The sequence below is a fragment of the Cupressus sempervirens genome, chromosome 5 (genome assembly GCF_028749045.1).
Source record: "Cupressus sempervirens isolate cs-2001-9-10 chromosome 5, ASM2874904v1, whole genome shotgun sequence".
NCBI classification, from domain to species: Eukaryota; Viridiplantae; Streptophyta; class Pinopsida; order Cupressales; family Cupressaceae; genus Cupressus; species Cupressus sempervirens.
Window position 1 is genome coordinate 497,506,867 of NC_143122.1, and position 72,089 is coordinate 497,578,955.

Genomic DNA, 72,089 nt, shown 5'->3' on the forward strand with positions numbered 1-72,089 from the left:
GATATATTTCAAAAAATCCTTTAAAAAATGATATATTTCAAAAATCCAAATAAATTATATATTGTGAAAATTCTAAAAATAGGAAAATGTCCCAAAAAAAGACCAGCTTAGTGAAAACCTACCAATAGGTGCTTTGATGTATCTCCAATAAAAATTATATATTCCAAAAAATAAAATAAAAATAAAAAAAATAAAGTGGTGAAAACCTGGAAACGGGCGCTACTTGAGGCCTTTGCACCCATGTTTCTTAGTGTGCATTCTCGACACTTAGCCTTTCTCCATCATGCCTTGTCTTTGTTGCCTTGGTTTGGAATTGGTCTTCGTCTAGGGGGCATAATTGTGTTAGCTTCGATCTCTTGGATGCATTAGTCTTTAGGAAACCTCACAAATGGTGTTTATCAACACCATCTCAATTGTATTTTTCAATACAAACCCTGACATAGAGTGTTTTTTAACACTTATCGGTTTGGTCTTACCCAGTTTTGTCATGCAATCTTACCTACTTGCAAGTATTTGATCCTTCTCCTTGGAACTCAGTATTAGTTAACGCACTTAAATTTTTAAACACAAACACTTAATGCTTGACTTATGTCGTGACCTTTTCTTTGTGTGCTGACTATTATTGATTTTTGTTGAGTGTCCTTGTCTGATAAGTCTCTCCGGGATGCATAGCTAGAGGACTTGAGGCATGGGGCATGTTTTTATTTGTTTTCTTCTTGTGGGTGTGGTCTTGAAACTCTAGAGTGTCTCTTGTTGTCCCCTTGAAACACTCAGGAGATTTGAGGCATCATCCTTGACTGTTTTTGCACAACCATTCTTCCAATCATCCTGGCATCTATGCCTTGATGCGAGCATGGTTTTGCTACATTAAATTGGGTAAGCTAACATCACAATCATCTTGACCTTTATGTCTTTGATGCTTATATAGAATCTTTCAACATTCCAAACCAATATAAATCACATTCATATCTTCATAGTTGCACTTGTGACTAGTGATGATTGTGTGATTTTTTGATGTCCGTTAATAATGGCCCAATGATGAAATAACTTCCTTTACATTCTATAATTAATGATGAACACAAAATCATATGTTATAGTTGCTCTTTTGCAAGTACACCTTTGCATTTTCATGTAGCTTGCATTATTAGACTTCATGTTAGTTTGCATTTTTAGGCTGCATTATGAGTTTGAGAGGGTTTTTTCTTCATCTTTCTTGTGGACTTTTAATCAACTGTGGTCATGTTTTGATCTTCATTTCCTTATCTTCTTTCATGATCTCAATTGAAATTTCTATCTTAAATATTTGATTGATTTTGAAGCATTCTATTTCTTATGAAAAATTTTATTTTCTTCTTTCTTTTTCTTTTCATATCTTCATAGCTTCTATCTTCTATTTGCTTTTACCCCAACTTCTTTTCTTCTAATTCAACTTTGGAGCATCATATTTCATGCTTGATGATCTACCTTGGTTATGTGATTCTTATCTCTTTCATCTTACATAAAGAACCTTATCTTTAGTTTGATTTGATTAATTTTATACATTTGTTGTTTCTACTCTATCTCATTTTGATTTTGATCACGAGGGGGAAGTACCTATCAAACTTCAATCCTTGATTCAGTTTTATCAATTTTATCCTAAACTTTTTCAAGTCAAAATTTATTTTTATTCTTTGTCCTGATGTGTTCCCGAATCGACCACACATCTGGGTTGTTTTGTGATTCCAAATCGATCTCACACTTCAATTTCTTTATTTGACTACATGTGTTCCCAAATTGATCACACATTAGTCAAAGACAGGCAAATGTATGCACCCTAAAATGGTCACCTAGACTATGGGCCCCCATTATTCAATTTATCAAATTTCCTAAATCAATGGTTTGTAATATTTTATTAAATCAATTTCCTTGATCAAATTCAATTTTTTATTTTATTTTTAAAGTTGATCATTTTATCTTAAGTCTTATTTAATTAAAATAAAATCTCTCTTTTAATTAAATAAAATAAGTCCCCATTTAATTATAAGAAAACCTCTCTTTTAATTAAATAATTCATCCAAATTTAACCAATTAAGAGAAAAAAAACCCTCTTTTAATTTAATTAAATATTTCTTATTTAATTAAAAGAGCTTGCTCCCTTTTAAATAAATAAAAATCCCACTTAAATATCTCTTTTAATGAAAAAGGAAATAAAACAAATAAAAAACTAAATAAAAAACTAAATAAATCTTTTTTTTTTTAAATTTCTCTACACTTAAATGCACATATCTCTATGTGGGAGTTATCTTTTTCCTCTTTCCACTTTCTTCTCCAACACTCCTCTTTTCTCATTGGTGAAATTTTGTCTCACATTGATCAAACTCTATTATCCCATATTGGTTGTGAGAAGCCTCTAATCTCCATATTTTCCTTTATAAGGGAGAGCCCTCTCCTCATTTTAGACATCCACGATACATCTACAATTATTCTATTATTATGATCCACGATTGATCCACGATTATACATCCATGATTATACATCCATCATTATGCTATTGTTATGTTGTAGGTTTGGAGAGCAATTTTTGGAGGAGTTTGAGCATTAAAGCTTTTTGTGGAGGACTTCTATATTCTTGTCTTATTCTCTCTTGCATCCATGGCTTTCATCATGAGGTTTCATCCTTGCATTTGCATATTAGCTTAGATCCATATTTGTTTTCATATATTAATATTGCATTGTTATTTCTTTTCATAGACTAGATTTCCTTTCTTGCATTGTTATTATTTAGATTAGTTTGCATATTCATTTGTATTCCTATTTTGGATCCTTGAATCTCTTGTTTCATGATGTACTTGCATGGGCATAAACTAGGTCAAACTAAGGGCCTCCATTATAAACCTTTGCACTCCATGAATACAGAGCTATGAGTCACCATTCGAGACCTCATTCTTGAGCAATCTTGGATATAATGACTCATAGAAGTGTGCCCACATTTTAGGCATACAGGAGTAGTTGTCAACAAACTAGTCTTTCAAACCATCCAGGGAGGCACAAATATTATCAACATCTTTCAACCAATGAGAGGGAGGGGGGTTTGTAGAGCTCTAGCCAGAGTCTAATTGAGCTAGAGGTTTTCATAAGAATAGACTTAATCTTGGTAGATTTCTTAGGGTCTAGGTTTTTTAATTTTGTTTCATTTTTTTTGGGTGTGGGGGTTGGGGGGTGTCGCTTCAACATAGGGAAACCTTTCCTCTTGTGTCCCTCCTTTAAGCACAAATAATGGGCATTAAGTCCACCCAAGTATGTGATCGGGCACACAATAGGGGAGTCTCCAATTTCTAGGAAAATATTTTTGGAAGCATCAAGACCAAGGAATATTGAAAGAAAAACCCTAACATGTATATTAGGGATTAGTTTGTTTGACTGATAAACTTTTTTTACCTAACCAATGGGTTCTAGTAAATGGGGGATAAAATTCCATAAGTATGGGGGAAGAATTCCAACTGTAACCCATCCTAGGCTGGATAGGGAAAGGACTTCTTCATTTGAAGATTTGAGAGACCACAACAACTGAGCCTTGAATTCACACTTCTCATCCCTCCAAAACTATTTTTCAACAATGAACTTCTAAGAATTAGGATTACCCAAAAATAGCACAAAAATTTCCTTTTTGAATTGTGGTAACAAGAGTAGTGATAACCCATTTTATTTCCATGTACCTTTTTCATCCATTCATCAAGGAAATTCCTAGATGGTAACTTGATAATGTCTAAAGTAGAAAAGAAAATGGTGCAACATTGAAGCCTATTTTTCTCATTATCAAGCTCTTGATCCATTTTTTATTAGGTTTAAAAATGGGGTAAAACAAGATCATGACTCTGCTCCACTTGAGATGATGTTCTTGATGAGCTTGGCATCCTTAGGGAGGGATTAGGTGCCTTGTAGAGTCTTCTTTAAGGATGTGGGATACCTTCCATCCATCTTCTCTTTGTTGTTCGCTTCACTCCTTCCATTTCCACTATGCAACAGGGGCACATCAAGACCAAATTGAGAAGGGAAAAGGGTTTTCCATGTAGCTAAGAATGGGGTTCCAGACTTCACTGAAGAAAATGTTGTGGGAACTAAAATTATTATCCTGGCAAGCCCAACTGAGGGTGACACCATTAATGGAGTGTTAGAAAGTAGGTGTGTAGAGCTCCACATGTCTCCTCTTAAGTTATGGGCAAAATAGTAAGTTAAACATTTATACACAAACACACACACATAAAATAAATATACATATGTTTACTATTGTAAAACAACATAGTTATTTCACTATGTATTTTTTTGAAGGATTACTTTAACAATATTTTATGTTAAACTTCACACACATATTAAAAAAGCAATCGTCTATTGAAATAAATTGTAAATCCATGCCCATATTGTAGTCACCTAAAAATGGTCATCTAGACTATTAGCCCCCTTTTCAACATTTTGGCTAAATTAATTTAATCACTTACCTAAGCCAAATTGCTAATAATCAATTTATTTGATTATAACCTATAGTTTGACTATGCTATCCTAAGTTCATTATTTGATTAAAAGAACATGTCCCCTTTTAATTAAATAAAAGACCCCATTCTTCTAACCCACTTAAAGTGCACACATAAAGTCCTTTTTCTATTTTGCAATTAAAAGAAAAGGCTTTGTGACTTTTGTCTTATATGACAAGTCAACTTATATTCTATTGGTTGACTTGTGTGTGCACATGGATCACTCCTCTTTTTGAATTCCACCGTTGATCATCCACCATCTTCATCTTGATCTCTACCGTCCATACATCTTTAAAAGGGAGAGAGCTTTCCCCCTCAATCCATCCTCATTTTGAATATTGTTATGCTGTAAGTTTTCTAACAGGTTTCTTTGGAGCTTTGTGGATAACTTCTATTTCTTGTCTACATTCTCTCATCCATGGCATCATGGCATTCTAGCTTAGCTTAGCTTTCATTTTTACATGTAGCTTAATCTCACATAGCTTAATAATGGTATTGTAACACTCTCATACATGTTTTAGCATAGCTCCACTTTGCATCTCATTCTAGCTTAATCTTCATTTGCATTGCATTCTTGAGGAACTCCTTGGGACATTTTCATTCTTGCATCTTGTCTTTGGAACCTCCCATTGCATGGCTTACTAGAAAGAAGAGTATCTCTAAGCCTCATATGAGAGCCTTCTTATTCTTGAAATATACTCTCTTGCACTCTATGGATAGGGAGCTCTAAGCCGGCATCCAAGCATTTTGAACTCATGGAATCGTTTGGATAGAAGGGTTTAGAGTGGGACACTTTCGAGTGTACATTTTTGGCACCCACCGTGGGGCTTGAATCAAGTTTCTAGCACCATTTACTTTTATTTTTCATCTCTGATTTTTTACAACAGCATATTGGATCTAATCAAATGCTTTTGTACAATTATCACTTTGGCTTTAAGGCCAACCCATAAGTAGATTGGTTTGAAGGCCAAAAACTTAGTTGGTTTAAAGATTTGATCATATCTTTTAAACCGTTTGGATTTTGGTTCTGAAATATTTTTTTTAGGTTGGGTATGTGCTCAAAATGTCGCAGTCCAATTTTTAGAGCATTTTGACATGATTTTTGGGAGTTATGAGTTTTTCTTTATTTTTCATAAAAAGAGCATTTCTGATCGTAAATCAGCAAAAAAAAATTAAAAACTTACATTTTCAGAAAGGGTTTTCAATTATAATGGGGGTTCTTTCTTTGTGTTTTAAATTTTGAGGTCGTATTAAGGATCAAAAATTCGATTTGATAAATTTGGCCTATTTTGACTAAATCGATCTCTAGAGCGCAAATGAAGAGATTTTTTTAAATTTCTTGTATTTTTGGAAAGCTCTCTAATTTTTAATAGGGGTCTCTTCTTTTCATTTTTATTTTTGGATACGAAATCATAGCAAACAAGTCCAATCTTGTTGACTAGGTCAAAATCAAAGAGTAAAAATGAGAGCATTTGTGATTAACTTGCACTTTCTTTGCATGCACTTGGTTGGAAGATAAATTGAATTTTTGAGGCAACTCACCACTTTTTATTGTCAATTTTTATGTTATTTCACACTAACTTTTGGTGCTAACAAGTTGTGATTACAGGTTGCCATTCTTATGAAAAAAAATTGAAACATTGCACAAAAAGAACGCATGTCAAAGCTTCAAATGCACAAGGGCTACTAACAATTGTTTGTAGGGCTGCCCAAAGCATTAAAACTCAAAATTTCTTTCTTTTTTGTTTTCATGTGTGGCATTGACTAATTGTTCATTTTTCATAGGCACATAAAACTTTTGATTGGATTCTTTTGGTAATAGGAGAGTATGCTCTTCACCCTTGTGGTGAATCAGAAATCTTGACTTGCCATTTGGTTTCAAAAGCAAGGGGTAACTAAATCTTCTTGGCGTGTTTGGAAAAAAATAATTAGAATAGGAGAGTATGCTCTTCACCCTTGTGGTGAACCATAAATCATGACTTCTAAAAGTTGATCCACTTTGTGTAGTTAGAATCCTTTAGAGGGCCTACTCTCGGACAACCTGAGAGGAACGACCCAAGTGGGGACAAGCCGATTACCTGGCTCTTCCAACCCACTATAAACTCAAGGCTACCAAGGACACAAAACTTTGGTAGATGTAGTGTTTGTCTTCGCCTAGTGTGATTGCTTATGGGATTTCGACCATAGGGAGATCAGTAGGCAAAAATGCTTAAAGTACTCTTGTGATCGCGAGATCGGTTACTCATCACAAGGTGAGGTGTCCCGTAATTGGGAGAAAGAGGAACACTATGAACGGAAACCCTATCTAAACACCCTAAGTTAGTAACTACCCTTTTTAGCCGCTCAACTTCTTGGTACAAGGATTGATCCTAGTGGACTACCCGGATCACCCCAAGATTTACACTCACCATATGTGTTCCCTTGGTTATGCTTATGGCATTTCTATGACAAAGCCAATATCTCTTGTGGGCAACCACTTGGTGTGAGGCAAAGGAGCATCAAGCGTGGACCAAGTTGTTGAGTAATGAACCATGTCCTTTAGGTAGATATTGCTTGATGTGTTCTCGAATGTGCTAGACCTGTGGAAATCTTTGGAACATACACATGATGATAGTTATACGACTTTCTTTTAAGACCTCACATATGCTTGTATCATGCAAGGTTGCTTTGTCCCTTGCTTGATTGTTTGAAGACTACTCCATGTGTCACTATCTTGCTTGGAAAGAAATTGCTTTTGAACATCAAATTTTCTATGCTATCAATTATTGTCAAACTTTCTCAACCAAGTCAAAATGTCAAGTGCAAACATTTTCTCGTGTTACTTACTAAGGGGGGTTTCATCATTTGGCTATGATTTTTTATGTCTCTAGTTCTTGAACATGCTTAAAGTGGCTCTTTGGTCTTAGCGCTCTTTGTCTTTCTATCTTCATGGTCTATGTCCACTTGCTAGTTATCTTTTTGCTGAAATGGTTGCCTTGATTTCTTGACTACACTCTTGGGTTGGAGAGCTGTTCACTTGTCACCCTACTTGCTCTATCTATTTGGCTATTTGGGCATCTTGCCTAGCTATTGACTTGAGTCATTCATGTCATAAATTTCTTAGACATATTGTTTGACAAGTCACTTTAATCTCTCTCTACTATCTTGGCAAGTGAACACTCTACCTCCTATAGTTTCAACATCAAGTTATCTTCTAGCCTCTTTTATGCTTGGCTTTGCATCTAAAACTATGGGATTTAAAGCTTGTGCTATCAAACCTCAGCCAAATCTAGATGATCATGATATCCTCCATGCCGCTAAAGAGTTTCAAGATCTATATGCACAATACAAAGAACTAGAAGAGACAAATGATCTTTCTTACCTTCATCTCTCTAAGCGCATGACAGAAATGAAGTCTAAACTTGAGAAAAGGTTAGAGGAGAAGATTACATCATTACATGAATCTTCCTTGAGGTCTTTACATGCATGTGAGTCACCTTATTTGAGGTCATCCTCTTCTTCTAGGTCTACATGCTCTACTTCAAGACATCAAATGTCTTCATCTTCTAGATCTAAAGAACTCTTTAGAGAACAAGCAAGTGATACCTTCTTTGAGCCTATGCCAAAATTTCATGATGGACCTATCTTTGACGAAGATAATGATGAAGACATGAATGCATTCTATTCACTTGAGAAACAACCAAAGGACTCTAGACATACTTTTTAGAGAAATATTACTCCCTTGGAGAATTCTTATGATGACATTTTGAGAACACTTCTTGGCACCAAGCTCATCATGTTGCCTAAGTCTAGCTCCTATGGAAATCCATTCTTGGATACCTATTGTGCCTATCATCGATATAATGACCATGATACTTTTGATTGTATAGAGCTTAAACATAAAATCCAAGATCTCATTGATGATGAGATTGTTGATCTTGGAACCTCTAGTGACTCATGTGCTGAGGATACTTCTCTTGAGCAAGATTACATTGATGAACCTATATCTAGTAGTGGCTCCATTACATCTTCCACTTCTTCCAACACTCGTGCATCTCCCAACACTTCAAAACTTTCCAACATGCCTCCATCAAATAAAGAACCTAATGCTTTCCACATAGACTACGTGTATCCTCAAGGGCTACCTCTAAAAGAAACTCAAGCTAACCTTCACTTGGCTGCAAACCTTTTCCATGCTACTAATCCTAAACATCCTCAACCTTCATGCACTACTATGCCTAATCCAAGCACTACTCCATTCACTCTTCATTCTCCCTTGTCCTTAGAAGTGGCTCCATGTCAAGAGGACTCTCAAAAAGAAAAACCTATAAATGTCAAGAAAGATCAAGATCAAGCACCCGTTCATCTCTTTCAAGATTTTACCCCTCCATATCCTATATCTTGTCCACCTTCCAAGTATGATAAAGATACCACTTCCATTATATCCCTTGAGCTTACTGAAAATTATGAGAAAAGTTCTCTTCATATGCTATCCAAAGCTACTTGTCAAGATCAAAGCATCCCTCATGTTCTACTTCTCCACATCCACTTCAAAATTGTGCTCAAGCTTCAAGTGTTTCTATTAAAAATGTTGTTCCTATCAAAGGTACTTATGAGTCTATTGATGGCTTTGACCATGTTGCTCATTCTAAATATGTTGATATCCCTTCCCACTATCCCTTTGCATCTTCTAAATCTATCCTTGGTCCTTATCCATCAAAGCTAAAGCCTTCAAACCTTCCATCTATATTGGGACCTTATGTTCCGTCATCTCCTACATTTTCCACTTCTAGCTCTCCCATCATACCTCAAGATCAACAAAGACACTCATCCTTGATGAATTTTCACCCATCTATCCATCTAAACCAGTCATATCAGCCTTATTCATCCACAAATCCCAAGTCCTTTAGAAGTGAGAACAAACATAAGAATCCATTGAAAAATGAAGATCACTATGTCCCATCTAATCGACATGTGAATGCTAAGAAGGAAAATGCGCAAAAGAGACCGCAAAGGTCAACTATTAAGAGAGCTAAACCAAAGCAAATGTGGGTTCCTAAACCCATTATTGAAGAAATGTGTTTTGAAGTATCGAAAGGAAAATCTAAAGCTATGTGGATTCCCAAGTCTCTTTTAAAAGACTTGAATATTGAAAATACTTCAAAGTTGACATTCAAGCTTCCAAAGGCTTCCATTCTATCTTCTTCCAAAAATCTTCCTAAAATTATTCCAAAGCCTTCCACTCCACTTTTTTCCAAATCTCTTCTACCACCTCATACATCTAAACCTCAAGCTACTTCATCAATGATTCCTCCATTGTTCCAATACCCTTCAAGGTGTGTGTCAATATTGATCTTGTCCAATATTTTAGCTACCCACATGAAATCCTCTAAAGCTTACGCCTCCTTTCTATACATGAACTCTTATCCTCCATATATTCTTCCTACTACCATTTCCCTTTCATCACCCTATCAACATCTTTGAGCATACCTTTCTATGGTCTTGGCTTATCATGGCTTATCTTTCCTATAGGAGCACTATCTACATTCAAAAAGCTTGAGCTCTTTCTAAAAATTCAAAAAAAGAAAAAAAAAATTCAAAAAATTCAAAAAAAAGCAAAAATAAAAATAAAAAATACAAAAATACAAAAAAATTGAAAAAAGTCCTGAAAAAATCTGTCAAGTGGTGAAAACCTAGAAACAGGCGCTACTTGAGACCCTTGCACCTATGTCTACCCATCTCAATCACCCATTTCGCTACACATTTCCTAGCTTGGAATTGTTTCTTGTCCTCAGCTCGAGGGCACAGCTACTTAGCCTATTGAGGTATTATTGTGCATTAGGGTTTCTTTGGCAACTCACAAAATAGTGTTTCGCAACACTTCCCCCACCTTAACATCAAGTGTTTTTCAACACTTTTCAGATAGTTTACCTATGGTCTCTGATGTCGCGATATTTCTCACTATCAGAATCAAGTCTTGAAGAAATGGCCAAGTGACTTACACACACGCACTTTAACACTTAAACGACTGAGCTATGCTGATCTTTATCTACTTTGTGTGCTGTCTATGATGATTTCTTTGCCATGTGTTCCCTCCCTAATAGTCTTTCGAGGATGTCATTGACTAGAAGACTGGGGACATGGGACATACTTTCTTGATTTCTGCTTGTGGGTATACTTTGTTTATCTATAGTGTTGTAAGCATTTATGCTTGTCCTATTCAACATTTTAACTTACAAATGTATCATCCTTGACTATTTCGCAAGATCGCACTTAGGGTTTATCTTGACGCTTATACCTTGATACAGGTGTAATCTTGCTAAATTAAACTTAGGGAATCTAATCATGTAGTTATCTTGACTTACATGTCTCTGATGCTTAGATTAGATTTTCACATACCTCTCTGATATCGATCATATTCATATCCTCATAAGTTATACTAGTGATGGTTGTATGATCTCATGATGTCCCTAATAAATGCTCAATGATGAAATTAAGAGTCTAAATGTTATGCGCTTCTTCTTGGTAAACCACTTTGCATATTAGCTTGCATTTTAGGTTTATTTTCTAGCTTAGTCTTGCATTCTTGCATATGGGGAGAGCTCTCTCTTCATCTTTTTGTCGACATATGAGCTAACTCCTTTCATATATTTGTTTACTTTCTTCTTGTTCATGTCTTTTCACCTTCTTAATCTTTCACTTCATCTCTTTTCTATCTTATCATCATATTATATAAATTTTTGACCTCTTAAATAATTTCAACGTCCTAGATTCATTTTCCGGATCGAAATCCAAATTCGAGTTCATCTTGATAGTCAAAATTGTCTTTTAAAATTCTACTTTCTTCTGAGCAGTTAGCTGACCTTTTGAGGTCTAATCTCTGAATCTTCACTGGGGCATCTTCATTTCTTCATGTCTTCATCATTTCGATACTTCATATCTACTTCAATTCATTGTTTCATGTCTAAAATCACCTTTCTACTCGTTTTGACCTAATTTTTATGCTATATCCTTCAAGGTCAACTCTAGTCAAACTAGGGCATTTTATCAATTTTTTTATAGTCATTCTTGGGCTCTAATCATCTATCTATCATCTTGGACATTGCTATATTCTCGATTTTCTCATATCTAGCTTGTTTCTATGTCCCCTTACCTCATTTCGATTTCGATCCCAAGGGGGCAGAAATACTCTATTGCTGATTGTTATAGCTATCTATTTCTTAGGAGCATTTGTTTGACCTTATCACTTGCTCTCGATCTATTCGCTTTGCTAGGTGTTAGAATTCTTTTCAGATCCTAACATCATCTTCCTAGTGTTCAGTACTACTGCTATCAGGCTGTGCATTCAGGACTTGCTATCTATTTCTGCATTTCACTCTTTGGAATTAAACATCTATATCTATCATCGCCTACTTGGCTTCGATTTTCTTTGACTTAATGTGTTCCCAGATCGATCACGCATTAGTCAAAGAGGGGCAAATGTAATCACCTAAAAATGGTCATCTAGACTATTAGCCCCCTTTTCAACATTTTGGCTAAATTAATTTAATCACTTACCTAAGCCAAATTGCTAATAATCAATTTATTTGATTATAACCTATAGTTTGACAATGCTATCCTAAGTTCATTATTTGGTTAAAAGAACATGTCCCCTTTTAATTAAATAAAAGACCCCATTCTTCTAACCCACTTAAAGTGCACACATAAAGTCCTTTTTCTATTTTGCAATTAAAAGAAAAGGCTTTGTGACTTTTGTCTTATATGACAAGTCAACTTATATTCTATTGGTTGACTTGTGTGTGCACATGGATCACTCCTCTTTTTGAATTCCACCGTTGATCATCCACCATCTTCATCTTGATCTCTACCGTCCATACATCTTTAAAAGGGAGAGAGCTTTCCCCCTCAATCCATCCTCATTTTGAATATTGTTATGTTGCAAGTTTTCTAACAGGTTTCTTTGGAGCTTTGTGGAGAACTTCTATTTCTTGTCTACATTATCTCATCCATGGCATCATGGCATTCTAGCTTAGCTTAGCTTTCATTTTTACATGTAGCTTAATCTCACATAGCTTAATAATGGTATTGTAACACTCTCATACATGTTTTAGCATAGCTCCACTTTGCATCTCATTCTAGCTTAATCTTCATTTGCATTGCATTCTTGAGGAACTCCTTGGGACATTTGCATTCTTGCATCTTGTCTTTGGAACCTCCCATTGCATGGTTTACTAGCAAGAAGAGTATCTCTAAGGCTCATCTGAGAGCCTTCTTATTCTTGAAATATACTCTCTTGCACTCCGTGGATAGGGAGCTCTAAGCCGGCATCCAAGCATTCCGAACTCATGGAATCGTTTGGATAGAAGGGTTTAGAGTGGGACACTTTCGAGTGTACATTTTTTTGAAAAACAACATAGTTATTTCACTATGTATTTTTTTGAAGGATTACTTTAACAATATTTTATGTTGTGATGGTTAAGTTGTTATGTTGTTATCCTTGCCATCAAGGTTCAAATCTCATGGGGATGAGGTCCCCCGTTTGTGGCCTCACTGGTTCATAGCTCCAGGTCAAAGCGTTTACCCCTCTTTTAAAAAAAACAAAAAAAAAGCAATAGTCTATTGAAATAAATTGTAAATCCATGCCCATGTAAGTTTGAGTATAATTTGTATTTACACATATGTAAATCTGATTTTAATTGGTTAAAAGAAATATCATGACCTAAAAACAATTTTATTTAATGTATGAACATGTTCTTTTTCTTTCTTCAAATTTTCAACTAGAATATTCATAAATAGGCCTAAGAAAATGCCTTAGACTATAATGCATTTACAATATCTAGATCTCATTTTCTAAACTTTAAATCAATACATTCAAATAAATTTAAATAAACATTCAAGGATGTCTTATTTTTTAAACAACTACATACATAGAGTATCTAAATTTCTCATTCTCTTTCTTTCCTACTTTTATAAAAAAATTATCAAAAGGTAAATACAATAGGTTTTTAAATATTTTCTTTTCCTTAAGAGTAATATAATAAAAGCAAATCCATATATATTTATTTTCTTGAAAATACATTATAACACTATTACAAATCCATTTTTTCTTTACAACAAAAATGATGCAATAATTTGATGAAATAAATATCGATCTTCTTAACAACAATGTAAACAAAATGTACATTCTCTATTTTTCCTTTCATTTCTTTCGACCTTGCAACTCAAAGCTTAAATCTACAATAAAACTTGTCATAACCATGGAGTTCTTACCTCCCAACTTAAACCTCAAGGTCACCCCTAGGCTTGGAGGACCAAAGAAAAAGGGGTTACACAAACAACCCAAAAAATGCAACTACATAACAATAAATGCAAAATGAAACTCCCAACCATGGCTTGTGCAATAGGTCACCGAAGACCCATGAATGGGGTGAAGGTGGACCAAGTACCTAAGAGGAGAAATGTCAAAATGAACATAATACAATGTCTTCACAAGGTGCATGCCTTCATAAGCCCTATTTACAACACATGCTACTTTTTTTTTTCTCATAAAAAATCTCCCCTTATGACCCCCAAATGTGTAACACAAAATGTCAACACAGAGCCCATACTCCATCCCATATCCCTCTCCTCCATGAGAAGAGACTCTACACTACAAAGGTAGTCCAAAAACCCTTCGCATATAAGGCTACTTCTTCCCTCTCATGTGGGGGAGTATGGTCATAACTCCCATAAACAAAAAATTCAAAGAAAATCAATAAAACAACAAGATCTTACAAGAAAATGCATACAAATAATGCAAGGCTACAATATTAAAAATATATATATGCTACAACACAACAAGAATGAAATCCTTCCATGGAAAGAGTGCAACAAACCTTGATCAAAGCTTAAGGAAAAATGAAAGTTGAGAAGAGTGATTCTTATCTTTCTCCTTAGCCAAATCCTCTTCCAAATCCCTCCCTAAACTAAGGTGTCTCCAAAATTGGAGAGTGGGTAAACAAACTTTAAGTTCTACCAAAGTTCCTTTAAAAAGGTCTCCTATCCACCTCCCAACCTTTTGTTATTATTAGGGGAAAAATTCCAAGTATTTCTCTTCCATCTATGTCCCCTCTCATAAATGTGAGGTAAACTAAAAATAGGGAAAAGATGATGGTCTTGTCCTCTTCTCCATTTTTGCTACTTTTTAAAATGATACTTTGAAAGGTTCATGAATGAGATTTGGACACTACTTTGGTCAAAAATTAACCCCCAACCGAAGGTACACCTAATGGGTTACCTAAATTTAACCCAAACATCAGCCTAGGGTCCTATTTGACCTCTCAAAAGTTCACCTATGGGTTCAACATTATTTGACTCCACTCATAACCTCCTACTCAAGTGGATATCTTAAAGAACCTATAAGGTACTACCCTAGGTTAGGTTGCACTTACCAAACCATAATGGAGATGTCATTACCACATACACATTTCACAAGTGCTAATTGACACCAATACATCACATTTACATAATTGGCATGTCCATTTAAAACACAAAAAAATACAAATATATTAACAAACATTCAACTATTTATGTTTATAAATAAAATACAATAGGATGTTTTTTTGTCTCTTCATTAGCTGTAACCTTGGTTCTCCAACTTTATTTCCATGGTTAATTCCCTTCGCACTAAATTTGAACATCAGTAGTCCTAGAAAATCATACATATAATCAACAATACTAATTAAAAAATGTTGAACATACATAATTTGCATTCACATAATCCATCAACTATCAAGGCAATATTTACAATTTAATTTCATATAAAGTATATACAAAAATCGATCATATAATATCCAATTGACGTCAATTTTACTTATAACATATTTCAAATGTCAAATATAATTAAACCATAAAATTCATCATCAAAATAATCATCTAATTCTATCACTAATAAAGCATATAAGAATATGTCCTAACATCATCATTATAGATACTAAATCAGCATAATGCAAAATCACCATATAATGTCTAATGATCTAAAGTCCATGTCTAATAGGTATAAATGTATCAAATAGTGTATCATAAAAGAGTCAAAATATGAAAGTATCAGCTGAGGTGTGACTAGCCGGGGTGGGACCTCACATGGCTCAAATATTCCTCAAATAAATTTGGACAAAAATCTTAACCAGTACATGATTTGATGGGAATGTCATTGGTTATGGAATAGAAGCTTGTACAAGTGTTAACAAGGATAGACGATTTGTACAAATTCATTAAAGATCTTATGTGGAAGACCAAAATGGATGATATGCAAAAAGGAATTGTATGTGGTGTTACTAGTTCTCAACTACATACCATCAAAGAAGTAATCAAAAGAATGAAATCGTACTACATGTAACTATTGATAGATAGGGATCTTGCCATCAAATTTGGGGAAAACAAGGAAAATGAGGTTGATGATCACTATTAGCATCTTAGCATGGCTCATTTCTCTCTATACCAATTAGGAAATTAGTTTGTTTCATCTACAAAAAAAGGTAAAAAAGTGGGAATATAGGTGATGGAGATCAAACAATTAGTAGTGTGTGTCAACGAACTCCCAAGGGAATAAATGGGAGACAATGTCATCAACAAACTACATACTAGAGACATCCAAAATATTGATGAATGGACTAAAAAATTGAGCAAATGAACACCTTGCAACAATTTGACATCTTTTGAAGGAGATTTAAAAGATGCCTCACCACCTTTGATCACTAGGGAAAGACATATGGCAAGTCAAGATATGGTGTGTGATGAGTCCAGAGAAAGTTTACAAGAGGAATCTAAACTTCTGATTTGGGATAGAAAAGGTTTATGTTCACACTCCATGAAATTGTATGTTTAACTCATGGAATGAATATAATCAGGTAGCTAAGATTTTTGGTAAGCTTAGTACAAGAAATGGCCATAATAATTTCAATGAAAAACATGTTTGAAATGAGTAAAGATATGACATGAGACAACCACTAGAAATTTTATTTTTATATAAGCAATTATATACCTTCACAATGTCATGAGGATAAACATGAACCAAGTGAAACTAGTTCAAAAATTCCACTTGATGGTGATTTTATCATTAGTGGGAATACTGTTTTAATTGGTGGCACTTCTAGTGAATCAAATTTTTCATAATTTTTTTTTGAGCAGTAATGAAGGCTCCTACAACTCATTTGTATATTTCTCACTAAGTTCTTATGATATGAGAGCTATTAATTTATTGGTCAGTAATTTTATCTACATCCCTACTTCAGTTATTAGTGTCTTCCATGTTTGGCCTTCTACTACATTTTCATAGTTGGCATGGTCTACAACAGGTATTTACTTGTATGCATATTTGTGGAGACATCACCCTATATGAGATTATCATCTTTCTTGTACAGGGGAACAATGACAATATTTTTATCATTCTTGTTGTTGACCGAGATTATATTAGCAACATATGGTGGTGTTATGAGTTGATCTTAGTGCATATTGGAGATATTTTTGACACTTGTAAGGTGATCTACTTTTTCAATTTGTTGGTATAGTAAAATGGTAGATTGGTGGATATCTGTTTCTACTCCTGGGATTAAATGATAGACTAGTTTTGGATCCAAACGTCGAAAGGATGAGAGCATTGCTTCTTATGGTCGTGATGTGTTGCTACCCAGCAAAAGGCATAGAGTTGATATTAACATATTTTCACAAAGGATTAGTGTAGTAGCATTTGTGAGGTTGTCATGGGATCTAGGAATCTTATTGATGGATGAATTGTATTCTAACATTTGGCTTCACAATGTAGCATGTCCCAATATCAATTATTTGAGAATTAGCTATAAAGTAGCTTTCAGATTGATATGGGATCCTGGTATTTGTCTATAGATTCATGATTACTTGAGAACAAGCAATCTCAAGGAGAGGACTATGATTCCCCCTTTTTGGGATGTTCCAAAATTTAAAGCCAACTTCATAAAATATTAAAAGTAACTTTATTGGAGCTAATTCAAAATGGTAAATATCATTTTTATATTTAAAAGAGGATTTAGATGTGATAAAAGAAGAGGACGGAAGAGAGAAAGGGGAATTTGAAGAGTCACCAACTTGTGCTTAAATAAAAAGTAAGTGAGCTCATTTGGAGCATGCTTGGATTATGTTTTGAATTATGATTTCTTTAGGAGAAATTTGGCAAGCTTTGAGCTTTTGATTCAAAAACCCAAGGACATAAACCTTTAGGCTTTCTTGATGGATTGGACATTAACCCAATTCATCTTTATGGTGGATTCATGATGGAGTCGACAATTGTGCTTGAAGTTCTTTTCTAGTTTTCCAATCAAACTATAACCTTGGTATTTAAGATTGGATCATATTATTTTGTTGTACTATTCATGATTTAACACAATAAGTTTTTTAAGGTTATTTTATTTGGGAATTATTCAATATTATTGCTAGTTAATCTAAAAGTTATGGCATGATTTTTTCTAAAATTATATTTGTGAGATATTTTGGCAAAATATTTAGGTTGAGATATTTCAATCAAGGTTTTTGGTAAGCCTATTAAAAGAATTGAAAGAGAGATATTTTTTCTTTGAATCAAGATCATGAGCCACAAGAGTTGGTTTGCTATAGTTATAGTGCCAAGGTGGAGAATATGGGTATCATCAATATTGAAAATGGTTATGTAAAATAGTAGCTTATTACAAAGATCCTCTAGCTATAAGACTTCTTGGAAGTATGATCGGTCAGTAATAAATTCATTAGAAGTGAAAGAGGGATAAGTTCTCACATGTAGGTGATCATGTGCAACAAGATCCAAATAGAAACATGCATACCTAAAAAGTATGCATAGACATATGATTATGTTTCCATCTTTTATGATGTTCTTCCTCCCCATTTTCACACTAAGGGCATTTGTTAGGAATTACTGTTCACACACATTAAAATAATAATGCACTGTGTAAGGTAAAGTGAGTTGTAATAACAACTCACATAATTATAGGTGGTTTAATATTTTATTATGTGTTAGGTTTGTTTTAGATTAAGGTAAAAGCAGGTTTTGAAGGGGCCCCGAAACCCTTTACATCTAAGAAAAAGATAAACCATTAAGCACAACCAGGTTATAAAAGGACCTGAAACCAGCTAAACAACTAAATCAAGTTTTACAGGGACATGAGACCAACAGATGAGACCAGAAAAAATAACCAAAACAAAACTGGAACCTAGAAAGTCAACAGACTGGAACAGCAACCTGAAAAACCTCCCAAACCAGTTTCCAACGAACCAGTATTGCAACCAGTTCACCATCACAAAAAATTAGACATCATAGGGAAACAAAAGATTTTCCTTTTAATATGAATTTACCCTTACTCGATCGAAGGACCCTATCTAAAGGGGGGGCAGAAGAATAAGACTTCTTCCGTTTAACCGCAATCCAACTGTCCTCAATATTTGTAGCCTCAGCAACCCAAGCCTCAGAAGACAAAGACCTGAGGAACCTAGGGGAAGAAAAAGCCGCAACAACCTCCGTGAGAGAATTAGACGACGTCTAACCCCTAGGAGGGACATCTGAACCAGGAGTAGAGACCAGAGAATCCACCTCCACCACCGGCTCAAAAAGAATGCAAACCTCAGCCACAGAATCCTCAGCAGCATCCAAGGAAAAATCCACCAGAGCATCCCCCTCATCCACTGGCTCGGAGCTAGCCTCAGCCTCAAAATCCTCAGGAGCAACCAAGGAATGTTTCACTGTGTAGTGCTCAGAGGAGGCCTTTGACCACCAAGAAGGTGGTTGTTTAGATTTGGAATTCCCAGCAACACAACGAGCAGCAACATGACCCGTCGAGTGGCATTTCCTGCATCGAAAAGGGATTCCCTCAAAATCCAATAATTGTGTCCAAGAATTCCTCGGGGAATCCAAGCAAATTGCCTCAAGAAGGCCCTTAGAAACATCCAAGTCTACAAGAAAGCGAGCACAGGTCGAGTGGAGAATATTCGAAGTGTCAGCATCCACATATAAGAAATCCCCAATAGCATTCCCAATAGTTTCAAAAATTGAATCTTGCCAAAGATGTAACGGAAGATTAGGGAGCCGGACCCAAATAGGGAACTTATTAAAGGATTCCGAGAGAGGATCGAAATCCATGTGCTATGGTTTGGCCATGAGAGGAAATCTGCCCTGCCAAGAAAAATTATTGCGACACAAAATAATCTTTCTGTCATTGGTACTTTGAAACTTAACTATAAAAAAGCCTTTAGCACACGGGAAGATGTGGAATTTATTGTCTATAAGTGGCATCTAGTTCTTGAAGATCCAGCCATGTAGATCAGCAAGAGAGGGCCAATAGCCACAGGAGCGAAAAATGGCAGCAAGAGAAGAAAGGTCTTCTATCATGTCTTCAACTAATTCAGGATCTAATGAAACCCTAATAGGCTTTAAAGCACTTACAAGCGAAATGTGAGAGGGACCAGATGAAATGGAAGCACCATGTAAACCAGCTTCATAGGCAGCCACGTCTGCAAAAGACCTACAACCAGAACCAGGAGACCCTGGACGAGGCGCAGGAAACACAGGGGCCGAACGAGGGGCAGACAAAGCCCTAACCCCACCCGCAGATGTAGCCAAACATAAGGCAGACAGAATACTGCCCACACCCGCATCACGTCCACCATTATAAGCACCTCCACCCAAACGACAAGCAGGAGCAAAGACCGCAGTAGTTCCTGAAGGAACGGGAGAACTATGCGCAGGAGATCCAAAATTTTGAACAAGAGGAGCAGGGGCCATTGAGTGGGAGCGACTATGAATCGATAACTTCTATTCTATGTGTTAGGTTTGTTAGTACAACTATCTATCTATTTGCATTATGAGGTTTAAAACATAGCTCATCTATATTAGAGAATAATTATAAGATCCTTGCTACCAAATAGGAGATTCTAATCCTATAAATATCTAATGTGCATTGAACAAAAACATACAATGGATGTAATACAAAATATTAATTTGTGTGTTAATTTCCTTGATTTCTAATATACTTGTGTGATCTTGTTTGATTGTACATGTTGCCTCTATTTTCCTATGTTAAGGACAACTCATTGTGGCAATTTGTTTATCTTTACATGTATCACTCTTTTTACCTTTAAGGCAATTACTTTCAATTAGCTTTAGCAATTAATTTAAAATGGGACATACATTCACTATGAGTTTCACTTGATGATTGCATGAGGAACTAGTTGTGCTCTTGCAACACTTTATCAATGTTTTCTAGAAAAACGACGTGTCTTTCATGGCCCATAATTTCTAATATTGTTGAAATGGAACCCAACTATATAAAGAGAGGATTTTAGTAGCATGTGATGTTTTAATTTGCTACTTGTGGAGCTCAAATTAGAGTAACATACATTGCTATCTCTTGTGATGTCTCCACCTGTCCATATGCCACATATCATCACATAACTTGTTAGTCTATGACTTAGGAACATTGTTGTGAAATTTTTTCCCAATCAAGATTTGTAGATCTTGATAGTCTAAGGTGTCATTCCTTGCATCTTTATCGATATAGCTCCTAGTCAAAATTTGAGTTCTCTACTAGTTCAAGACTTCATACCATGGATGCATTTGTTTGGTGTGTATTATTTGTATCCAAGTGTATATTATAATAAGTATCTTAGCAAGACATTTGACCCTTAAAACTTGTCGAAGGCATAAAAGAGAACAACACTAAGATAGGGGTGCTCTCTTTTATAGGCTACCTATGGCTTATTAACAGTGATTTTTTTAATGGCGAATCTTTGCCAATTGCTGATTTTGTCTCTTCTGGAAATCATAATTTGGTGAATAAAACCTACATGTGGGGTCAACCATGTCACCAAGATATTCAATATTTTTCATCCAAAGCTCTAGCTAATCACCCATTAGTTTACACATAGTTGGTCCCAAATCCTGGTCCAAGCGCCAATGTAATCTACATTTAGGACACAATTATTTTAAAATTTTCATCAGCCTTTACCTAATGTTTTCTTATTGGATAATGTTATATCGCCTTTAAAATTTAAAAATTGGGGTCGAGCATTGCTGACCATTTTACCGATGTGTCTCCAACTACCCTCGTTTAGCTAACTATTTTATATTTTGGGATGTGGGAGACGTGTCCTGATTTCAAGAAGAATTAGAATTTATGTTATAGCATTTAAGATTAGGCCTGAAATAGAGTTGAGGTCATTGATATAGCTTAAATCAACAGTTCGGATCAATTCCTTTCACCATAACAATGATAACAAGCAAAGTGAAAATGGCCAATTGGCAACAAAAAAGGACACATTATTAATTGAATCTTAATGGATTGGCAGACTACAAGTACATTGTATAGTGCACACTTGGCATATGGGCCATGGCCCCTTGTGACTATAAATTCTCCAAAAAATTAAATAATCTCTCTATAGCAACTGACAAATTAGCCAACTATATTAATATTTTGCACCATATAAAACAATTAATTCACCTATATTTATTTACATGCCAAATTATTTTTTTAATTCACCAAAGTTATTATTAAATTTTGATACGAAAAGGAAAATTTCACCAATAGAATATAATTTTCTCCCCTACCTCGAACAAAAAAATGGCCCTCGATTAGAAATTTTTCGTGCACATTAAATGTTAAATTCACCATCATTTTACATATTTCTCTTGGGAAAGGTTTCTTATAGTTATCCCTACTTATTAATAGCACAATAGGTGCTATCAAAGATGAAAAAGACAAAATAAATAATATACTAGGACAAAGGATAGTAGCCCTTCTCAAGGGTGGGAAGGTTCCTCATTCACCGCACGAAGAGAAGAGTTTGAGTTTAAAGAACTATTTTTCCTATAATGTCCAAACAATATTATCCTTAGGATCCCCACTTAATGAAACTCCTTTAGGGTAGTTGTCGGCAAAACTATTGTAGTGCTAAGAAATATGTACATTGGTGGTTGAAGCTTAGAGTTGTGTAGGAGCAAAAGAAGGTGAGGAATGGCCCACATGGCCAAAGAGGGTTGCTACAATAGGAGGAAGAGTGGTGTTCTCATGGTTTACAATAGGGGCATCACCCAAATTTGCAGTAGAACCATGACTCAAATTTGCAGTAGGAGCATGACCCCAATTTGTAGTAGGAGTTTTATCCTCATCGTTGGCCTATGGTGAGTCCTAAAGGTAGAATGAGAGAATTTGAAGATCAAACAATCATTATTTGCATCCTTCCACCAAGTATCAACACCCTTATGATGCAAAAGAGAACAATTGTATCCATATGCCTAGTAAAGAAGCATCATCAACATCAAAAGGGAAGTCCCACATAATCCAATGCTTGATTCCAAGGCCTCTCCCCAACTATGAGAATTACATTCCCCACGAATAGTGTGGAGATATCCATGTCAACCAAAATGCGAGCAAAAGAAGAGTGGCCCAACAAAGCCATAGCTTCGTCCACTTTCAAGAAACAACTAATAGAATTCTCAATGGCCTCAAAGAAAGAAACCCAAAAATGTAGTGGAAGATAGGGAAGACAAACCCACATTGAGTGCACATTAAGTGGTTTGGTAAGAGGGTTGAAGGAGATCGTCCAAGGTTTGGCAAAAAGAGAATGATTCTCCCAAACCACAGCTTGCTCAACATCAAATCACAATCTTCAGAAGAAGAAAATGAAGCAATTAAAAATCCTTTTGCACAAGGAAAATGCTCAATGTTACCAAACACTGGGATCATCACGAACTTGTTACCCAGTAGTGCAGATGTATAAGATAGGGTAGCCACAAACCAACAAATCTAGAGACTAATCCACGATGTTGGTAGAAATCCACATTATCCACTACAATGTGTGGGTCAAACACCACCCTAGGAGGTTTCACCTTATAAGGAATAATAGCAGTAGTTTTAATTCGTCCACTAGCCGCAACAGATTTTGGAGGGGGAATGCCATCCTTAACAACCCCACAAAGGCTGAAATCCTTCCAATTCTAGAGGCAGAACTGACAATATCGGCCTTCAACCCAAGCAAAAAAGGGATTGGGGAACCATCAATCGGTGCCTTGGAGAGATTTCCCTTACAAAAACATTTTTAGTGCAATTATTAATCATATGATAAATATTAAAAATCAGTCCGAGTATAATGGCTTCTGGAAGCTAGTGTGTCTATGCATTTGCATCAAAGTACTAGTCAATAATTATTTATATGTTTGCTTGTTTTCTTCTCCGTGTTACATATCAACCCAAATTCAAAATGCATAATTATGTTGTAAGCAAAAAAATGTAAAATACAATCAATCTTGCAAACCAATGAACATTTATTCAATATAGTTTTCTTAATTATATGTCTGCATATTTTCCACTTTGTGTATCTTCCAAATAACAAAGCTTGGAATGCATCCCTTTGGAAAGATTCAAATATCTAAAATTGTTAGAAAGAAACCACAGACGTGTCTTGGAGAGATTTCAATCATGTGCCATTATGAATATCTTGCAAAACAGCATATATTTATTCCCTGGAACCTTATTATTTATGCATCTGCAAAATTTATACTCCATGTACTTTGCCCGATAAACATGATTGGAATGCACTCGTGTAAAGGCAAACAAATCGTAAATAGTAATAACAGGGCATATCCAAGACTACTTGTTTTGAAGACATTTTAACAATCAATAGAATCAACTTGCAAACCAGCAAATATTTATTCCCTGAATACTACTTAGGGTGTGGTGTGGTTTCATGAGGGGAGCTGCAGGATCTATTTTTGTGGGGTGGGTGGTCCTATGAAATAAAATAAAAGTTTCCTATGGGATTAATTGGAATCTTCTCCTCAAAAGTAGCAGCCTCTAGTTTTTAGAGTGCAGATTTAAATGGGTGGAAAAGATGGTGAACTAGAAATTGCCCCACCAGCTTAAGCTTTTCTTATGCCACTTGTCAATCATATACCAATTTCTAATTTTTATCAATAAATTTTTTAAACATATTTATTTATTTAGTAAGTGAATTGAATATGTTAAAATTTAAAAAAATCACAAGACCACCCGCTTCCATCAATTATAGAGCTTAAGAATAACTCCACTACAAAATGCATGGGACCTCCCACTTTAAAACAATACTTAAAAATCTCTAGAGTACCCACTAAATTTTTTTAGGAAGCCTCCCTCCATGGAACCACACCCTTATTAGTAATTAATATGTTTCGCAATTTTCTACTCCACATACATGCATAATTACCAAACTCAGAATGTGTTAATGCAAGAAAATCTGAGATTGTAATAAAAAAACATTGAAGATTTTAAGGGAGACTTCAAGCCCATGGATTGTGAATAGAAATAATCTTGCAAACCCACAAATCTTTATTCCCTGACTTCAGGTGAGTGCGCGATGGATTCGTGATAGCCATATCCTCCTGAACAAAACGAGGACAGTGCCTTCTATTTGACGAACTTGTTAACGAAAATAGAATATATTGCAAATGAAGCAGCTTTGATGTAAAAAAATAATTATGAAATGCATCATAGAAGAAATTATTCAATAAATCTTTAGTCCAAAAAGTAGAAACCAGCAACTGTTGCTGGCTTGTACAATTTGATGTCATCGATGTCAAGAGCACAAAAGTACATATACAGCTGCAGGGTGGTATATGGTTTTATTTAGCATGTGAAGCATTACTAAAATGAAAATCCTGAAAAGACTCATGTCGCTGAGTGGCACTTTCTTAAATGAGGTAGAATACTCAGACGAACTAAGCTCATAGGGCAGAATACTCTAGCGACCTAAGCTCGTGCATGAATTCTAACAGAAACCTTCAGCATGGAATCCTACCAAACTTAACTGTAAACAAATATTCAAAAGAGCTTCCAACCATAGAGGACGGATTTTAGTCACCGTTCCATTTTGTTAAACGTTGTTTTAATCCCCATCATTTATTCATTCTAAAATTCAAATCCCCTCAAAACTTTGTGCCCTTCCATCTTGACTGACAAAGAAAAGAGTTACTTGTGATCATAATGTTTGGTAAAAAAGATAAAATGAGGAACATCCAACTTGAATGAACTAATTTCCAATTGGATATTTTAATTTCAACATTTGAAAGGAACTTATCACTCGAGATCTTAGGAACAATTAGTTTTATTGAAAAGCAGCTGCAATAAGTGTCCATATGATTCCACCAAGTTGGAAATCAATCACAGAGATGTGAACCAAATAACACCTTTGAACTTCCGTTTTCAAAATCCACCTTAACAATAGACTAATTACCTTTACTGCAACAATTAACAAAATGAATCAGACAATAAGATGCCCACTGATCCAGAGCAAAGAATATAATCATCAGATTTACATTGAAGTGCGCTGCCTATTTTGTTGTAAATTGAATGTATCACTCTCTGCAGCCATCTCAATTGAACCTCCATGCATTTCGGGATTTGACTTTCAATTTGTCACTTGTTTCCTTAAGAGCTTACTTGAAAGAAAACAAGTTAATAGCATTCCGCGCCTAGACTCACAAGAACATACCATTAAAATCAGCCTAATAGCTTTATTCTACGAGATCTGCATGGTCCTATCATTTATGAATTCTTTAAATTGCTGCTTTTAGATCCGCTGCATTTCTAGTTTGGAGAGCTCTCCCAATTTGAGCATTGTCATACTGGACCATTTCCTCTTTCCAGCCCATCTTGTGAGCCCTCTGTTCCCACAATTCTGACAATTTTTTCTCAGCTATTAACGTGGCCTCTGCCCTCTCTCTAGCTTCTTCACATGTTTCCATCCCAGCATTACACTTCTCTGCTTCTTTTTGATACTGAGAAGCAAATCTCTTGGCTTCAAGCAATGCCATATCTGCCCTCTGTTGAGATTCTGCTGCTATAGTTTCCTGTACCTTCAACTCCTCCGACAGAAGATCTGTGTAACTGTTTTCAATCTCCTCTCTTGCTGCAGGATCACGCTTTCCACAGTCTGCTCATTGAATGATCAAATTGAAAACAAAACAAAAATTACAAATTGCAGTTGACCTTCAACAAGCCACTAGAAAAGTTAACTAAAATTAAAAACTTGATTTCCTTGGGACAAACAAATATTTTGGTACAATGAAAGTAACAACATGCTATAAACTCAGATTACGTGATAATAGCAAAGTTGCCAGTACGTTACATAATAAAGCAGATAACAATATTCTTCTAGAGAAGTGTAATCAATAGCATAGTTGCCAGTATGTTACACTTCTGTGCTTTCAATATTCTTCTGTTTGGCTCTGGGGTCACTTTTGGGTTGCTGCTGGATTGTACTGATTAATCTTTTGCTGCATTTGGGGTTCCAGATCCCCCTCAGTAAGGGTTTCTGGTCCTTTCAAAACCTGTTTTCCTCTAATCAAAAACTTAAATTTAAGAATTTTTCTTCACCGAATATAATAGTTTAATTAAATTGATAATATTGGATATATTTACATAGTTCTAAAAAATTAAATTTATATAAGACAGATTTAATGTCAAATATTTTTTGAATTTTTTACTCTTGTCGAACTCTATCCGAATTTTATACTTGCCGAACTTGAACCTTGTGACTTAAAAACTAAGTATTAGTCAGAATATGAGCCCTATCCATAAACATTCCTCAAAATAAAAAGGCCTTGCAAATACAATTTCCACCAACCTGACTTTTGAATCAGGCTCCATTCACTAAAAAAAGTCAAGTATAGACAACCTTTTCTATTTCAAGCCAAAACTTTTCAAAATCTAATGCACATATTCTGTAGTCCTGATAGTGGCAGGTTTATCATGTTGATGTAAGTAGCTATGAGGCATGGTAAAATTTACAAGATTCAAGTGCTAGGACTACTATGGACCTAATAGTAAATACACAGGCTATATACTGATGATTGTTGTAGGATTGTTAGCAGCAATTAATTCTGTTTTTCTGTGTCAAAGTAACAATGTCTGTAGAGGTTTAGAACTAACAATGTTCCAAAGCACTTCAGGGACAGGAACAGTGGGACTGAGGAAGATGCATTTTGGAGGTGCAAGTCCAGGTAACCACTTTTTTGAAAATGACAGGGGACTATATATATATGGAGTTACACAAATTTAAAAATGTACCAAATTATATCTGCATTTTCTATATCATGAATATATTTAAAATATATAATATTGCATTATAGAATCAACTGATATCAGATTCTCGCACAGATAATTCCAAAATAATGTTTTATGGACTAAGCATAATACAGGCCATAATATAATCAGTTTTATTTTCTTATGCAATTTTTACCTCTTACGGAAGCCCCTCTCTGCCCTCATAGGTAGTATTTAGCGCATCTATTCCCTCAATACTATTGTGAGGTTTTCACACCATTGCCCCAAAACTTTTGGGGACCCCCTTTTTTTGGTTGCCTTAGCAAATTCTTCAGAATTGTCCAGAGGTTTTGCTTTGAAAATTTTACACTATGGACGCCTTCTGGCCAAGAGGGAGGTGGTTGGATTTACTTTGCCACCCGGTCTTAACTTGATTTTCCATAGCATGTAATTTTATCCTTAGGCCAAACAAATTTCAGAGGCAACATATTTTTCGATGGTTAGAACAATATTTTGCAGGATAAATTTGCAAAAAAATTTGGGACTTAGACGAATTTTGAAAATTGGATATAATTGTATAGACTTGAGCATTTTCAAAATGAAATTTTTTTTTAGATTTAATTGTTTTGGAAAATCTTGATTTTTCTTGGTAAAAAGGGAAATTTTGCGATAGTGAAGTTAAATTGAAAAAATAGTTTTTGAATGCTAGAAAATGATTTATTTCGGTTAAAAATTAAAATTGCATTGCAAAATGGAAAGTGGACTTAGTTGCGAAATTTTGAATTAAATTGGTTAAAAATTTGCCTTGAAGATTTTTAAAATATTATAAGAGATTGGTGAATTAAAATTGAAAATTGATTTTAGCTTGTTAAATCCGATTTTAATGATATTTTAACTACCAAAACGTTATCAAATGAAAATTTTAACATCTCCACGGCTTTCCTAATTTTATTTTGCAATTTTTAGTCACAACCAGCAATTAAATGGACAAATTTTACTATGGACAAAATAAATTTTAGCATGGCATTTAAATTTGGACCATTAATGAAGCACTAATTTAATTTTCTCTCCTACAAGGCTAATCGGCCAGCTTGAGGGAGCAAGGAGATTGTGGTATAAGAGAGTTCCCCCCTCTCTTACCTCCTCATTCCAATCTCATCTCTTCTTCTATGTTTGGCAATTTTTCTTGGAGGAGCAGCTTTCATGCACTTGGCAATTTTTCTAAACAGGCAGCTTTCAGACTATGGCGATTTTCCTTGGAGCAGATATTTTCATTGTTTGGCACCTTTTCTTCTTCCATAAAAGGCTGCGATTTCTGCCCTAGGCAATTTGAGGCAGATCTGAACTTTTCTCTTGCTTGGCGATTTTGTGGAGTCTGATTTTCTTACTAAAGGCTGTGAATTTTGCCCTAAATTTGAGCAAATTTTTTGTTTCGTAGAGGATACATGGTCCAAGGTCTAATTTTTTGGCAAATGTGGGCAGTCTCAAAGAGGTCAAAATTCTGATTTTTTTTGCACGAAGGTTTGAATTTTCTAAGATCTGATCCAAATATGAAGAGGGCCCGATTATTGGTAAAGGCAGATTTAAGGTAAAATTCTATTCATTTTAGAAGTGAAGATTGGTTTAAAAGAAGATTCTATTTTTTGTTCTTGCTTGGTTTGTTTCCCTTATATTCTTCTTGCATTCATCATCCACCACTTCATCATTCCATTAATAGGTTGAAGTTTGGAGAGATAAGTGTAAATTTCATGATAGGACACTTGGAGAGGCAGAAATAAGCTAGACCGCCCTAGGATTGAAGTTGGGAGATATAAGTGTAATCCATCTTAAGGAAATGAAAAGGCAGAAATAAGTGGTAGTCCCACCCCTAGGTCGAAGGTTAGAGATTGATAAGTGTAAAGATAGGACTTGGCAAGGCAGAAATAAGCTAGATTCCATCGATAGAAAGAAGGTTGGAGATTGATAAAGGTAGTCCATATCACTTAGAACGAAAGAGCAAAAATAAGTATTAAGGATGGTAGATGTTAGTGCAAGCAAGAACCCAAAGGGAACGAATACCAAAAAAGACAAAGAAGAGATGATGCCTAAGACCACCTTCTTCTCGAAATTGAGGCGAATAAGTGACACCAATATCGGCACAATGAACATGATCCAGTTAAAGGACAGATTGAAGGAAGGACAATCCCCCATGGCAAAGAAAATCTACAAAAGCAGAATTGTACATGTTGGGGCCTTCCCTCCTACCTTGCCTTGTCCAGAATTGGTAATGGAGTGGGCATCCTGATTTGATATTGTTACCAAGTCCATCATTTTTTAGAAAGGGAAGAGAGTGTTAGCCAACATTGGCGGACAAGTGGTCGAAGAAGCATTTAATATTTTTTCAGAAGCATGACAGTGGTAATGATGGATCAAGCAACTAAGTTATTTTAGGCTAATCAGAAGGCTTACTTCATTCATCTAAAGCAAAATTGGCTACACCAAGGCAAGAAGGGAGTCACCAAGTCGTCAAAGCTCACTAAGATTTCAAATCAGAGTATGGCAATCTCATTGCGCTTCTCAGCCGGATCATGGGCTTAGCTCAAGGTATGCAATTCGAAAACTGGATATATTATTTTATTGATGAAATTGAAAATGGAAAAAGAAGATTTGATTGGACTAGGATCATAAGCGAAAATTTAGAATTGCAACTTAGGACCGTGCAAAATCAAAAGCAATTCTATATGGGGTCCTATCTTTTCTATCTGATTGCGAGATTGTATGAAAATCCTGAACTTAAGGCCTTAGGAGTAATTGGCAATGGGCCGGAGAAACATTTGGTGCATGAGCGTTATCCACAACTTCATTTGCACACTACCAAAGATTACAAGATGTTTTGTGACGCCTTTACCATGAAAACAGTAAAGATATTGCAAGGGACACCTGCTAAGAGACTCTCAGTAGAAGCAGAAGCAAAAATCAAGAAGTATGGGAGTTGGTTCATCCAATTTCCGCAATTCACTAATATTAGAGTAGCAGGAAGTACAGTTTGTCCCAAGAGACTTCCAAGGTACTCACCCGACAAAGTAGTTTTGATGGAATTGACTAGGCAACTTGAGCATTATGACAAAATGATGAAACTTAAAGGTGAGAGAGGGATTACCTTCTCATTTGGAATTGGCAATGATAGTTGCCCCAATCTTGTCGCCTTTGTAGTTGCGGAGAAAGAATTAGAATGGTATCATCTAGGATGGTATAGAGCAAGGCAAGGATTCGATCCTAATGGTCTTATCAAGGCATCTCATGGAAATACATTCAAACATGTTCCCACTATAGAAGATTTTTGGGCCAATGCCCAGGTTGACTTTCATGTGAGAAAGCTAGCTTTCTCAAGATTGTCAGTGAGCATGATGAGAGCAATCAGATGGGGAGGCCTTCATATTCCTGATAAACTAAAAGATGATGAAAATGTGCTAAGAGAAGATTATGATACAATGGATGGAACAGAGTTGAATCCAGTGGATTGGGATGATCATTAGGATCCTTCCTTGGAGGCAATTGCAAAGACAGTTGATCTGCACACCGTGTCATGGTACAATGGGAAGTTAAGGAAATTACAAAGTCAGAAGGTATACCTTACTTATGAGAAGATGAAACCAAAAGAATGTCCAGCAAAGTCAGTCGGACAGAAAGGTGAAGGCAGTAGCCAGCAGCAAAGAACAGTTAAAAGCAAGAAGAGAAGTTTAGAGGTTAAGAAAAGTAAAGAACGTCAGGAACCTCCAACAAAAGAGAATATCAATGAGATAAAATTTGGATCAAAATTGGATGAGTTGGGGAAGGTTGCCATCAAGAAGAAACATTTGGGCATCCTTGCCTCTCTCAATGCCTTTGTCGGATATGCAAAAGAATATGAGAAATATCATGAGAAGACATTGCAAGCAGCAAACAACATGATGAATTCAACTGAGCTCAAGATAAAGCATACACTCTGCCCTCCCATGAAGGAAGTCAACAACATGCTAGCCAAGTTCATCACTTTGGCTAAAAGGATGAAAGAAAAGGGTAGATCTATATTAGAAGATCATTTGATGTAAGCCCAAGTGGCAAATTCTCTTTCTTCTTGGGTAGGATAAGTGTCTGATTCTGATTGGCTACCATTTTGGTGTCTTCTCATTAATTGCCACTTTTCCTTTTTTTATTGGTCCATTGATGAGGTGGGGTCTTCTCATTGGCTGACAGGGTGGCAACCCTAATTAGGGTTTCTAGGATCCAATCTGGATCGTTGGTTTTGCCTCTTAATCTCTAGCGTTGGTTGTAATTTTGGCCTCTATATAAGGCCATTTGCTCTCATTTGTAAAAGGTTGAAGAAAATTGTTGCTAAAGATAATACCAAAATTGCTTCTTTATCATTGTTGTGACTTACATGGTGATTAAGAATACTTGGTGTTATTGCATGGTTTCTACTTCCAATAGTTAGAATTAGATTTCCTTTGAAGTTGTTAAAGTAGATTTTATTTCAAAAAGTTGTTAAGTAAGAGTAGATGGATAGTTGCATGGTGACATTAGTTGGTGTTTGATAGGGATCTATAACTAGGCCACTAGCATCCTAGCGGCTTGTTAGGAAGCCTTGTGTGGTAAACTAGTCCTTTTCTCTTGAATCATTGCATCTATGGAGGTAAAGCCGCTGGTTAGCTTCCATCAGATTCGATCCCCATCCATTTGCTAATTTTTCCATTCATAGGAGTAAGGGTAGAGTAGTGAGTAGTTTAGTATTTGGAGCTTTGAGGAAGGAAGTAAGGAGAAGCATCATTGGTAGACACACTCCCATCATCACCACCATCAACATTATTTGGCACTCATATATTTTACAAAACCATCATCATCACCATCATCCCAAAACCCAAGTTACCCTTGAATGAACAACTTAAGGCCACCTACGTGATTACCAACAAATCACATCGATATAACTGAGTTAGTATCCACAAGTGTAAGGAACATTGGAGTTTTTCTCATGTCTTCATGAGTATTAACTTTTCAAGAGAGGAAATTGAGTGTCTGATATCCCATATCAATTGTTCAATTGCTATATGTTATGTAGTGGTACAAAACTGACATCAACAAGTACTCATTGGAACTATGGGGCAAAGATGGAAAAAATGACCAGCTTTATTCTAAGAAATCACATGTACAAGGTGTGATCTCAACTCTCAATCATATCAACACCATTCCCCAAGCACTGTGTCAATCAGATATAAGGTTTAAGAATCAAGCCATGCCACTCCAACTCACTTGTTACACCACAGTGTTTCCCCAATTCTTTCTAGTCCAGGAAGGAAATTGAGTACAAACTATTTTTTCCTGTGCATGAGCAGCAGACAGAATAACACAGAAAATAGATGTTTACCTTCAATCACAATATCATTTTGTTTTTAAAAGGGTGTTTTTAAATTTTTCCATTGAGAATACCTGGCAACTTCAGGATGGTCAAGGGATACCTGAGGTCCCCAGCCATAGCAGGGATGTTTCATCACATTTCAAGGATGTTTCTCCATTTCAAACTATTTCGGGACAAGCAATGATGTCCCTTGCTGCCCCACAATCCTGTAAACATGGATTGGGATGGGGATGTTGGTTTTAGGGCTGTGGACACATCACCATGGAGCTCAGGGAAATAGCTTAGTTTGGTCCATTGAAAAGTCACATGAGGCTCTCATTTGTGTATCATCTCATGCTAATCCTTCCTGAACACACTTCAAACTTTCCTTGAAATAAAGGAATCTCAAATATTCTATTGTTGCCAACCTGAAATTGCCCTTAATATATGAGAATTATTTCTATTTACTGCTACTGCAATGTGCTATCAATTCTTATGCTTCTCATTTTCAATCTATGCACGTCTTAAAAATGCATCTTGGATTACTGCATATTCATCTATCAAACTTTAGCAAGTAGCAACTACATATAATTTCAGACCTTAATGCTCTAAGTGCCAAAATGATAAGCAAACTTTAATTTGGTAGCCAATCAGTTTTTTTCCAGCAAATCCCATTCCATCAATAATAGCAGAATAGAGTGTTATTTATTCGAAGTTTCATCTTTAGCTCCAGAGTCATAAACAGACAGATCGAATCAAAATGTTCAACTATTCTAAAGTTATGACATGAGCTTTTGGAATAACTGCATAGAAAAGTTTTCAATCACAAAGGTGCCAAACTACCACAAAGGCATACATGAGGCGTCTTTTGTGAATGAAATTAGTAAACTACTAAAGGCAGTGTCATACTTCACTTGCCATCTTTAACCTTTTTCAGATCACAGTTCAATTGTCCACATCGAAAAGCAGTTTGCACATATCTCAGATTAAGTGTTTTCTTCAGTCTAACCAATGCTTTCATTACAAAAGATGTCTGAAGAAGACTACATAACTCCTCCATAACCATCGACATTCCCAATACACTTCATGGGAATTACTGAATCATGAAGGTGAAAGTTGATTGAGAAATATGAGCTTGGTCATGAGGTACAAATAAAGATAATAAAATTTGAAAAGTATACACACAAACAAGTGAGTGAGTGTGTGTGCATACATGTGTTTAATGAAGAGAACTTTGCAATAGCCTAGAGGTAATCATATAAGAGGCACACAGAGAAGGTCAAAGATGTAAAACCCATTCACCCATACACATACATTAATATACATCTACATGTACATATACATAAACATATACATACATACATATATATATATATATATATATATATATATAGAGAGAGAGAGAGAGAGATCTGTTTATCACAAGAAAGATTTCCATAATCTTACCTATATGTCATACTTCACAGCATTTGTTACATGGTAGATATTTGCAGGATTGAAATATCAGATCAATTATACTTGACTGCCAACCACGAGAACTACACCATATTTGCTTTTTGAATATAATCTTCATTTCCAATTAGGCCAGAGGTTTGCATTCATGGAATTGATGTGGCTTTTCATTGTGAAGTCGAGCGAAATGTGCAATTTTATATTCCAAAATTTATGTCATCAACTTTGCAATAGCCTAGAGATAATCATATAAGAGGCACACAGAGAAGGTCAAAGATGCAAAACCCATTCACCCATACACATACATACATTAATATACATCTACATGTACATATACATACATACATACATACATACATATATAGATAGATAGAGAGAGAGAAAGAGATCTTTTTATCACAAGAAAGTTTTCCATAATCTTACCTATATGTCATATACTTCAGAGCATTTGTTATATGGTAGATATTTGCAGGATTGAAATATCAGATCAATTATACTTGACTGCCAACCACGAGAACTACAACATATTTGCTTTTTGAATATAATCTTCATTTCCAATTAGGCCAGAGGTTTGCATTCATGGAATTGATGTGGCTTTTCATTGTAAGTCGAGTGAAATGTGCAATTTTATATTCCAAAATTTATGTCATCAACTTAGTTTCGTTAGACTATCATGCCCCCATTGTATAAGAATACTACAGATAATATATAAATATACTGATCACCAACTTATACCCATTACAGTTGCTAAGAGAAACCATGCGAAGAGGAAAAATCCTAAACCGTCCACATCAGTAATTTGTGTTAAGGATATTAATTATCATTCATAAGCAGTGGTTAACTATTAGGAAGCGGCCTCACTTGAAGACATACTAATTATCATCCTTGGATCAGCACTTTCCTAAACAGATTATCATTTTTAACAAAAGGGCAGCAAGCGTTTAGTGAAAGGTAGTGGGTGTCCCAGAAGAGGGGCATCTCTTTAAGGGATGTGATCCTTCCAATTTGAAGGATATAAAAAGAGAAGAAGCCTCATTTAAAAAGGCACTGAATGATAAGGAAAATGATAATTTAAATCTGAACCAAGAAAAGTAAATATCCAATATTAGCAAAAAAAAGTTAAAGATAAATTCAGTGATTAAAGTTAAATAATAGGCATGTATATGTGTTCAAAACATGGTAATATATGCAGAAATTCATCACCTTTGAGAGTAATCTAGATGTTTCTCTTCATTACAAATATGCAATGAGTAATTTGTTAAATGATCTATTTTGAATGTAGAGAAACGGATTGAACTATGAAGGACTGCTGGCCTTCTGAGTTTACGACAGAAGGAAGACTGGCCTTCATGCTCTTGTCAAGTCGCACCGTGAGATGCGATGGAAGACTGGCTTTCTACAAATGGACCAGGAGGTGGAATCCAGGCTCTTGAGCGTGATCGAAGAGGATGTCCAGACTCCAAGGTGAACTGAGGGATGAAAGGGCAACTCATCTTCCATGCTCTTGCACACAAGCGTGACCAACCTTGAGATTACAGTTTGCAAACATTTCAATGAATTCCTAATGAGATTACGATAGGAATGCAGTTGCACATTGTAAAGGCTATGGCCTTATTAGAATTTCAATATGAAATATGTTTATATCATATAATGATGCATACTGATGCTAAAAAAAGATGTTATCTTCACTAATGATTTAATGTCAGTTTTCAGTGACTAATATTGTGTGCAGAAATTGAACCAGGATTTATCTTGTAAAAGGGATATTTCAATTAGTAAATTTATGTTCTAAGATGTATTACATTTCATATTTTTAATTGGAAATTTGGGATTTTACGGAAAATTTTAGAAATATCCCAAAAGCGGGCATTACATAGACTCAGGGAGGAATTTCCTCAGAATATATCACCACTTATCGTTGCCTTAGATTTTTACCCTCAATCTGTCATTATTTGTTTTATGATATTTACATTTTCTGAGCCCCTATGGTAATGTCCCCCTTTTTAATGGAATTTCGTAATATATTAAATTATTAAAAATAATAGTTAATGTATAAAATATAATATGGTTTTAAAATTTAAAATGAAAATTTAATTAACTTTAATGAATGCTCAAAGGCATGAACTGTATTGTGACTTTTGAAGGATTAAAGGTATAAAAGAGAGATCATTTCTTGAAGAAAAGATACAGATGAAGCAAGTAAATAAGCAATCAATGAAGTACCCATGGTCATAAGGCATGAAATAAAAAATTGTGACTTTTGAAGGATTTAAGGTATAAAAGAGAAATCATTTCTTGAAGTAAAGATACAAATGACGCAAGTAAATAAGCAATCAATGAAGTATCCATGAATCACCAATTGGGAATGAAGAGAAACCAATTTGGAAAAAAATTATTATTCTCAGAGGCAGCAATGCAGGGTGGTCACTCAATTCTTGTAAAGAATGGTGACTCATTTCATGTGAAGGGCAGTGACTCCTCCGAGAAATGAATATAAGAGCAAGTCAGTTCCATGGATCAAAGAAAGAAGGAAACATAAAACATCCATCAAGCAATCATAAAGAAATCAAGAAAACAATCAATCACCAAAGACCAAGCAAACAATCATCAAATTTGCATTAATCATCAATTCATCTTGGAATCAAGAAACCAAACACTACAGCAATCAAGCAAATCAATCAATCATACAAACATCAACTATTCATTGTGATCAAGCATCAATCATCTAAGAAACTCAACTAATTCAGAAAATCAACTCAAGCATCAATCAATTAAAAAAGCATCCAAGCATTATTCAAATACCAAAAATGTCAATAAATTGAGGCATTAATCAGCAAAGGCAATCAGAAAAAATCAAGCAAATACATCAAGCAATCAGTTTTTCATTTAAGGAAATATCTTGCAAATAGGAAGGGTGAAATCCCTTCCAAGCTCATGAAGAATTGGAAGGGAAAAAAACCTTTTAATGCCCTTATCAAATTTTGACGAAAATCCAAATCTTAGTTGAAGAGGATGAAAACCCTCCAAGGTGAGCTCAGAGTTGAAACAACATAAACACTTTCATGCTCTTTGGCAAGTGTAATGTCCCCCCTTAACCATAAAAAATATCAAGACTATCAGAAATTTTGCTCAAGAACTTGCAGGATTGCAGTGATGAGCAGTTTCAGCTTCTGAGGAATGAAATCTTCTCAGAGGGATATTATCTTTGAAATCGAGAAATATTCCCAGGGCAATTCAAGCTTCAGTAATTCCAATTATTCTCTGTGATTAATGGTATTACAGGTGGTGTGTGAAGGTAGCTCTATGTTCTTTTTTACTGAGTTCGTCGTACCTGGAAGTGCTAGAGAAAAGATAGAACGATACATTTAAGCAGGTCTTCAAATATATGTGGCAAACTAATGGGCAGAACGAAAATTACATTAGGGACTCAATTTGTAGTTTTTTCAATTAGGTTAAAACTAGCTGAAAGTCAAACTACACACAGGCAGTTGCGTTGAATCCCTTTTGGGAGATTCGACTAGTTCAAATGACGACTCATAACAGGGAACTGGAGGTCTGGAAATAATGGAAAGAAGTAACTTAAGACTGCATGTGTCCATTTAAATACCATTCGGACTGAGTTTAGAAATGCGCTCACTGGTGGAATGACAGAATGAAATCTTCGAGCTGGCTCCTTAACATCAATATCAAACCTCCTTAACATCAATATCAAACCTTAAGCTTGGTAAGATTAAGTTGGAACGACTACACAGCATGAAGGGAGGACATATCTGATAGTATACGAGCCCAGTCACCTGTTGAGATAGCTAAGATGGTAGTGGTTTGAGACTACTAACGTGCATAGCATCTGGCTTCTATTTTAACTGATTTCTTATGAAGGAGAGTCTTGTGAAGGTTTCAAAAAAACATTCAAACCAATAATATAACCTGACCACCAACCTCAGTTATATGAGCTCATTGCCTTGAAAACTAAATAAGTATTAAGATTATCAACTGGGTGTAACGGATCTGCTGCTCTTAACCACAGACCCAAAGACTTCCTATTGTGGATGCCAGGAAAGGAACAGTTGCAGGGATAGATTCAAATTCCTTGCTATCATATACAGATAAAAAAATCTGCAGTTGTTGGGATGCAAACACAGTGCTTTGGTGTTTTTAATCAGTGTATTTCCTGAGGATTCAATACTTTGCTTTAACATAGAGGTCAGTTTGTGGACGGCAACCCTTCTCTGAATTTCTTTCTGAACATTTAACACTGTTTACATAGTTAGCATTATAATCAGTCTGTTATACCTTCTGATTTGCATGTTAAATTTCGTCTGATATTTATTCAAGGCATCAAAGAAAACATCAAACATATGAAAGTCTGAAAAAACTGTTACCTAATAGCAAGCAAACTGTTCGAACAAAAAAATCTGTGATTCAAACTGGTTTAAGTAAAAAATACATCAGAATTGGGGTAACATCTTACAGCAAGCGAGGATAAAAACCCATAGTATTTTCATTGTTAAGTTCAGAAACCTCTAATTCAATTGATATGTAAGTATTTCCAAAGAACTCATTATAAGATTGATTTTGAGAATTGTGATATTATTTATTGGACTGAATATTTGTTGCCCCACTTTTGTTTCCTAACCTATTGGCAGAAATGAGTTTTGAGTAGTGGATGCAATTAGTCTAGTCCTCATTTTTGTTTGAGTCTAGATCTAGATCCCTAAAGGCTAGGTGATCTCTATCGGATTTTCCCATTTTGCCTACCCTTTCTTTATTAACAGGTGGGTGTTTGTTTTACCTTGTGGTTGGTCAGGTAAGTTAGTACCTAATTCAATAGAGATCAAATTTACTCATTGCAGATCAAACACATTCTCTGTTTGCTCGCGGCGTACCATCTCTTGATAAACAAGCGCTGGCAGAAATTTGAAAATTGCCTTCTCCGGGTTTCTAGCCCATGAAGACGATTTCTCGCAAAAGACCACTTGGAGACATATATAGCTTAAAAGCATGCAAAGGGCATGGAATTCTACAGAAAATTGATGTTTGAATCCAAGACGAATTTCCTAAACATGATTTGGATTTGTCATCGCTCAAACATTAAGCCTTGGCGGAAAACCTAAAAATGTCTTCTCCACGACGGGTTTCCAACCCATGAACATGGTTTTCTACAAAGCAGCTAAAGGCGAAAAACAGGATGTTAAATGTTACTCAAACAGATCCATACGCCTTAATTAAGCATCCTTGACAGCCAGAAATGCAGTTGTCGAAGATTCAACCTATAAGGAAGTGTTAGCAAAAAAACGGAAATTGCCTTCTCCTCGACGAGTTCCCAACCCATGCAGGGAATTTTCCACTTGTACAAGAAATATCAAGCTAACAAGTGAATTTGTTCACTACACTGGATTTAGAGTATGTTAGAATGATATTAGAACAGATCGAACCATTATGGAAAGAAGATATAGTCAGAATCTCACGTGGTGGATTTTCATCAACGGAGTACCCCAATGGCAACTTTCTGAAACTTAAAGGAAGATGGAAAAATAAGTAATGGGCTTATAGAAAGTTACCGTTGCGCTCAACAGAACAGTGAAAAGACCCCTAAATGTCCATTGAGCTCTTGCATTTACTATCCAACGGGTATTTCCTTAAATTTCATCCGTGCGGCATGAATTCTGAAGAATAACGGATGAATCGAGACTCTAATATAAAAGCACACAAGCAATTGAAAGAGTTACCTCATTTCTTTGATTCCTCATTCTATCAATATGCATAGCTTTTCGAAAGCCTGTGATCGTTGCATTGGATCAAGTCCCAACTACAGAATTTCACAAACACCTCCCTCCACTTCTATGACATGGCAGATTTCCAAAGGAGGGTCAAATCTGAATGAATTCATCCTATCACAGAGAAGCTTTGAAGATGTGGTTTAGTCGAGGCCGTTGGTTTTCTAGTTGCAGCCCAAGCTTCGGAGCTTATTTACAAATGCATTCATCACTACAATCCGGAAACAAGGCAAATTGTTCTGCCTAATGATACAATAGTAATTTCAATCAATAGGCAAATAGTGGTAAATTGCCTTCATGTGCCAGAGAGGGAGTTCTTTGACTTAACCTTTGGAGGAGTCGTCTCAAAATTCTCAGCGAAGATGATCTGGAGGAAGGAGATCATGAGAACTTGGTTCTAGAAGCCACGGAATGGTAAGAGCAAAGTTCTTAAAACTTTGCTCGGAACCAATCTTAAGCCAAAAATAATTGACATTTTGGTCCTTCTAAATAGGTTGAAAGGTGAGGTAGAAGCCTAAAATTTCGTTGAGCAATAATACTTCTTTCTAGTTCAAGTTATATGCTCAGACACCCAGTACATTGATTGGGCGCAAGAGGTAAGTGAGATTCTATCCAATTCTCTCCAAGCGGCCAAGTTTTACAATACATTCTACATGTCTTCCTTCTTGATTTACATGCTGGCTTCATTGCAATTATGGCCCGACTTCCAAGATTAGAGAATTTCGCTGATGATGTTAAGTCTTATGAGTTTTACCCATGTCTCCAATTACAGAATAGTTATGCAAATTATGTTACGGTGAATGACACGTTTACCATGAGGATTTGCAGGGAACTACAAGGATGCCCCGAGAGAAGATTCAGCCCTGAAGCCATGGCCGCCATCAATCAGTTGGATGTTACTTTATTCAGTTCTCATCATTTTCTTATTTGTGTCTTGCAATATTTGATGTGTTTCCCTTGAAGCTACTAAGGTATCCAAGTGGCATGATCGTGTTGATCGAGATTGTACGACAAGCTCTGCAAGTGAACATCCTGAGCGAAAGCCTGAAGAAGAAGGGATATGAATTCCCTATAAAAGTTGGAGCCTTTAGTTGCGACACCCGGTCCAATGCCAAGAACATGATGAAGGGTGTTCAAGAAGAAATATAAGCTAGACATGTATGAAGTCCTGAGGCCTATAGTTAACCCAAATGGGTATGTCAGAGATATTCTGCAAATCGGAAGCATGATAAAGCATATCACCACGATCGAAGATTATTGGGCTGATTGCAAAGATGAGTTTAAGAGCCATGATCGAGCATTCGCCAGATTGACAGTTGATCAAGTAAAAATGTATAAGGTGAATATAGATGTAGATGGAATTGAAGATGACGGTCAAAATATGTATAGCAATACTTATTTGAACAAGCTGGGGAGCACTCCCATAAGTTTGGAACCTTTTGAAGATGTTGTGGAGGATCGAGATATGATGATGGCCAGAATCTACAAGAGAACTAGAAAGTGGGTTGAGTGGACCACAGCACGGAAAAGTAGGAGCAAAGGTACATCAGCTTAATCTTCCCCAAAAGTAGCAGCAGCCTCAACTTCTCATAGTGGTGCTTCAGGCACAATCTTGCCTATCACTCAAAGACCTGCTCAACCATCCAGTGGAGGCAACCAACCTCCTAACAGGAACATCCCACTCAATAAAACTTGTCAGGATGGTTCAGTGCCAATGATCAGAACAGAAACAGAGGCTGAAAAGAAGAAGGCAAAGGAGATGAAAGATATTGTAGTTATGATGGCTCTCTCACTCGGCAGCAGTCTTATTCCATCCATAAGTGCCCCATTACTCCTACCAAGTAGCCCCCAAATACAAGTGGTTGACCTTGGAGATGGGAGTAGTGAGAGTGAATCTACAGAGTCCAATGAAGCAGGAAAGAAGACAAGGGGGAGTACTAAGAGTGAATCTACAGAGTCCGATGAAGCAACAAAGAAGGGGCCTAAAGCTTCAAAACTTATTTCCCAAGCTTTGAAGAATCCTTTGTCTTCAACTTCGAAGACATTAACTCCAGTTAAGAGGAAAATGTTCAGTGTGGATACACTTAGGACTGTGTCTAAGGTAATTGGCACTAAATCATGGCTCGAGAATACCCTAGACACAAAGAGGAAGAGGAAGAGGATAGAGGAGGGAGCCCCAAACAAAGAGACTTTGTCTCTTGCCATCTGTTCTAGGTTGACATTAGGCAAGGTGAAGAAGCAAAAGACTTCATCCATCCTTGGCTAAGATCCAAATACCCAGCACTTAACTACGAAGATAGCCAAGCCAAACAAAAAGGGTAGGATTGAAGACCTAACCACAAATGACTTCACATTACAATCTCTAGATCTTGGATAAGTTCAGCACGACACGAAAGTGGGTCTATGGAAATCAACAAATGAAGTGATAGAGGGTCAACTCGAAGGTTTCAAACTTGCCAAAGTTAGGATGAAGGCAAAAATCCACGAACTTAACTGCTTCATCAAGCAACTAATTTCCCCACTGGCAAGTATTTCAGGAGTGTCACCTACCAGTGACCCTACAGCCATAGATATTCAGGCTATCATCACCCAGTTGCAAGAAGACAAGCACTTTGGGCGAATTGGTAGAGAGTGGAGTGAAAAACTCAAGTTTGAAGGACTTGCAGTCATAGAGCAACTCGGCAATGCAATGCTAAGGCTGGAAACGGAAAAAGATAACCTCTTGGCCAACCGGGCTACTCTGTCAACGGAAAGGGCAAAGAGTGAATACTACATCTTCCCCTTGAATATGGTCATCCAAATGAAGACCACAGAAGCAGTGGAAGCAAAGATTCTACCAAAAGGAGATGAGCCCTTGCTTGAATGGCAACAAAGCTTGCAATTCAAAGCTGAAATGATTTCGGTGGTAGAAGAAGGATTAAAAGAAACGGAGAGCAAAGTTAAGGAGGAACTGGACAAGAACTATGAGTTACTAAAAGGCCTACACACTGACTCTCAAAATAGTGGACAAGGGAAAGGATTAGTAGGAGTTGCTATCATGCAAAAGAGTTTCTCTAGTTATCTAGATAATCTAACAGAGAAATCTGTTAATCATCAGAATAGAGTGTTGGACCTCCAACGGCTCAGTAGGTATATACACGTGGCAATGGAGGAAACACAAGAACAGTTGAATGCAATTAAAGACTTGCCAAAGAACACTCCAAATGGCTCTTGAGATACACCAACGTTCATGTCCACAAACACAAAGAGCTTATTCTGATCATCGTCGCTGCTAAGGCCTACAAAGTGAAGTTGGAAAAAGGAAAGAAGGCGAAGTGCTCTTTCTCCTGCCCTTTTGTATTTTGGCTATGTATTTGTAACTGATAATTGGCTTCTTGCCATTTGTCAATTTTGAGAAAGGAGATGAACCAACTCGTTTTTCTTTGTAACGGTCATCTCGGAATCCTATATGTACTCATTTCGAAATTAATGAAACGGTCCGCTAATTTTTGGTGTGAAATACTTCATGTTGTAGAGACAAGTTGAATGTGTTTTATATCAATTATTTACTATTCCATTGTTTATGATAGTTTAAGATATCTCTTTCAGTTGACTTGAGTTATGGAATAAACAAAGTTTTGTTCCCATGTTCAATGCAGAAAATTGAAGATAATAGTAGTGTTCTTGAAGGTCAAAAGAGATTTTGTCCCACATTATTCCTTAAGTTAGTCCCTTGCATGTTAGAGTTAGAAGCATTGTGTTAAGTAGCTAATTCATAAAGAGATTTCATTACTGCATCGTCAAATTTTGCGGGTTCATAAGATGTATGAGTTCACAAATTTGATTAGTATTAAGACCTGAATCCTTGCCTGAGTTAGTTCCTGTTTAGGCCTAACTTGGTTTACCTCTCCTATTCTCTGGTCAAGAACAAACCCCATTTAGAATTAGGAACAAACAAATTCGTTGCAAATCATAACCATAAGGGAGCTGTACCTATAAAATTCAGAGGGAAATCAGTTGGTTAACTACGATTTCCCAACTGTCATAATCAGTTATTATTCAGAAATACTGGGCATTCGAAGAGTTAATTAAAGTGAACAATCTGTTTACCAACAATATTATCATAAATTCTTAACCTTTAATTAAATCTTAGCAATTTTGAGTAAATATTATTGTTTTAAAGAAAAATCAGTATTATCCCAAGGGCCAAAAGGGACAGTACATTTATTTTCAAGTTTTGTGTTTGGTAACTTTTTACAATAGTTGAGGGATTGAGATTGTTCTCTAATTATTGTAATATTCTTTTGGGGCACCATAACAATTATGTGTAGGTGTACCTTGTTATGTTTGGGGTTAGCTAGTTGTCTCTGCCAACATAAATAATGCCCAACCATGTAAAATCCAATGCCCATGTTTGCTAAACATCCCAAGGACATTTCGTTCCTATTCCCACATTCCTAAAACACTAGAGACTGTGTACTTCGAACTCCCACTACCCTTCCTTTGTCAACACATCAAGACCCCAATGATGTCTCCATGTAGCATTGATATTGTTGTCCCTTTAAATGAGTCTTGACCATCAATCTTATCTAGACTTTGTAATTCACAAATCATGGTAGCCTTTGATTGCTTTTTCCCTAAACAAAAACCAAGAAACACAAAATGAGTGTTAGTCCTTGGCCTCTATTGTCTCCTCTACATTGGTCTGACTGTTCAATACACCAAAATAACATATTGTTCGTTCCAGTGAGCCACTCACCACATGACTCACAATGCTTATATGATTAACAGTCTTCAAAATTTATTATGTTTGCTGGGAGAAACACTTGACAAGCACTCATTATGTGCACTAAATGTGACTAGGAATGTGGAGGTTGAATTAGAAATTAAAAAAGTTCTGGTATATATCATGTACCTAGTCTTAGCACAAAGTCAGGTAAGGACACTGAACTCAAACAGCAAGGAGAAGAGAGTTTTGGCCTAGAAAATATTTGATTAAGGCTACTCAATAGAGTTTTACAGTTGTCAAATCTGATTATGTAGACCAAAATAGTTAAAACTGATTGGAAAAACCTAACAAGCTTTCTCCTACTCTTCCAGTTCCTATGTTTTCATTACACATACTTTTGAGGTGAGCAAATTATGGTATTAAAGTAAGTTGACTTGTTAATTATAAGGGTGACAATAGTTCATGGTTTCCCACTTTTTTTCCCCTGAACAGACTATGCAAAGGTGGTATTCTTAGAAACTGGAAAGCTCTGTGGGAAGAACTTTGATAATGAAAAATCTCTGTTTAGGCTAATTTGCAATGTGCATAATGACCTGGTAGGACCAATGGACGAAGCATCTTATTAAATTTTGCAGTCTTCACTTTTATTACTTAGTTTTCTAAACATATCCAAATTTATTTCCTAAACCCTAAATGACCAAGTGCTTGAAAAGTTTAAAATTTTAAATATTTTTCAACTTCTGTTAAAATACAGATTAGCAAATTGATTGAAACTTTAAGAACTTATAACTGACCTGTGAATAATGACTTCAATAACTTTTACAGCTCACAAAATATGTGAGTGCATTGTTTTACATGCACCTCGATAAAAGGGTAATTGGAGAATAAGAGCCAACTTTCCAGAGGGGTGGTTAGAACTTAGATGTGCTTTACCACATAACTTACAAAGTTTCAACTGCACATTCTGGGATGGTAATTAGTTGTACAGTCTGCATTTTTTAATCACATGCATACATGGGTTGTTCAAGAATCAAGGCATTACTCATAAAGAGACTTGCACTGTATTAAAAAAAAATTGCCTGTTCTTAACGATGTTATGCATGGTATCATATCCCAGATGAGAAGTGAAAGAGGCTAGAACCTGTGCACTTTAAATGCATCTTTGGTACACAGCCAGGAGTTGAAGGCATGTCACAACTATCATATGAATGTCACAACTATTTCTTTGGATGAGGATCCAAGAGATTTTGCATGGGCACTACTATTGGTTGGACCTGCAATTGAGATTATAACTTGTCATTCCTTTAAAATATATGTATTAAGTTCTGAAGTAGCTTGTGTCCAATTACAATTTGAGATGGAGTGCCATTTAAGACTATCATGTAAAGAAATTCTACATGAATATCAAATTGTGATTTTTGTGATCTTCAAAGGGGACGAAACAGTTTGTAGAAGGCCCAGGTTACTTATTTGAACTAAGAACATAAGTTTGTAAACAAACCACAGACTTGTGCATAGCTTATCAACTTGACTTCTTTGTCTTTTGGGTTTCTTGGGTTTAGACCAAGCTCACTCACCTGGACAAAGAAATGATTCTTGTAGTCCATGAGCTCATTTCTCAAAGAAAATACCTAAACATCTATCACATTGATAAGTAGGAGATATTTTTTCACAGCAAGTCAAATTGTGATATTGCTATCAGGATTCAACTATATAGTTTTTGTGTCAAACTCGTTGACCCATGTTTCATGAGTAGTGGTTCACACGAACCCATCTCTCATGCGAATGAATGGAACACTTCGCATTCATTGGATCATTGGATCTATCACATTTCAGAAAGAGTGTCCCTTTACTCAAAAGGAGGAATTGTGTACGAGAATTTTTGTTCTGCATACTTCGAGATAAAATTTCTAACCTTGAGGCCCATGCCCCAACCTCACAAGACATTGCAAGGCACCAGATAGCCTACACTTGGATATTGTCTTTTAAAGTTGTATATACCTTCATCCTCATATAGTTAAGCTGATATGTTTAGCTTTATATAATAATGTTCAAGGTTTTGAGCATTTAACCATGTGAAGTTGGGACTCTTTAGCACTACTATGTGTGCATGTGTATGTAAGCATGTGTGGTGCATGTGTGTGTCCAGTGTGTGAGCAAGTGTGGCTGTGTTGCATGTGTGAGTGCTTGTACATGCATGCATGTGTATGTGTGTGCATGCACGTGTGTGTTCAATAAACAAACATCGCTAAAGCTTTGATTTGTCAACATATTTAGCATTTTGTAGAGTGGGGTTATGAAACAATCTTCAAAAGTGTCCAGATATTTTTCCCTCCAATGATAATTGAGGGAAACAGACCATAGTTTTATTGGCTTCAAGAGCCCCATTTTTCATATTTTTGCAATTCAGCATGAAATCCTTGGCCACTAATGGACTGACTGGTTCTTTGAAACTGATCATACATTTGTTAGGGCTCATGGAGCTAACTGCTGCCCTTACCTCCTTCCAAAGTGGGTACCAACGAGGTTGTTGAGCCTAGAATTCATGAAGATTTTGGAAGGGCCTCTGCGGACTCTCTGATGAAGATAAGTCTACAAAAATGAGATTTGGATTCCAGCTTAACTGGCCTTAGACATCCCCAAGAAGACATTTACTACAGATCCAGTAAGTGCAAAAGATCGCAAGCCTTACTATCCTAAGGGAGTGAGCAACAAAAAGATGATTGATACTGGGAGAACAAGGATTTACTCCCATGAATTTGGTTTGAAAAGACCTGATTAGAAATTGTGCAAGAGGCGATGAAGCAGACAAAAGGAAATCAGAATGCAGACAATTAAGCTATCTGAAGAGAAATCAAATGAAATGAAATAAAAGTTTTCTTTGACATCTATAAAACGAGCCAGTCTATGGGACCCAAGAATTTGAACCAAACCCATCCAAAACAAATAAAACAGCCAACCAAAAGTAGGCCAATGGAAAGAAAGAAAATAGTAATATCCATAGATGACCAAATGTAGGTCAATGAGACTAGAGGTTACAGCAGTTAACAGTAGAAAGTTCTAAAAAGAGAGAACCCTATAATCAAAATAATAGAACTATATAAGACAAATAAAGCACTGTGCCTCTAACAAATAGCATCGACATGCAAACAAAAGATCCAAAAGCATAAGCCAGTGAAAAGTGGAAGGAGATCACATCAAATATTCCAGTCTGTGTCTAAAATGGAGTCATCAGAGCCATAGTCAGTCACCATGAGAGATAAAGCTCACCTATGAGTAGCCAAGGGCAGAAGGACACAGTGGAATAACTTAAGAGAAATCAGACCATTTCCTCGAACTCTCTAATATCCAAGTCTGCAAATAACCTAGGGCAACCACAAAAAATAAAAGACCGGTCTGTCTGGATGGAAATTATCTAGGAAAAAATCCCCCATTTCACAGAGCCTGGACCCAATAGAAAAGGATGGAGAGGTTTGACAATGCAGAAGAGTCGTATGTATACCATTGATGCTCCTCTACCAATCCAACTGCAGGTTGCTCCTAGGCCTAATGCACAAAAAATTCAAACACAACCACAATCTGAGGGTGCTACTGAAAAGGATTTCCACATGGTTGAGGCAGCATTCACCAGAAGTTGATGAAGATCATGTTCAACAGAACCATGCAGAGGTAATTGACATTCCTCTTGATGATGTGTTAGATAACCAAAGGATCAAAGATGGAAGGCAAGCACTCTTGCATAATAACTCCATCCAAGCAACAGAATTCCAACAAACATGGGATTTCATAATAAACCAAGCAGAAAAGGGCAAGGGCTTTGTAAACTATTCAGTAAATAGTAGTGATGAAGAGATTACCCTAAAGAGGTAGGAATGTAATCAAAGAAAGTAGTATCATGATCCTCCAATAATGGAACCCAAAGCAACCCATGGTATTGTATCAAGTTACCAGCACTGAGATAGTCATTTACAGCCAAAATAAAGTTGTCTGAAATAGTCAGCTTCTTTAATGGCAGAGAGTTTAGTGTTGAAATTAATGTATTGCTGAATGTAGTGTCCACCCACCCGAAACAAAGCCTATGAATCAACTAAGTTTAGAGGATTTTAAAGAGACCCTGAAGATAACTAAGGTTAGAGATCTGACTCTTGCACTGAGAGGGAATGGCAGTGGCCAAATACAATTATGCCAGTGATTTACATTGTTAGTTGTTATAGACAAACTGAACCATCCAAGAACGATACCTTGAGTTTGAGAAGGAAGAATTGTATCCCTTGTTGAAGAGGCAATGGAGGATAAAACAGGCTAACTCACCAGGGTAAGAGCTGATGAGAGTACAAAAATTCAAAAGATTGGAGAATGGGGTCTTGAGTTTAAAATGGAAGAATGTGTTCCTTAAAAGGCCACAAGAGATAGAACTAGGTTAAATTAAAAGACCAGATACTGACAAGAGAAAGCTCTCAATGAGAGTAAAAGAGCAATCTCAAGCCACTGATAGTTATAGGAAAAAGGGAATCCGTAGTTTTTTATTTATGCCATACTTATCTTTGTGTAAGGATGGGTTGTGACTCATTTTTGGAAAAAGAAAATGCCAAGAAAAGCACATCACATGTCAAATGCATCAGCAGATCCGAGAAGGGATACAAAGCACTGTAAAGGACAGTTTCATCCTCTCACCTCACCTTCTTGCCTGGTTGGTTTGCTTTGATTTTGTTAGGCATTCATTTTGACTTGGTAATACCTCTAAGGAACAGAAGGTTGAATAAACTATTGCTCTCGGTTGTGTCTTTAACGATATAGGATAGAACCTCAGTAATTAGGTTTTAAAATGGTTGTTGGATCTCCTGGAAGCAAATTTTTTAAGTCCTTGTAATCATCCTATGTCATAGGATTTCAATAGTGACCATTAATGCTTAATTTAAGTTTATAAATTATTGGTCAAGAAGCATTCCTTAGTAATCTAACATTCACGTGGCATTCACTCTTTGTGTAATTCTTTATATGTCAATGTCTTTTCTTTCCTTGCAATGTTTCTTCTCTGCTGTATGGATTTAGTTTGATCATTGATGTTTAGCCTGGTTCATAAAGGCACGAATCTAGGCAAACTTTATTTTAAAAATTGATTATATGCTGTTCCTTTTTCAATCTATGAGAATTCTAGATCTAATGACTAATATCAAGCGTGATTATTTTAAGCTTTCATACAATCTAGAATGGGCCTAAGGATTTCTTCCAATTTTAACACTGAATTGTGAAGTTGCAAACTGATTGTCAATGGTTTCAAAATAATAGGCAATTCTCTTTGTTTAATATGCATAAGTTTCTAATATGATACATATAAGAGCAAATGCTTTCAATGTCCGTACAAAATCAATTGGTAATTGCAGTACAAAGGGTATCCTCCATTTCAAACTCGATGTGCTTTTTCTCTGATATACTGGTAGTCGACTTAGAACTATATGTGAATCCCCCCAAGACCTTGCAGAGTCTAGGCAAGGGAAGGAGACCTCCTATCATAGGTTTTGTTACCCAGAATCGTAACTCTGGTCTGAGAAGAAAGATAGAGAGAGATGAAGATAATACATGCAAACTGTGTCTAAAATGCACAGGAGTATCTGAATGAGTCTATATCAGGCATGTGTGATATGAATTAACCGCATTATGCATTGCCTGATAGTTTTGTCTTTCTTCTTTGCAGTAGAGGGTACTAAACTGTGCAACAACATAACGTTGTTCTCTTGCTTCATATGATGAGTGACAGATGTTTCTCTACACCAAGAAATTTAGTACATGATTCACTACAGGTTGTTGCCCACAATGATAATATTGACACTTCAACATTTGTCAATTGTGCAAATTTTCCGCCTCTGATTTGGAGCGACCATGATATAATCATATCTTAGAAGTTCAGAAAATCCCTCTACTGTTGAGTTGATGAACTGGATCTGTATCATTACTCGCAGTTACGGGATAAAAAAAGACAGTTCAGTTTAAATAGTATATGAATTGAAGATCTGGTAGTTTGCATTACAAATAGCAGGTTATAGTCCAGCCGCATGTAGTTCAGACTCGTATATAGTGACTGAAATGTTATTAAACTGCAATTCGCAATGAGATTCTTTTTCTATTTTTGCCAATTAGTAAACTTCCGCGTCAGTATGCAGAAAGGTAAGAAAAGGATTATGAAACGAGTTTTGTCTCGCCATGGTATTCAAAAAATTGTTAAAGGATTCAATGAATATTATCCCTTTCCTTTGGATACTTCCATCTTATAGTCAGCGAGAAATCTCTAAAGGGTAATTGAAATTCACTCTTAGTAGACGAACGGGCACTGCTTGACATCTAATATACATTGAAAACATCATGTTAAGGATCCAAGTAGGAAAAATAAAGCAATCAAACACAATTATATTTCAGAATGTAGAAACAATTAAAAACAATAGATCGGCCTTTTGAAAATCTATATCAGTGGGAATCGTTTGATGATATGGGAAAAACCCCAATGGACTCCTAGTAAGTGCGGTTTGCAGTCTCCGCGGAGCCGCCTTACATTAGAAGATATACCCACTTGCACTGTGAAGCAAACCTAAGAGCTGAGATCGAAAGAGGTAGCAAGAAAGGGGAAAAATGAGGTGACCTGTGGGAATGTTGACGAAAGATTCAGATGGGCAGTCACAGCGGCAAGCAGGACAAGTAGATGCTGATGCCACGCCCTCCACCAGCTGCCAATAAAGAGGCGGCCCCAAAATGTACAACCCCACCACCATTCCCAGCAACAGCATCATTCCCTTCACTGCTACGCTTCCACTTCCACTTCCATTGCAGCATTTCCACTTCCACTTCCCCGTCTGATGTCCCATACTATCTTTCTTTCTTTCTCGCCTACCACTTATTTTCATTTATACCCCATCTTTCAACCCGCCGATTGGCTTGCGTTAAGATCTCAGTTATATCATTCCCGACAACCCATTCTTTTCATTTACAGCGTCTCATATCTCAAGGATGATGATATTCAAGGCACTTGTCCAGAGGAGCACAAAAGAAAAGTAGAAATGGCGCAGACCCAGCTTCAAGGTATTAATGGAGCTCCTTCCTCAACAAGCTCATATGGAAACCAATAATTGGAAGGACCATTGTCCACAGGCTATTTGGCTGTTTGCTTGCCACGCTAAAATAGTCAGAGAGTAATTCCCACTTTCAAGGTTAATAAACTCTTTGGACTACTATAGTGAACTTGAATAGTTCTAAAAGGCAAAAGTCTTCTTGAATGTATCTATAAGCCTACCTATAAAGTTCATACATAGTAAGAGACTAGGTTATTTTTAGTTCTGCCAAGGCAGAATACTTATTCATTCATGTCAAAGCAAATATAACATTAACACTAACCAATCAAATCAAAGAATTTAAAAGATTATATGAAATTTCAAATGTTTATATTTTTTTTAATTTTTTATTATTTTATAAATCACATTTTCCATCCATTTTATTGGTCAATACTATTTTTGGTGGGGGAAAATTAATTTTCTTTAACAAAAAATACAAATATTTTCTAACAACTTCATCTTGCATTAATGAATGTATTAATTACAACTTTATCTTTTCCACATTTGTGACAAATTTATAAGATTTTATTTTTTCAATCATTTTATCTTCCACCTCACACATGTCTAATCAATATTAATTATCACAATCTATTAAATATTTTTAATTTCTTATTTTAAATATATTTATTATTAATTTTACAGTGATTTTTTTTAACTATTTGACATAACTTGTTCCTAAAACTTCATGTAATGCATAAGTTCAAATTCTTTTTTAATATAATTTCAATATGTTATATATTTGTATTCAAATTTTTATTTTTATTTTTAAATTTTGATTTTTTAATAAAAGTAGTTAAATTGTTTTTGAAATTAAAAGTGACCAAAAACAAGGAGTCGGCCTTTAACAGTCAAAAGGCTAGTAACCAACACATTACCAGCCAGTAACAAAAACAGACAAATAGAATAAGAGTACGAGCAGGCAGAGACTTAAACCATAGACCAGAAAGCTAAAACCAGAAAGGAAACAACCTAGCTACTAACCACATAGTCCAAAAAGGCACCCAGGCCTAATAAAAACTTAAATACAGTTGATTACCAGCAAAACCATAATTGTCAAAAAAGTATATAAAGTCTTTGGATCCTTAGATCCCCATAACTGAACAGAACTAAAAAAAGACTTAGATTTCTTTTTTCCCTTTTCCCCTTGCATGAAGTAGAATCTGGGCCCAGTCATCATTGGCAAGAAACTTGAAGAGTAATTTGTTGTCCTCCATGTCCAAGCCAGCTTCCTCCTTCTCTTGTGCCAACAATTGGAGGGTAGTTGCAGTAGCATGAGTAACTTTAAGTCCAAACTTGGAGAAGGTGAAAAACCCCTCCTTCAAAGCTTTGACCCTTTTCCTCCAAGTTCATATAATGCTCCTCCACCGCCTCAATCTCCTCTTTATGCTCCTCGACCTTCTTTGTAGCAACCTCCTTCATTTTCTGTCCTTGTGGTTTATCCTGCAGCACCCGTGGGTTAGAGAAAATCTTCGATTTTTTCTTAACAGGGGAAGAAATGGTAATTGGGGAATTATCCTTTTTGCTCATCTCATCACAAAAAGTAATAGGTTTAAGTGAGAAGCTGGCTGAAACATGGGTTGTCTCAGTATTCCTTTCTTTGTCGTCTGACACTTGAGTTTGAGTATCATCCATCAAAATGTTCCCAGAATTGAAACTTTTTTCCCCTCCTCATTACCTTCATCCTTTTTGGAGTTGGAAATATTTTCCTCCTTCCTTCTGTCACTGTTATTGCCTGAGCTATCTTCTTCAACTTCCTCAACAGGGTATCTAATGGACTTCTGCTTAACCCTAACCTGGGACTAAGCTAACCTACCAGACCTTCTTCTTGCTTTTTCCCCAATATCCTCACCAGAATCCTCTCCAACAACCTCAACCACCTTATCAACTTTAATTTTCTTGTTTCCCTTTTGTTCTAGAGCTAAGTCAGGTTTTTTCTTTTTCTTAGTATCCTTGCTATTATTACTTTTATAAAAATAAATTAAACAATACTATTATTACTATTATTATTGCTATTATTACTTTTATAATAAATTAAATACTACTATTATTACTATTATTACAATACTAAAGTAAAATTAATTTTACAATACTAAAGTAGTTAAATTGTTACTATTATTTTACTTTTATAAAAATAAATTAAACAATACTATTTTTTAATTATATTTTATAATACTGTTTGTAATATGTATAATTGATAAGTGTTACAATTTATTAATTATATCATTTATTATTATTAATATTTTTTATTTAAACAATTTACCATTTAGTTTAAATACATTTAAAACTTAAATATATATTTTAATATAAAATTAATAATTATACTTCATATCAAAAAAAATTCTAAAGAAATAACCACAAAAAAGAAATAATTCAATTCTAAAAGATATATAAATTATTATTATATTTTTATAAACTATATAATTCAATTCTAAAAGATATATAAATTATTATTATATTTTTATAAACTATGTATTAAAATTAAATAGTTATATTTTATTTCTTATTTATTACATCATATTTATTCATCAACATCAAATTTATATGTATTACATCTATTTATTATTTACAAATGTACATATTAAATTATATAGATATTATTTCACAATTAAAAATTACTTAATATGAAATTAATATCTTTGAATTTAAATCTTAGTTCCAAAAAACAACCTAAAAAATTCTAGTATATGCTATATATTTTCAAATAAAATTATATATTTATTCTCAAATAAAAATATTATCATTGATAAATAAAAGAATTGATTGATTTTCAAATAGTTTAATAGTAAAATAAAATAGTTCATAAAAAAATAAAATAGAATTCTTTTAGAAATAAAAATATTTTAAATTTAGTTTTATTATTAGAAAATAATGAATTAAAATATTAGTTTTGGAAATTGAATGAAAAGGATAGGTGCATTTAATCTTAGTTTTGATAATAGAATATGGAAATTGAATATTAGTTTATTTGTCAATGTCTTTAATATAATCATAATCTTGGAATCAAAATGGATTTGTAATTCTTTAAAGGTTGATCTAAGTAGTATGAATCTATTATCTGTGTAATCCCCTAAAAATGGTCATCTAGATTATTAGCCCCCTTCTTAGCATTTTGGTTAAATTAATTCATCATTTGCCTAAACCAAATTGTTAATAATCAATTAATTTGATTATAACCTATAGTTTGACTATTATATCCTAAGTCCATCATTTGATTAAAAGAACATGTCCCCTTTTAATTAAATAAAAGCTCATATTCTTCTAACCCACTTAAAGTGCAAATATAAAGTCCTTTTTCCATTTTACAAATTAAAAGAAAAGGCTTTGTAACTTTTGTCTTCTATGGGAAGTCAACTTCTATTTTATTGATTGACTTGTGTGTGCACGTGGATCACTCCTATTTTCAAACTCCACACTTGATCTTCCACCATCTTGACCTTGATCTCTATTGTCCATACGGCTTTAAAAGAAAAAGCTCTCCCCTTGTCAAAGCATCCATCCATCTTTTGAGTATTGTTATGTTGCAAGTTTTCTAACAATTTTCCTTGGAGCTTTGTGGAGAAGTTCTCATTTATTGTCTCATTCTATCATGACCATTGCATATTAGTTTAGAAGCATCTTGCATGATAGTTTAGTTCCTTTGCAATAATCTAGCCCACATAGCATAATTAGCTTGGATATTATAATACTCTCATCTTGTTTAACATAGTTGCACTTTGCATTTCATCTTAGCTTACTTCATATTTGCATTGCATTTTGAGAGTTCTCATGGTAGACACTTGCATTTTTGCTTTTGTCTCAAAGAACCTCATGTTGCGTGGTTTACTAGCAAGAAGAGCATCTCTAAGGCTCAGTCAAGAGTCTTCTTATTCTTGAAATATACTCTCTTTGATAGAGGGCCACACCACCCTTACCCACTCACAATCAAGAAAGCAACAATATCGAGACCAAGAGAAATAAAAAAAATGCTTCACAACAAATTTTATTATACTTGAAGATCCTTACAACACCCACAAGATGATATCAAGCTTCTCCTTGAGCTTCTCCTTCCACAACTTCTACTCCTCAAGCTTCTACTCCTCAAGCTTCCCCTTGAGCTTGATTTAGAAATGCTCATATGCCTTGCTTAAATAGGCAATTACCACCCCATGCATGACCTATCCACAACCTTCTAGAATTCCTCCACAACCTTCTACAACTTCCATAACCTTCTAGAATTACAACTAAGCACCACCATGTGGCCCAATTAGAAAATTATATTTCCTTTATGGATCACAACAAATATTAAATGCAAGATTTAAGAAACTTTCCACAAGCTTCTAAGATGCCACCTACACACCTTGATTAATGGAATGACAACTAATTTCTCATTTTTTTATTTTATGCCACCTATGCACCTCGAAAATAGAAATTCCTCTTTTTTTCTTTTTCTCCTTTTTCCCTTTAAATTTTTTTATTATTTCTCCACTAATTTTCGTCACTTTCTCTCTCCTCCAGATTTTTCTTTTTTTTTCCAATTTTTTTTTTTTTTCAATTTTTTTTTTTTTGCCAATAATTTTTCCATGCAAGATGCTCCTGCATCAGACTCCCCCGATAGATACAAAAGTGTGTCCCCACACTTTGACGTCAAAAGAAAGATCTACCACCATCTTCATCTTCACCAAAGGCTTCCACCTCAATAGGGACAACAAAACCACCATGCAAATCCTCCACACCAGCATCTTAACATGCTCATTCCTAGGAACAAACTGAACATAATGCTTCAACAGAAAACTCTCATCCACATCAGCAACTAGTGAATTCACACCCATAGCAACAAACCCCACATCAACAGCCACATGTAGATCTCCATCAACACATGCCAAACTCTCAACACAAACAACCTCATTGCTCACAACAAGATGCTCTGCAATACATAACTCACCTCCAACAACAATCGGATCATCCACGATCAAGTGCTCTATAGTCTCCATGTCAGATTCAACCAACTGATCATGAAAACCAACCTTTGTCCCAACATCAGCAACATTAGGAATATCTTTAGCAACAACCTCTAGTTGCTTTGCAGGTTCTGCATCAGGCTCCACAAACTAATCAGCAAAACCATCCTCTTCCACCTTGACCTTCTTAGCTTTAGCATCCAACCGAGCAAACATCTTAGAAAAATTCCTCTCCACTATATCATAGATTTTCACAATCATCTTAGGGTCCAATCCTCTTGGAGCCATCTCCCAAAAATTTAGCAAACCCTAAACAAATCCACCACTCTAAAAGATCAATCAGCCACAAGATCAACCTTCTTTGCAAATCCTGGTGTAAACTGCCTCACGTTCGGCGATCTGTCCACACACTCAAGAACTCCTGCTCTGATATCACTTGATAGAGGGCCACACCACCCTTACCCACTCACAATCAAGAAAGCAACAATATCGAGACCAAGAGAAATAAAAAAAATGCTTCACAACAAATTTTATTATACTTGAAGATCCTTACAACACCCACAAGATGATATCAAGCTTCTCCTTGAGCTTCTCCTTCCACAACTTCTACTTCTCAAGCTTCTACTCCTCAAGCTTCCCCTTAAGCTTGATTTAGAAATGCTCATATGCCTTGCTTAAATAGGCAATTACCACCCCGTGCATGACCTATCCACAACCTTCTAGAATTCCTCCACAACCTTCTACAACTTCCATAACCTTCTAGAATTACAACTAAGCACCACCATGTGGCCCAATTAGAAAATTATATTTCCTTTATGGATCACAACAAATATTAAATGCAAGATTTAAGAAACTTTCCACAAGCTTCTAAGATGCCACCTACACACCTTGATTAATGGAATGACAACTAATTTCTCATTTTTTTATTTTATGCCACCTATGCACCTCGAAAATAGAAATTCCTCTTTTTTTCTTTTTCTCCTTTTTCCCTTTTTATTTATTTATTATTTCTCCACTAATTTTCGTCACTTTCTCTCTCCTCCAGATTTTTTCTTCTTTTTTTTTTTCTTTTTTTTCCAATTTTTTTTTTTTTCAATTTTTTTTTTTTTTGGCCAATAATTTTTCCATGCAAGATGCTCCTGCATCACTCTTGCACTTCATGGATAGGGAGCTCCAAGCCGGCATCCAAGCATTCTAAACTCATGGAATCACTTGGATAGAAGGTTTAGAGTGTGACACTTTCTTAGTGTATATTTTTTCACACCCACCATGGGGCAGAATGTCCTAGTTTTGCTCTTTAGCTCACTGCATTTCTTGCATTTTCAGCATTGTTGTTCATATTTTCTTTTTTACAGTCGTAACTTTCGAGCAATACTTTGCCAGTATGGTGTGACATTTGTTGTACTGAAGTGCGATACTTTTATGGTAAAAGTGTCACACACTCTTAGTGAACTCTATCACCTTGGTATTGTAAGTTATGTTGCTCAACTCAAGAAGAAAAATCACAGAAGAGAAAATTGTCGCATAGGTATACTAAGAAGTATCGTAAGACAGTCTTCCAGTATAAACTATCACCTAGCTTGAATTTGCTTGTTGTTTGAGTAATTTGGTCAATTTCTTAGTTTTTACTTGTTATTTTCTAGATTTTACAGGTATGTGGTTGTTATTAACAGTAGGCTATTTGCAAATTTCATGTTATTTTCAAACTAACTTGTGGGGCTAACAGTTGTGTTTGTAGGTTGTTTTCCTTTAGATGCTTGCATAATCGCCTAAAAAAAACACATGTCAAAGTTTCAAATGCATAAGGGTTACTAACAATTGTTTGCAGGGCTACCCAAAGCATAAAAACCCAAACTTGCTTCTATTTCCTTTATTTCATGTGTGGCAATACTACTAATTGTTTCATTTTCATAGGCACATTAAACTTGCAATTGAGATCCTTTGGTAATAGGAGAGTATGCTCTTCATCTTTTTCGTGAATCAAAAATCTTGACTTGCCTTTGGATTTTGAAAGTAAGGGGATAATTGGATCTTCTTGGCATGTTTGGGGGGAAACAATCAAGATAGGAGATTATGCTCTTCACCCTTGTAGTGAATAAAAAATCTTAACTCTTGAAAGTGGATCCGATCTATGGTAGTTAGAATCCTTTAGAGGGTCTACTCTTGGGTAACCAAGGGGAAGGACTCAAGTGGAAATAAGCATACCTGACTATTCCAATCCACTATAAACTCAAGGCTATCAAGGACACAAAACCTTGGTAGACATATTGTTTGTCTTCGCTTAGTGGGACTGCAACCATGAGGAGATCACTAGGCAAGAACACTTAAGGTGCTCTTGTGACCACGAGGTCTGTTACCCACTACAAGGTGGTGTGTCCTCTAATTGGGTGCAAGAGGAACATTATGAATGGAAGCCCTTTCTAAACACTCTAAGTTAGTTTCCACCCTATTTTGTCACTCAACTTCTTGGTGCAAGGATCAGTGGATTACCCGGATCACCCCAAGATTTTAGACTCACCATCTGTGTTTCCTTGGTTGTGCTTATGACACTTCCATGACAAAGCCAATACCTTTTGTGGGAAACCACTTGGTGTGAGGCAAAGGAGCACTTAGCATGGATCAAGTTATTAAGTAATGAATTGTGACTCTAAGGTAGATTGCTTGGCTAATATTTTCGAATGTGTTGACCTGTGTAAACATTCTTACAAATCAAACATCTCTATAAAATTGATAGGAAGGTTGTTTTGATATCACAAATGCATATTGGCAAGGTTGTTTTGACCCTTGTTCAATTGTTTGAGACATGCTAAAAACCCTTACTATTTGCAAATGTTGTTGTTATTTGACACAAATTGAAATCTAAAATTTTTTGGTCTGAAAACTATCTAACTATAAAACCAAAACACAACAAATTGGAGTCAAACTTGTCATTTTTACACAAGCCTAGCACTTTATTGCACACTCTCTAGAGAAATATTGTGTGATAGTTATTTTCAAAAATTGTGTCGCCCTACCATTATAAAGTCTATCGCCCTTCTATACTGAACATTATCATCCCGCCTTGTGCAAACTATTACCCAAGAGAAAAGTGTCACACTAGTTTTATAAATTGTGTTGTACAATATATTGTGATGTCCTACTATTGCCTAGATTCTAGAAGAATATTGCCTAGGTCTTTTTGTTGTCAAAACAGAGTCTGCATTTCGCTTTATCTAATCTAGGGTCTTGTTGCTTCAGTCCTTCCTAGTCCTGGTCACAAATCTGTATATTAGGTGTTGTCCCAAGTTGAAAAGATGGGTTTGGTCTATCAGATATAAGTCTCAAAATGTCATTGATGATCACTTATCAAAATGTGGTTACCGTTTTATGCTAGTTATTGCTATTAAGCTTCTTGCTCACTCACTCGAGTCACTAGTGCTATAAATTCTTGAGCACCTTTGACAATCCATCTATTCTACCTCGACAAGTGATTATTCTTGACTGTAAGAGCTTCAAATCTAAAACACTTCTCTCATCCTATTAAGCAAAGACACATCCTTACATGTTGGTCACAATGAGGTTCCAAATTGGTAACAATAGTCATTCCCCTTTCATTTTTGCAAAGTTAGAGACTCAACCTAGGTGCCCTCGCGGACAACCTTGTGTGGAAGACCCTGATTCTAGTTAAACGCAGACAACCAATGTCCAACACAATCTACTTTATAGTTTTGAGAACCCATTTGGAACACCCTTTAACACACCCACAGGTGAAGACACTTTGACCAACATGCATCCTGATGAAATCAAACACTGCTTAGAAGAGAAAGCATGTGAAAAAAAAAGACTTATGGAAGTTATTTGTGCTAGGGAAAGAGCATATCAACAAGCTAAACCTAACCCTCATATACACAATGAGGAAACTAGATGGGACTATTATCACAAACCTTTTGAACACATTCCCATTGGTGGTAATAATGGTAATTGCACACCCACAAGGACTCTAAGAGTCAATGCAAGAGCATACTCATCACCACCCAAACCATCACAATCTCATCATGAAAGTGATGAAGAGATCACTAGTGAAGATGTTGTAAGATTTCAACAAGACAAGCTCACTCAAAAATTGATGCTAAAAGCTTTAGAGCAAAATGGGGACCAATACTTCCAACATATGACAACAAAAGGATGGAAACTCCCCCAAGATTTCAATGTGCAACAAATAATCAAAAAATGATAGCCCACCGAGGCTGAAATCTTGTGTGAGGAAATGCAAGAATTGAGGAAACAACTAGCACACTTGCAAACTTCCAAAGAGCTACCTAAGACCTCATTATGTTGAATCAATATGTACTCTTCCATTTGATAGGAGTCTATACATGCCACCATTCCATAAGGATATAGAGGTTCCTAAGTATGAAAAATACGATGGAAATGGTGACCGTCATGATCACGTGAAGCACTTCTATGCTATTAGCATGGATTTCATGCATGAAGACTCCTACCTTATGTGTTTTTTTCCTAGGAGTTTAAGAGGACAAGCTATGGAGTGGTTCCTAGAATTGACTTCCCCTCTCAAAACATTTGACAAGCTTGCACAATGCTTTATCCAACAATAGTCTTATAACATCCAACAACTCATAATTGTATTAGACTTGTGCAAGATCAAACAAAAGCTGAGAAAACATTTTGCAACATACCTTCAACGATGGAGATCCCTATATTCTAGGTACCCTCAGCAAGTTCCTGAAGCTATGAAAATTGACATTTTTGTCAACACACTTGCACCTGAGCTTTACTTTGATTTAAGAAAATAGTTGTTCACATCCTTTAACACAATGGTTTAGAGCGCATATCACATCGAGGACGTTGCTATCAAAAAGGGTGATATTGTTATAAACAAAGACAAAAATAACAATGGAAATGGAAAAGACAAGGGCAAACCTTGGAATAAAAATAAATATGTTTTTAATGACGGAGCAGTGGACACTCCTAAGACCAAGGAACCTATGTTTAACCTTTTTAATGTCATCTATGCTACAAACAACAAGAAGGTTCAAAACCACACACATTTGACAAGAGCTCTAAATTTACCAAAAAACAATGTGTTTATACACCAATGGTTGAGCCTTATGAAGTGGTCTTAAAAACCTTGAGTGCAAACAAGTTGGTTACACTACCAAATAATTTCTGCCCCTATGACCCACCTAATCAACACTCTCCAATTATGACCTTGTTAGTCAATTGCAATGTACCCTGGCTCAAATCTCCATTTTTGAGTTGTTAGAGTTGTCCCTTTACACGAGGACATCCTTGAAAAAGCTTTACATTCTGCCAACATCCCCACAGATATTGATGTTGAATGATTTCAAGCTATGGTAAACCATATCTCTTCACTACACTATCTTACATTTTCTAAAGAAGATGATCGAGCTCTCAATCATCCCCATAATCTCACCCTCCATGTCAAAGTCCCAATCTTTCATACTCACATTTGTCAAGTCTTAATAGACAATGGTGCAGGGTTGAACATCATCTCATTCAAAATGATCCAACAATTAAGCATGTTTGAATTCTCCATTGACCCTAGGTGTCAGATTACTATCAAAGTTTATGATGAGATTGAAAGACCTTCCAAAGGTCTAATTCTACTTCCAATCAAAGTGGGTCCGATTGAGAAAGACATGGTCCAAGTCCTAGACATCCCACTTACATATAATTTGTGGTTCGAATGACCATGGATTCATGATATGCAAGCAGTACCTTCTACATACCATTAGTGCATCAAGTTCCCTTTCAATGGTACTAAGATAAAATTCCTCAGTGACAACTCAATGTCTATCAACACATTGTCTATTGCAGAAACATTGCTTCCACATAATCACTCTTCTCATGAGCTCACACCATCCTTTACAGAGTGTGAACAAAAATTGAAAATGATGAGCCTAGGCATGGGCAAGTACACTCTAGACTCTATTGTTGCTTTACTGGTCTCACCTTGGTCTTATGGGAAACCTGTTGCCAACAAGAAGCCCTCAGCTTCTATAGTGACTCTTTTTGGCACCTTTGTGCAATCCTCAATTCCTCTAGAAGCGGAAAAAGAAGAACAATCAAAGAATGGATATACAGGGAAGAGGAAGATGAGGGGGAAGTCACAGTCACTACTCTCATCTCTCCTAAATGCTACAGCAAAGGATATGAATTTCTCGCAAACATGGACTATCAGGGCCATGGGTCCTTAACTGGTAACAAAAAGCTCTAGTTGAACCTTTAAGTCATACTCAAGGTCATGACACTTGAGATACTGTTGGCCTAGGTTTTGGGCTAGAAGATGAAATACCAACATTTGATCAAAGAGCACCTATGTCTAGTGAATCAGAGGATGATGATCCTCCCTTTGTTATTGCCACTTCACAAGATGAGGACTTTATGACTCTCACTTCTCTCCTTTGGGGAGAAGAAACACTAACTACCAATAATGATGTTGAAGCTTCCACTTCTTGACAACTGGAACAAGATGAATCTGATAATGAAGACATAAACAAAGGATGAATTAGACAAAACATTGCTCATTTAATTGCTAAAGATCAGAGTATAGATTCTCATGAGTATGAACAGGAAAGCCTGTCACATGTGTCTTGTGAATTAGGGGTGGATGTCATTCACACCTATGCAACCCAACTAAATGTAGTTAAAGAGACTAGTATAGGGTTAGATGAGTTTGGCTCACAAAATACTTAAGTGGATCATGTTGGTTCCTCTAGGTTTATTCATAATTTGGACTCCTTTGCAATGTTTACTGTAGGCTTGACTTTGCATGTCACCAGAGATAACTCTTTTTGTATTAACAACCTTGAAGCTTCCACATCACACTCATTGATTCATCTTGATCTCATAGATTGGTTGGTTCAAAGTCAAAGACCTAAAATACCATCTTTTCAAAATGACTATGAGATCGCTTATTAACTAAATGCCATTGAACCCATCACTTCTTCCACTAGTGAACCCGCGGTTAACATTTTAGAATAAGATATCAAGTATCTCAGTCATAAAATTAAAAGAAAAATAAGCAGTTAGATGGTGAAAACCACATTGTGGAAATATCTAAACCTGTAAAAAGTTAAAAAAAAGATGTATCTAATGGTGAAAACCTCCTTGAGGCACCTACAGATGAGGTACTTGGTAATCTACCAAGCTATTTTCAAGACAGATCTTCAGTTCTCATCGAACCTACATAGCCTATCACTTAGGGACAAAGGAATCTCCTAAAATTATCCATGTGGCTCAATCGTTGTCAACTAAAGAAAAGGAGAATTTTGCCAAATTCTTTCAAGACAAGAAGATCAATTTTGCATGGATGTACTCATATATGCTAGGGCTTGACATAGATCTTATCATGCATCATTTATCTATCTCTCCTGGTGTAAAACCTATTGAAAAAAAATTGAGAAAGATGCATCAAAGCAAAGTTGGAAAAACTCTTGAGTGCAAACTTTTTTAGAGCTATTGACTGTGTGGAGTGGATTTCCAACATTTTACCTATGTCTAAACATGATAAATCCATTTGAGTTTGTATTGATTTCAGAGATCTAAACAAAGCATGCCCCAAGTATAACTTTCCACTACCAAACATAAACATGATAGTGGACATGACGACGGGTTATGAAATATACTCCCTCATGGATGGCTTTTTTGAGTATAACCAAATTAAGATTGCTCTAGCTAATCAAGAGAAGACAACTTTTACATGTGCCCAAGGTACTTTCTGCTAGAATGTCATGCCCTTTGGGCTAAAAAGTGTTGGTGCTACCTATCAAAGAGCAATGACCACCATCTTCCATAATATGATGCATAAAGATATGGAAGATTATATTGATGACACATTGGCTAAATCTAGAAAACAAGACATGCATCTTGAAGACCTTAGTCTATTATTGGACCATATGGAATAATTTCAACTTAGGATAAACCCAAAAAAGTGTCTTTAGTATCACATCTGGAAAACTGCTAGGCTACATTATATTAGCAAAAGGCATTGAGGTCAATCCTGAAAAGTCCAAGCTATCATGGAAATGCCTCCTCCAAGAAACATTAGTCAACTGAGAAGCCTACAAGGATGTCTATAATCCATTAAAGATTCATTTCTTAGTTAGTTGATAAAGCTCAATCTTTTAACAAGAATTTACATAAAGGCTCTTCTCATGTCTGAAACAAAGATTGCCAACAAAGTCTAGACCAAATCAAAGGGTACTTGGCTAAACCTCCAGTTTTGATGTCATCCATTTCGAGAAAGCCTTTGATTTTGTATATCTCAACTACAACTTCTTCTCTAGGAGCATTATTAGCCCAAAGTGATGAAACTAGTAAAGAACATGTCATATATTACATCAGTCAAACTTTGGTGGCTTACGAAATGAACTACACCAGTATTGAGAAAGTTTGTCTTGCAGTGGTCTTTGCTTCTCAAAAACTTTGACATTACATGTTGGTACATACAATTCACCTTATTGCTAAAATTGATCCTCTATATTTGTTAAGAAAAGTTGTGCTTACTATTTGTCTAGCTAAATGGATGATGATTCTTTCAGAATTTGATATATAGTGTAAGGAAACTCAGGTGCAGAAATAGCTTCCTATACTAATCACTTAAGGAAAGTATTGTGCAAATTCTATTTAAACCCTTACAATTTTAGATTCGATAAACAACAATGTTGTAGTCAACCATGAATACATAAAAATAGATAGAGAAAGAAAACACAAACACAAAGATATTTCGATGGGGAAAAACCTTTCAGTAAAACAACCCCACCCCTCCAAAACCTACACAATGTATTATCTTCAACACAAAGGTTACAACACACTTGCAATGCAAGTTCTTTCAAGACACGAAAGACAAATCTAGTCGCAATAAAACACTACCAACAATACACTTTTTCTCTCTCCTATTTGCAACTCTAAAATTACTTATATCATGGACTTTCCATTTTAGGGCAACTTCCAAAGAAGAACTGTATTAGGGTTTTACCATTCTCTAAAAAAGTAGGAACCCAAATTTTTTTGGGGGCAATGCCCTAAACCCCATGCACTAGATGGAGACTCAAGTGTATAGTACTCAATGATCAATTACCACATGTCTTCACATCTTCACCCATCATCATATCTTCCAAAGATAGCTCTTATGCATCATAGGAATCTGTCATAACTATTTCAGTCATGATCTCCTTACACACTATTCAAGATGTCGACACATGCAAGTGGAGTGACACATCAACATGCCAACTAGACATGTATGCTCACGCTTAATTACATTATTTGCAAAAATACATTTACAAAACAAATAATATGAATAGGAATTATCTAAGGTTGAGACACCCTATTCCTAACATATAGTACGTTGAATGCAAGGTTATCAAGGGATAGGCCATAGCAGACCAATTGGTCGATTTTCCACTAGAGGATACAACACCCATGCAAATTGAGTTTCCAAATGCCTTAATTATGTAAATCACTGAGAGAACTTAGAAAATGTTCTTTGACAGTTCTCACACACAAAATGGGGTTGGAGCAGGTGTCTTGTTTATTTCCCCTCATGGTTGTATAATCCCTAAATCATACAAACTCTTATTCCCTTGCATAAACGACATTGTAAAATATGAGGCATTAACAAATGGGATTAAAATGGCTCGTGAATGGAGAATTATTGAACTGCACATCTATGGGGATTCCCAACTTGTCGTTAATCAAGTGAACAATGAATGCCAAACTAAGTATGACAAGTTGATACCTTATAAGAAGTTGACCAATGCTCTAAGCAACTATTTCACTTTTGTGACATTCCAACAAATTCCTAGAGCAAAAATAATTTTTGTTGATGCTATGGCTACACTAGCATCTATCCTCCAATTACAAGAACATGAATCGTGATTCAAGTTCCTGGTGGAAGAACTACGCCATCTTGCTTATGATTCCTCAGATAACCATGTGATTTGTACTGTTGTAGGTCATGATTCCTCCCACTATGTGGCTATCTTCTCCTACCTGTGTGATTAGGTTATTCCTGAAACCCTCACGTGCAACCAAAAGTGTCAACTCCTCTGCAATGCTTCACATTACACTTTGGTCTCCGGTGACTTGTATAGGAAAGGTCTAGATGGAACATTGCTTATGTGTTTAGAGCTAGAAGAGTTTGAAAAGGCACTCACTGAAGTCCATGATGACATTTGTGGGGAACATTCTAATGGCCTTGCACTTTCTTGGAAATTGCTTAGGGTGAGATATTACTAGCCAACCATGCAAGTTGATGATGTCTATTATGCTAAGTCCTCCAAAAAATGTCAACTTCATGACAACTCAATTCATGCTCCTGGACATGAGTTTATTCCCTCTATGAAATATTGGCCATTTAAGCAATGGGCCTTTCATTTGGTAGGAAAAATTCATCCAAGTTCATCTAGTGGTCACAAGTTCATTATCACAACAACTGAGTATTTCACCAAATGGGTTGAGGTTGTGCCACTATCTACTGCTACAGGAAAACATGTTGCCCTATTTATACTAAATCACATCATTTTTTTGTTGTGGCATTCCTTCCTCCGTTGTTGCTAATAATGAAGGACAATTCAAGAACAAGGACCTCAAACAACTATGCAAGAAGTTTCAAATCAAACAACATTGGTCTTAAATCTACTATCCTTAAGGGAATGGTCAAGTTGAGGCCTCCAACAAAACATTGTTGAAAATCTTACACAAAAAAATTCACAAGTCAGGGAAAGATTGACATTTACAGATTAATCAGGCATTATGGACCTATAGAACTACTATCCATACTCCTACTGGGGCCATGCCTTTTTCTTTAGTTTATGGTTCTGAGGTTGTCCTCCCCTTAGAGGTAGAGATCCCCTCATTGCAAGTCTCCTTACATGGGTTGATAACTGATGAAGACCATAGAGCTATACAAGCACATGAACTGGAAACTCTTGATGAATGTCGCAAGGCTTCTTTTGAACACATGAGGGCTTATCAGAAGCTCATGTCCACTTGGTATAACAAGAAAGTTCATCCTCAAGAGTTTCGAGTTGGTGACTTGTGCTTACAGAGAATCCAAAAAAATAGCAACATAGAGAGCAGAAGGGAAAGTTTGAACCTAATTGGTTAGGCCTGTACATTATCATAGTAGTATTTGGGTCTAGTACTTATCAACTGTCTACTCCCAAAGGGGAAGAACTTATAGAGCCTATCAATCTCCTACATTTCAAGAAGTTCTATGCTTAGAGGCTCACAACTCAACTATCTTGTATATAACTATTGATCTTAAAAAAATGCAAAAAATCAGAACATGACTTGAAAAAATGATCATCTTAGTGAAAACCTAGCAATAGGCGTTTTGATGTATCACCAAAAAAATTGAAAAAAAAAGTCCTAAAAAAATCTACCAAGTGGTGAAAACCTGGAAATAGATGTTACTTAGGACCCTTGCACCTATGTTTATTAGTCTCAATCACCCACTCTGTAACACATTTCCTAGCTTGGAATGATTTCTTGTCCTTGACTAGGGGGCATAACTACTTAGCCTATTTTGAGGTTTCCTTGTGCATTAGGGTTTCTTTGGAAAATAAAAAAATAATGTTCCTCAATACTACTCCCTTAACATCAAGTATTTCTCAACACTTTTTAGATCGTTTACCTATAGGCTTCGATGTCCCGATATTTCTCACTACAGAATCAAGTCTTGAAGAGGTGGTCAAATCACACACACACACACACACACACACACACACACACACACACACACACACACACACACACACACACACACACACACACACAGAGAAACATTTAAATGACCAAGCTATGATGAACTTTATCTACTTTGTGTGTTTTCTATGATGATTTCTTTGCTATGTGTTCCCTCCCTAATAGTCTTTCAAGGATGTCATGAACTAGAAAACTGGGGGCATGGGGCATGTTTTCTTGCTTTTTGCTTGTGGGTATACTTTGTTTGCCTACAATGTTTAAAGCATTCATGCTTGTCCTATTTGACACTTTGACGTATCATCCTTGATTTTTTTCGCAAGACTGCAATCATGGGTTATCTTGGCACTTATGTCTTGATACAGGTGCAATCTTTCTATATTAGACCTAGGGAATCTAATCACATAGCCATCTTGACTTCATGTCTTTGATGCTTAGATTGGATTTCCACATTCCTATATGATATCAATCATATTCATATCCTCATAGTTACAGTAGTGATGGTTGTATGATCTCATGATGTCCCTAATAAATTCTCAATGATGAAATAAGAGTCTAAATGTTATGTGTTTCTTGCTAGTAAACTACTTTGCATATTAGCTTGCATTTTAGGTTTATTGTCTAGCTTAGTATTGCATTTTTGCATATGGGGAGAGCTCTATCTTCATCTTTTTGTGGGCATATCGACTAACTTCTTTAATATTTTTGTTGCTTTCTGCTTGATCATGTCTTTTCATCTTCTTGATCTTTCACTTCACCTCTTTGCTATCCTGTCATCACAAGGGGTTAATTTGAAAATCACATTTGATCTATCCTAGTGTCACATATTTCAAAAACATAAGTTTATATCATACACATGAGAGCTAAACATCATAAATGAGAGAGAATCATGAACACATTGACATGAGCATATCAACATAAACATAAAAGCAACACAAGAGCATGAGTGAGCAACTAAAACATTACATGAAGACTTAAAATGTTGAAACATCCATCAAAATGAGACAAGTACACAAAATATGTCGATCAAATCCAGTATCTCATATATATCAATGTGTCATACATATATACAAATGTGAGATCCAAAATCTAGATATTCATCTCAAAAATACATAGCTCTATAATCACAAAACTATCAAAATTGTTAGCCTAGCCCTAAGACTGACTCACACCCTCTGCAGCTAATGGTGGCCTTAGTGGCAGAGCCTATCTCCTATTTGATGGTTGTACCACACCATCTCATCTATCTACCTGCTTTGAATAGTCAGGAAGTCCATGTCCTGGTGGCACCACACCCCTATAGGCAGCATAATAGTATGTGGCTTGTGTGCCATGATGTGATGCCTCTCATTTAGTAGCATCTCGCTCCGTATGGAGCTCCTCTCCTTGTGCTTGCTTATCCATGAGCTATTGATCTCATACTACGATGGTTACTCAAGCTGTATGTAGCTTTGCCTCTAGAGCCTGGATCCTGACATCTTGTTCATCATCTCCCTTAGTTGGCTGCTCTGCCTACACCTCCACTCCCCTCACTCTCTATTGCCTCAATAGAAACTCCTCCTCCTCCCCTTCCTCCTCCTCTGCCTCCTCCTTCATGGTCTGCCCCCATGCCTATCTCCTCCTTGGTTGGCAACTACTCTTGACCTCCATCCATCTCCCCCCTCCATATCCACCTCCACCATCACCATCTCCTCCATGTCCTACTATTACAGGTAGAGCATCTAGCTCTGTGAACTGAGGGAATAGAACCGTTGCCTCTCATACAAATAGGTTGTGTCTTCCCCTACATCTACTACATCTGGACAGTAGTCCCATAGTGTCTGAACCAAGGTTGTTGTCTCCCGGATGGCTATTTGATAGTGTAACATGGGTAGCAAGTCTCGTACCTCATCTGAGTGGAATCACACATAATTCATCATCTCTATTGAGACTACCTATCACTCTGTGAATTGTTGCTATACCTAGCTAATCAAAAAGTGCTCCACTATCTCAGAGTGCCTGCCCACCAATGGTCTACTATACCACATGTAATCTAGCTCCCAAGAGTCGAATCATCTATGACAACCTCAATATGGATGCCACATTAATATTGTCATCTCATCAAAAATCTTCCTATAATATGTCACATCCCCACTATGGTTCTATGGTACAAACCCTGTATATCCAAAAATGTAGGGTTGATTATGCTCCTGTCGGATGACAACAATGTGCTCCTATGCCCATATTTGTGCTAGCACTACTCCACATGCCCAAGTGTGACCATCATGATATACTATCTCATGTAGCTTGTGGTACATATCGACAAGTATGGCTGGTCCCCATGCCATCCTACGATGTCATGCAATCAGGTCTTCCACTAGTCTACCCCATCCTAGTGAGAAGCCCTTCTAGCCCTTATCAGTAACTAGAGCCTATGCCACCAACGAATATAACAAACTTGACAATAGGTAATTAGTGCCATACTCATCATTAAGTTGCTCCCAACTCAGAGGGTGGTCCTAACATACTTGAACATCTCTTGCATCACTGCCCTCCCCTCTATCGGGGTTTGATCATAGTACACATGTGACATATAATCAAACCTTGCATCAACATACCTCATATGGATATCACAAATCTGAAAAAACAAAACAATGATCAAACTTAGAACTCATCGGATCACCATGAAAAGGTACTTGAAGGATGCGGTACACATCCTCCAAATTGATGGTCACCTCTCTAGTAGGCAAGTGGAAGGTGTTGTGCTCATTATGCCATCGTTGGGCTAGTGCAGACAACAACCCATGGTTCGCCCATATGTGGGGCATCCGTGTGACCCACCTTAACTCCATGCTTTCTATGACTACCCTCTCAACATCATCAAGGTGTTCTAAAACCCGCAACCCCACAACTTTAGGGGCTTTAATGTGAAGGGCTAGGAACACCATCTGTAACGCAATAAAGAAAAACATCAACACAAATTCAACAAACATGCAAAATCCAACAAAAAAGGACAAAAAATAGACTGTGTGGCATTTCTTCCTAGAATCAGGCAACACATTTTGCTAATTAAATGTTGTGTGACATTTTTCAAAATACCTAGGCAACACTTTTTTGCCAAGTTATATTTTGTATCATTCCGGGCGACATTTGGGTATGTCTCATATGACAAACCTTAAACATATTGTGTGATACAATTTTTCATACGAAGTATCGTGTGATATTTTTTAAAGAACTTGTGCAATAATTTTTAAAATATCGCATGATATTCCATATGGAACTCCTAAAACATGCAAAAAAACTCATAAATGCTCAAAAAGTGGCAAAAAGTTGAAAATTTATCGATGCCTCATAGTCTATTGGTTGGCCGTGCAATTGACTACACTTGGAATGGTGTCAGTGAGTCAAAATCTTCACCAAAGTCGTGATGCTCTCTTGACCACTCACAAGTTCTCAACAATCACAAAAGACAAAATGATTTGAAAATGACACTTGGACTC

At 36.0% G+C, this 72,089-nt stretch overlaps 1 protein-coding gene across 1 annotated transcript; it reads right to left on the bottom strand.

Annotated features, from left to right (window-relative positions):
• Positions 1–25,603: 25,603 nt before the first annotated feature.
• LOC149556899 (uncharacterized) lies at positions 25,604–52,025 on the bottom strand. The gene is made up of 2 exons (XM_089831527.1): positions 51,481–52,025; positions 25,604–26,447 (listed from the first exon to the last, which is right to left on the bottom strand). Exons 1-2 carry the CDS (start codon positions 51,740–51,742, stop codon positions 26,071–26,073), a joined length of 639 nt encoding a protein of 212 aa, XP_089687653.1. The 5' UTR covers positions 51,743–52,025; the 3' UTR covers positions 25,604–26,070.
• Positions 52,026–72,089: the final 20,064 nt, after the last annotated feature.

Excerpts from the sequence above, each read along its gene's own strand:
- LOC149556899 (XM_089831527.1), bottom strand. The coding sequence starts at position 51,742 with ATGAAAATAAGTGGTAGGCGAGAAAGAAAGAAAGATAGTATGGGACAT. Across the intron at positions 26,448-51,480 it reads TTTCGTCAACATTCCCACAG|ACTGTGGAAAGCGTGATCCT; the intron begins GTCACCTCATTT and ends TTCAATGAGCAG.